This window comes from Triticum urartu, chromosome 7A (assembly GCF_056163025.1).
Source record: "Triticum urartu cultivar PI428250 chromosome 7A, HENAU_Tu73, whole genome shotgun sequence".
Classification (NCBI taxonomy): domain Eukaryota; kingdom Viridiplantae; phylum Streptophyta; class Magnoliopsida; order Poales; family Poaceae; genus Triticum; species Triticum urartu.
Window position 1 is genome coordinate 617,219,753 of NC_141879.1, and position 72,089 is coordinate 617,291,841.

Here is a 72,089-nt window from a genome sequence, read left to right on the forward strand (position 1 = left end):
GCCGGCTTTACATATTTACAACAACAAGAGCAAACAGAGTTTGTAAAAGTTTTTCTTTATCACTTTCAGTTTATCAACTGAATTGCTTGAGGACAAGCAAAGGTTTAAGCTTGGGGGAGTTGATACGTCTCCGTCGTATCTACTTTTCCAAACACTTTTGCCCTTGTTTTGGACTCTAACTTGCATGATTTGAATGGAACTAACCTGAACTGACGCTGTTTTCAGCAGAATTGCCATGGTGTTATTTATGTGCAGAAACAAAAGTTCTCAGAATAATCTGAAACTCCACGGAGATTATTTTTAGAAATAATAAAAAATACTAGCAAAGAATCAAGGCCAGGGGGCCCACACCCTAGACACGAGGGTGGGGGCGCGCGTGCCCCTCTGGGCGCGCCCCCTGCCTCGTGGGCCCCCTGGAGCTCCACCGACCTCAACTCCAACTCCATATATTCGTTTTCGGGGAGAAAGAAATAAGAGAGAAGGATTCATCGCGTTTTACGATACGGAGCCATCGCCAAGCCCTAAACTCTCTCGGAAGGGCTGATCTGGAGTCCGTTCGGTGCTCCGGAGAAGGGAATCCGTCGCCGTCGTCATCATCAACCATCCTCCATCATCAATTTCATGATGCTCACCGCCGTGCATGAGTAATTCCATCGTAGGCTTGCTGGACGGTGATGGGTTGGATGAGATTTATCATGTAATCGAGTTAGTTTTGTTAGGGTTTGATCCCTAGTATCCACTATGTTTTGAGATTGATGTTGCTATGACTTTGCTATGCTTAATGCTTGTCACTAGGGCCCGAGTGCCATGATTTCAGATCTGAACCTATTATGTTTTCATGAATATATGTGAGTTCTTGATCCTATCTTGCAAGTCTATAGTCACCTACTATGTGTTATGATCCGGCAACCCCGAAGTGACAATAATCGGGACCACTCCCGGTGATGACCGTAGTTTGAGGAGTTCATGTATTCACTATGTGTTAATGCTTTGGTCTGGTAGTCTATTAAAAGGAGGCCTTAATATCCCTTAGTTTCCACTAGGACCCCGCTGCCACGGGAGGGTAGGACAAAAGATGTCATGCAAGTTCTTTACCATAAGCACGTATGACTATATTCGAAATACATGCCTACATTACATTGATGAATTGGAGCTAGTTCTGTGTCACCCTATGTTATGACTGTTACATGATGAACCACATCCGGCATAATTCTCTATCACCGATCCATTGCCCAGGAGCTTTCCATATATTGTTCTTCGCTTATTTACTTTTCTGTTGCTATTATTACCATCACTATAAAACACCAAAAATATTACTTTTGCTACCGTTACCTTTTACCACCGTTGCCACTACTATCATATTACTTTTCTACTAAACACTTTGCTACAGATATTAAGTTTCCAGGTGTGGTTGAATTGACAACTCAGCTGCGAATACTTGAGAATATTCTTTGGCTCCCCTTGTGTCGAATCAATAAATTTGGGTTGAACACTCTACCCTCGAAAACTGTTGCAATCCCCTATACTTGTGGGTTATCACCGTGTCAGGGAGCATAGCTCTATTTATTAAGTCACTTGGGAATTATATCTGTTGATCACTATGAAGAACCTGAAAGTTGCTAAGACCATGATCGTACCCTCTTAGACGAGGGGAGGTAAGGAACTGTCATCTAGCTCCACACTTGATTTACCTTCTGTCTTGGGACTTGCGACACCACCATCCGCTATTCATTTTGATATGTCACAAGTGATTGATGATACTACTTCTGCTATAAATGAAACTTGTGATGATGCTAGTACTCTCCTTGATAAAATTGTGCCACTAGGTGAATTTGTTGATGAACAAATTGCTAAAGCTAAAGAAATTGAGAATGCCAAAACTGACGAAAATTATGATTCACCTATTATGCCTAGCTCTCCTACTAGAGTTGAAATGCCTAAGATACCTGATGGTTATGTTATGGATGGGGAGACAACTAGAGAAATTCTTGCTTGTAATGATAGAGATGATGTTAAGTAATTATTGAGTAAGCTGAAAGAGAAGTCTATGATGGAGAGAATGAAATATCATCCTAAGTTTGCTACGTCTCCTATCTTTGTTACCGATAAGGATTATGAATTCTCTGTCGATCCTGAGTTAATTACTTTGGTTGACACTAATCCTTTTCATGGTTATGAAACTAAAACTGTCGTGGCACACCTTACCAAATTGAATGATATAGCCATCCTATTTGCTCATGAGGGAAAAATTGATATTACTATATTATCAAGTTATTTCCTTTCTCATTAAAGGGTGATGCTAATAAATGGTTTAATACTCTTGCTCCTGGTTGTGTGTGTAGTCCCCAAGTTATGATATATTACTTCTCCGAAAAATATTTTTCTGCTCATAAGAAACAAGTTGCCTTATAGGAAATATTTAACTTTGTGCAAATTGAAGAAGAGAATCTCCCTCAAGCTTGGGGGAGGCTTCTCCAATTACTGAACGCTTTGCTTGATTATCCTCTTAAGAAAAATGAAATACTTGATATCTTTTATAATGGACTAACCCATGCTTCTAGGGACTACCTAGATAGTTGTGTCGGTTGTGTTTTCAGGGAACAAACTGTTCAGCGGGCTGAAGAATTATTGAATAATATATAGAGAAATGTTGATGATTGGACACTTCCTGAACCATCACCTAAACCAACTCCAAAGAATAGAGGTATTCTATTTCTCAGTCCTCAAGATATGCAAGAGGCAAAGAAATCTATGAAAGAAAAGGGTATTAAATCTGAAGATGTCAAGAATTTACCACCCATTGAAGAAATACATGGACTCGATATCCTGACAAAGGTAGTAAAGGTAAATTTTCTTTGTAGATTTGATGAGGGTGATATTCCCTATAATAAATCTGCTAGTTCATGCCTGGATGAACTTGATAATTACATTGTTAAGCAAGAACACTTCAACATGTATGTTAGCAAACAATTGGAATGAAATGCTATCATGATTGATCCTTTGAGTGATTTGATGTTTAGGATTGCTAATGATGTTAGAGGTTTAATTAAACATTCATCCATGGTTCATACTCAGTTGGAGCAAGTCTCTAATTCATAAAATGATTTTCTTAATGAAATGAATAATAAAATGAATGGTTGCGGTATTACAATAGTGACTAGAGGTGGTAAAATGACTCAAGATCCTATATATCCTGAAGGTTATCCTAACAGAAATAAGCAAGATTCTCATTGAATTAATATTGATGCATCTAGTTCATCAAAGAAGAAAAACAAAAAGAAAAATGATAGAACTTTGCATGCTTCTGGTGAACCTGTGGTATAAAACCTTCTGAGAATCATGATGATGTTTCTATTTCTGATGCTGAAACACTGAAAGTGCTAGTGATCGACTAGAGGGGGGTGAATAGGCAATTTTTATGAAAGTCTTCAAAACATGGAAGTTTCAAAGACAAACAATATTTGGAAGGTAGACTACACTAAGCAAGCCATAGTCAAGTATTCAATGAAATGAAAGCACAAAGACTAATAGTAGCTAGGTAGTATAGATCAGGATGGAAGATAGTATGAAGCCAATCAGAACAAGCAGTCACACAGTGAAGAAAAATAGATAGCGCAGACATGCAATGACTTCACAAGGACCAATCTGCAAATAAAGAGATGGGAAGGATAGAACCAGTGGCTCGTTGAAGACAATGATTTGTTGGACCAGTTCCAGTTGCTGTGACAACTGTACGTCTGGTTAGGGAGGCTGAGATTTAACTCAGAAGACCGCATCTTCACCTTATTCCCCTTGAGCTAAGGACACCCAGTCCTCGCCCAATCACTCTGTAAGTCTTCAAGGTAGACTTCCAAACCTTCACAGACTTGGTTCACCGGCGATCCACAATGACTCTTGGATGCTTAGAACGCGACGCCTAACCGGCTGGAGGATTCACAGTCCTCAAGTTTAATAAGTCTTCAGATCACACAAACAAGAAGACTTCAGTGATGCCTAACACTCTTTGGCTCTGGGTATTTAGGGCTTTATCCTCGCAAGGAATTCTCTCTCAAAGGCTTCGAGGTGGGTTGCTCTCAAACGACAAAAGCCGTATACTAACTCTGAGCAGCCAACCATTTATGGTTGTAGGGGGTGGGCTATTTATAGCCACTAGACAACCCGACCTGATTTGTCCGAAATGACCCTGGGTCACTAAGGAACTGACACGTGTTCCAACGGTCAGATTTCAAACGCACACGGCAACTTTACTTGGGCTACAAGCAAAGCTGACTTATCCAACTCTGGATAAGATTTGCTCTCATTGTCTTCGCTCGAAGACATAGGATTTTGGTTAAGCATCACTTCAGTCATTCTGACTGGTTCACTAGGACCCCACTTAACAGTACGGTGGTTCCTATGACTCAACAAAGAAGAAAAAGAACGACGAAACAACTAAGTCTTCACGCTCCATAGTCTTCACGCAATGTCTTCTCTTGTCACAGTCTTCAATGTGAATGTCTTCACATACCACCTTTGACTTCAGTGTGTTCATACATTTTTAGGGGTCATCTCTGGTAGGAAAAACCGAATCAATGAGGGACTTCTACCTGTGTTATCCTGCAATTCTCACAAACACATTAGTCCCTCAACCAGGTTTGTCGTCAATACTCCAAAACCAACTAGGGGTGGCACTAGATGCACTTACAATCTCCCCCTTTTTGGTGACTGATGACAAACTGGTTGAAGTTTTCAACGGGGAATAAAATATGCGAAATTGGAAAGGATAGGGTATTGTCTTCATAAGTGGCAAAGGCTCCCCCTGAAGATGTGCATATAAGTAATTTGCTTTTGGAATGAAAATGCACATGGCAGGTTGTACTTGTGGAGATCCTCTTCAACTTATGATGACAATTCATCATGCATGATTTGATATAATGAAGATAATGACATGCATAATGAAAAATGGACGTCTGCAAAATGACCTAAGTGCGGAAGTTATCATCACACATGCGGAATTTATCATCGCATCACAAAATAGCAAATAAGTAGCAGACGACCAACGAGTTTAAGTGTTACAACTCAAAGAACCAAATGTATCAAAAAGCGAGAGTTGTAAGCACTTGACAAAAGTAGCAAAAAGTAAAGCAACCACCCATATGGACCCGTTTGAAGACTATCAACTCATATGCTTCTCCCCCTTTTGTCAGTAAGGACCAAAAAGGTTTGAATACATAGAGCGCCTACTCGTTCCCATGAGGTGCAGGCGAAACAGCAAGGTCGTCGTTGAGGTCCGGTGGTGCAGAAGAACTTGGTGCAGTGTCGACGCGTGCTGAAGTTGGAGGTGGTGAAGTGGCATCATCTTGGTCATCGATGACCCTGGCATTCACAGTCGCAGCTGAGGACGAATAGTCAGAGTCTTCAAGCGAGGGAGTCCGATGCAAGTGAGCATTCCTTGGAGGAGTTGAGTCAAACTTGAATCTTCCTGTGAAGCCATCGTCTTGCAGATCAGCTTCAGCACTAAGCAATGTCAAACTCTTCCAAGACCTCCGACAGGTTTCATGTGTAACAAAGGCATTCTTGGTGGCAAGATTGCGAATGCGACTGACGTCCACCAAGAGGCTTTGCATCTGACGCTTAAGCCAGTCATGATGCTTATCCTATTTCTGATGTAGCGCGACGAGAAGCTCTCAGTCATTGAGAACACGAGATCGCTTCCGAGGCCTTTGGGCAATGGTGCTTCCAGTGGCGTCAGTTTGAGCGCGAGGGGCACATGTGTTACCAGCTAAGGGATAAAAACGCGAGACTGCCTGAATTCCTTCAATGGGCTGGGTGAAGCTTTGACGATCAGCATTGTGAAGATAAATGGGATCCTTAGCAGGCTCTGGGTAAATAGCTTCAACAGAAAACAGATCAACCTCTGGCAAGAATACAAGATGATTGCGCACAGACGGCTGATAGTTGAAGGCAGAGTGCAACTTGATAAGATGCATTACCCATGGAGCATAGAACTTCATACCAAAAACGTCGGAGCCAGATGCAGCCAACTACCTGATGAAGAAGTCGTGAGCATTGAAGCTGATGCCATTGAAGATATAGAAAACCAAAGTCTTCATTGCTCCTTCAAGCTTCGCTGCAGATGAATGTCCTTTGACAGGCCATAGAGTTTTTCTGATGATATGGTAAATGGTGCGAGGCAGATACTCTAGGTCTTCAACAAAGAATTCAGATGGGTATTCAGCGTCATGGGGCAAAGGCTTCATCATGCTCAGCATTTGGCTCATGTTGGGTTCTGGCTTCTGGAAAATGCTCTCCAAAGCATTCTGGTGTTGTTGACAACCTGGTTCATAGTATTCACCAGGAGTGGGCAGGCCTGTGAGCTCAATGATATCAAGAGCTTTGGCTTCATGATGGACATTGCATGTCATCCACTCAAGGACCCAAGTCCTTGGATCCCTGTTGTAGCCTCGAATGTGAAGAGTTGCATAGAACTGTAACAAAAGCTCTTCATTCAAGTGTTCCTTGTTTGTGACAAATTGCAGGAGTCCAGCGTCTCTGAAGCAATCCAACGCTTCTTCTAGACAGGGCAGGCCAGCTATAGCTTCAGTGTCGAGGCACATATGTGGAAATATGCACCCTTGATTGTATAAGACGCATGAATAGTAGCCGCGCTGCTGATAGCTCAGAACCGATCCGATGAAATGCGAGGTTTGGAGTAAGGGTTCTTGGCGCTGTTGAAGAAGGTGTTATGTGCCACGAAGCCATTCACATTGAAGACCCCAAGTGAAGTTGCAGTGTCTGGGAATCTAGGAAGTCTTGGCTTGGGCTTCTGGACTTGAGGTCTGTGGTCGACATGATAGTCAAATTGTGGACCCGCAGCAGGTGGAGGAACTAGAATGGGCCAGCGGACCATAACAAGCTGACCATGATCAAATGCCAACTCAACAGTATGAGGTCTTGGAGGGGGTACAGGAGCATTGGCATTTTCGTTGACATGGGCTGCAAGGGGCACAGGAGCTTCAGGAGGAATGATTACATCTGGTGCAACATTGGCTTCAAGGGCCACATTTGCTTCAGGTGGTTGCACTTTGGGGACCACATTAGCTTCAGGCGCCACATTGGCTTCAGCCATGACAACGTCATTGGCTTTAGTGTTGATGTTGGTGGATGCCTCAGTATTGGTAACCTCCACTTCAGGAGCTGGAGGGTCGGACACGTTCTCCTCAAGAACAACTTCACGAATGGTTGGTGGTGTAGCAACTCTTTCTTCATCACATGGTTCTTCTTCTTCATCGGCTGATGCAGCCGGAATATCTTCAGCTGTTTTGGCTTCAGACTCAGAGACGTTCACAGTTGTAGTGACTTGAGGCCTTGATCCTTTGCGAAGCCTGCGGAACGTGGGCGACGCTTGTGGAGATGGAGTCGGCTGGGCCTCAAAGTCATCGTCATCTTGTGGTTGGGGAGCACTTGGGGTGTCTTGTTGTTGTGGGTGATCATCCCATGATGCATCCTGAGCAGTTGGAGTCAGAGGACGACCAATTCTGATGATCTTGTTGTGCATGAGCACAGGCGATGATACCAAATTGCGCTCGATCTATGGAAGGACTTCATCATCTTCAACATTATCATGAGGACCAATGTCTTCAGCTGCGGTGGGGTCAACAGCTGGATTGTCTTCAACTTCAGGAGCCTTTGTGGAAGCAGGCTCATGAACTATCAACTGTCGCTCTCGATGTTCGGATGCAGGACGAGCCACTGAGATTGGCTCGACATCAAGGTGCTCTATGGGAGCAGCCCGGTCTCTCTTCTTTGTTTTCTGTTTCTTGGTTGGGGGAGCATCATCAGTGGTGGCTTTGGTCTTACATTTTCTGGCTTTGGCTTCAGCTGCCCTTGTTTTCTTGAGTTCTGAAGCCACTGTGGGGACCTTAGGCTTCGAGCCTGTCAGACTGGCTGGGAAGACAATGCGAGGTTCTTCCTGCCTTGATGCTTCGGGTTCTGCCATAGCTGGCTTCTTCTTCTTGGCAGCCATTCGGGGGTCGATGCCTTGCGCTTTTCAGCTTCATTGTATCCTTGAACACATTTGGCAGCAAGATCCTTCATGCGCTCACGAGAACCTTTGGCTTCTTCACGTTTCTTGTGGAATGCTTCCTTGAGCTCATGCATCATGACCTTGAAGTTTTGAATGTCTTCAACATTGAGCTTGGCCATGTGCTTCTTGAACTGAGCATTTTCATAATCGATCTTATGCTTCAGCTCAACAATTTTCTGAGCTAGAGCCAGCTCAGGAGCAATGGCTCCATGGAAGGCGACGCTGAGGCCAATTGGAAGCTGAAGATCATCAAAGCTGACATTTGGGCTGTCGAACCACTCATCAATGAACTTGTTTAAGATTTCCACATCAAAGAGAGGAAGGTCATTGAAGATTTCCGCCTCTTGCTTGCTCTCGATCAACTGCTCAAGAGCGTCATCGCCAAGATCGTCGTCACTGGACAGATCAATGGCGTCATTTTCATTTCGCAAAACAGCAGCAGGGGTCAGTGCTTGACCAGTGGGTTGCATGGGCTTCTTCACTTTGGCGGGCTTGGAGATGCGTGAAAGATCTTCAGACTGCACACTGGCTTCAGGAGGTGCAGTGGCCAGAGGCTTCGCCCGTGAAACCTTTGGTGCAGATGAGGGCTTTGAAGCCTTTGGTGCTGAAGAGGGCTTTGAAGCCTTGGATTTCATTTGCTTCACAGGCTTCGGTGGTGCAGGCGCTTCGTCAGAATCAACGTCGTCTGCAGGTTGATCCACGTCTGCCCCTTGAACCATTATGTGAGTGATGAGACCTTCTAAGTTGTAGAAGGGCCCAACAAGATTGGGTTCAGCTTCATGTGTGCCGTCAGCTCGAGGTGTAGAGGGGCCTGGGCTGAAGTCTAATCCCAAAGACTTCTTGTTTTCCTAGGCCGAGTTCTTTGCAGACTGATAGTTGTGCTTGAAGAGATTATCTTCTCGACACCATAACAGAGAGGATGGGTCGGCATTAGTAGGCTGAGGTCCAGGAAGCATGCAGGGGTAGAAGCCTTGAGCAATAGCTTCGGACTGTGATTTGGGCTGAAGACCTTTTTATATAATATCTCCCCAGGGGCCCTTGATGGCACTCTTCTCAGCATATTCTTCTGTGACAAATCTGTACTTGAACCATTCCTCTGCCCAATGTCTTCGAATCCATTGGATTCGGTTCTTGCGTTCTCCATAGGTCTCTTCTGGATCTGACTTGTATAGCTCATAGATATCCGGTGGCAGGTCCTTAGCAGTGTTTCCACGGTGCTTTCTGCTGCCCTTCCTGACTGATTTCTCGGTTGCCATGAATTTTAGACTAAAGGGCTTCAACACTGTCAAAGTCTTTTGTCTACTGGTCAGACAAGAACTGGCTTCAGGAGAATTTATATGATGATGTAAGAACTCTAAAAATGAATGCAAACTATGAGAACCAAGGGATTCTCCCACGGACATGTACCTGTGACAGCATTAAAGGTGCGAGGGAAGGGGAAGAGGTCATATGCATTCTCAGAAGATTTTGAAGATAAATCAGTTTAGAAGACATTGACCTCATAGTGCGAAGACATTCACTCATATGTAGAGAGTTGGTTCCATATTTGTACGAATCCACGAATAAGTACAAGTGAGGAATCTAACTACTTTGTGAAGCATAAGTGAACATACTAGGCATGCTATGAGATGCAGAATGAGATAGATCCAACTTGTGGGAATAGAAACCACTTGTGGTTGAAAAAGATGAATCTATCAGATCAAAAAGACTGTAAAAAGGAGGTTTTATTTACCACACGAGGAACTGCTAGACGGAGTGGGAGAGGAGACCGAGCAGTTCGATCTTCCATGCCCTAACTTGGCAACGGAGGACACCTACGGTGACGGCGGAGAAGACGATGTCCGCAACCGGCGTGAGGACGGCATTGGTGAGGTCGCGGCAGCTAAGCGCTTCGTCACCGGCATCGTCGAGTGCTAGCGGTGGTGCTAGGGTTTGTGCGAGAGTGGAAGACGAGATAATGACTGGGGTGAGGCGTGTATTTACAGAGACAGGGACGACACAGCGTTATTATGCAGGTGCCCCTGGCGGTTCACATCTGAAGGACACATGGCGATCATGCAACACATTGGAGGTTGTTCCATGTTCCCACGCACGCCTGGATTGTCGGGTGGTCGTTCCCACTTCTCCGGGTTTCATGCAAAAAGGATTGAGCATTGAAAACAGATTAATGTTTATCTCTGTGCCTTCTGTTGACAAGGACGCATAGAAGACGTTTTGACAGTTTCAATAGAATGCATATGATTTGGATAGATAGACTTGAGACAGGAGCATAGAAAGGTTAGGGTCCGATCACATTCACTTAGTTCAAAAGATTCAACGTGAAGACATAGCTATAAGTGAATGCTGTAGAGGAAAGAAACTAAATCAGTACATTGAAGATAAACATGAGGCCATGTTAACATTGAAGACAAACAAAATGCGAAGACTTTGCAAATGTAATGCCATGAGAAAAACACTTCTAAGGGAAGAATTTGGCGGTGGCATTACCCACCGTATAGGAAGTATTAGACCCAGACACGGCGCGCAATTATCATGGCGTTCCGAAGTCAAATTCCACGTTAATGTATTCACACTCAGAATGTAAGTCTTCATTGATTGAAGACATACTTTAATTCGTGTGTTGCACATCTAAATCATCAACATGCATAAGTGTTAGGATGTGTGCCTGATCACAGGACATTTGAGGATTCCAAGATATTCAGCTCACACCGTAACTTGCAGAACATTTTCTCATCCAAGGGCTTTGTGAAGATATCTGCCAGTTGCTCTTCAATGTTGACGTGTATGATATCAATATCTTCCTTCATGACATGATCTCTGAGAAAGTGATGACGAATTTCAATGTGCTTTGTCTTCGAGTGCTGAACTGGGTTGTTAGCAATCTTGATGGCGCTTTCGTTGTCACAGTAGAGTGGCACTTGCTTCAGATGAATGCCATAGTCTTTGAGTGTCTGCTTCATCCATAGAAGCTGAGCGCAGCAAGACCAGCAGCAATGTATTTAGATTCAGCAGTGGAGAGAGATACATAGTTCTGCTTCTTTGAAGACCAACATACAAGTGATCGTCCCAGAAAGTGACATGTGCCTGATGTAGACTTGCGATCCACCTTGTCACCAGCATAATCAGCATCCGAGAATCCAACTAGATCAAACTCTGAGCCCTTTGGATACCATAATCCTAGTGTTGGGATGTGAGCCAAATATCGAAGAATTCGCTTCACAGCTAAGTGATGCGATTCCTTTGGTGCCGCTTGGAATCGGGCACACATGCAAACACTAAGCATGATATCTGTCCTAGATGCACATAAATAAAGCAAAGAACCAATCATGGAGCGGTATACCTTTTGATCGAACTCTTTACCATTGTCGTCGGGACCCAGATGGTGTTTAGCTGGCATTGGCGTCGTGTAACCTTTGCAGTCTTGCATTCCAAACTTCTTCAGGCAATTTTTGAGGTATTTCTCTTGAGATATGAAGATGTCGTTGTGCTGCTGTCGTATTTGAAGACCAAGGAAGAACTTCAGCTCACCCATCATGGACATCTGATATTGCTCTTGCATCATATATCCAAACTCATCACTGTATTTCTGGTTGGTGCAGCCGAAGATAATGTCATCCACATATATTTGGCACACAAACAGTTCACCATCATATGTCTTCGTGAAGAGTGTGGGATCCAAAGAACCAGGTTTGAAGCCTTTGCTCTTCAGGAAGTCCTTGAGTGTGTCATACCAAGCACGAGGGGCTTATTTGAGGCCATACAGTGCCTTGTTGAGCTTATAAACCATGTCAGGATGTTTTGGATCTTCAAAGCCAGGCGGTTGTGCAACATACACTTCTTCAATCTTGCCATTGAGAAAAGCGCTCTTCACATCCATTTGATACAGAAGGATGTTATGATGATTTGCATAGGCTAGCAGTATGCGTATAGCTTCAAGCCTAGCCACAGGAGCAAATGTTTCATCGAAGTCAATTCCTTCAACTTGAGTGTATCCTTGAGCAACGAGATGAGCTTTGTTTCTGACAACTTGACCATGCTCATCTTGCTTGTTGCGATATATCCATTTAGTGCCTATGATATTGTGCTTATGAGGATCAGGACGCTTGACCAGTTCCCATACATTATTCTGCTCAAATTGTTGAAGCTCTTCTTGCATAGCTTGAATCCATTCAGGTTCCATGAAGGCTTCATCAACTTTCTTGGGTTCAGATATTGAGACGAATGCGAAGTGTCCACAGAAATTTGCTAGTTGTGTTGCCCTTGAACGAGTGAGTGGACCAGGTGCATTGATGCTATCAATTATTTTCTCAATCTGTACTTCATTTGCAACACGAGGATGAACATGACGAAGATTTTGCTCTTGCTGGTCATTGTCATCGTTAGAAGGATTGTCTTCAGGCTGAGCATTGTCTTCAGGTTGATCAGTTGCAGAGATGATGAGTTCCTCTTCAGGTTGAGTTTTAGAAGGTATGATTTCTCCAGTTCCCAGAAGCTTGATGGATTCACTGGATGGAACTTCATCTAGCACATTTGGCAGGTGCTCTCTTCGCGAGCCGTTAGTCTCATCGAACCGCACATCCACAGTTTCAACCACTTTATAGTGAAAGAGGTTGAAGACTCTGTAGGAGTGTGAATCCTTTCCGTATCCAAGCATAAAACCTTCATGTGCTTTCGGTGCAAATTTTGAAGTGTGATGTGTGGATCCTTGATCCAGCACCTGGCACCAAATACTCTGAAGTAACTGACATTTGGCTTCTTACCAGTGAGGAGCTCATAGGATGTTTTGTTCAGAAGCTTGTGAAGATAAACACGGTTGATGATATGACATGCAGTATCAATGGCTTCAGGCCAGAACTTTCTTGGAGTCTTGTATTCATCGAGAATCGTCTGGGCCATCTCAATGAGTGTTCTGTTCTTGCGTTCCGCAATGCCATTCTGCTGCGGTGTGTACGGAGCTGAGAACTCATGAGTGATGCCCAAAGTATCAAGATAAGTGTCGAGGCCGGTGTTCTTGAATTCAGTGCCATTGTCACTTCTGATGTGCTTGATCTTGACGCCATAGTTGTTCATGGCTCGATTGGCGAAGCGTCTGAAGACATCCTGCACTTCAATCTTGTAGAGGATTATATGCACCCATGTATATCTTGAATAATCATCAACAATGACGAAGCCATAGAGACAAGCAGTAGTGGTAAGAGTTGAGTAGTGAGTGGGACCGAAGAGGTCCATGTGTAGCAGTTCGAGGGGTTGAGTCGTTGTCATGATTGTCTTCGAGGGATGCTTGGCCCTCGTCATCTTTCCAGCTTCGCAGGCACCGCATAAGTGATCCTTCTTGAACTTTACGCCCTTGATGCCTATGACATGCTTCTTCTTTGCAAGAGTGTGCAAGTTCCTCATGCCAGCATGCCCTAGCCTCCGATGCCAGAGCCAGCATTCTGAAGCTTTTGCTAGAAGACATACGGCAAGCTGTGGTCCTGCTGAGAAATCTACCACGTACAAATTATCTTTCCGATACCCTTCAAAGACTAGAGACTTGTCAGATTCCATTAGAACAAGGCAACGATATTTTCCAAATATCACAATCATGTTTAAATCGCAAAGCATTGAGACAGACATTAAGTTGAAACCAAGAGATTCAACAAGCATCACTTTATCCATGTGTTGATCCCTTGAGATTGCAACTCTACCTAGACCCAATACCTTGCTTTTACCAGTATCAGCAAATGTGATGTGACTCTTGTCAGATGGACGTAAAGTTGAGTCCATGAGAAGACTTCGCTTGCTAGTCATGTGATTAGTACATCCACTATCGATAATCCATTCTGAAGCAGCTGGTGTCATACCCTACAGTGCAGTTAGGGGGATAGGCTTCATGAAGAGAATTGTGAAGTATAAACATTTGACGAGCAAGTGGATTATGAAAGCTTAGATCGAGGTTAGGACTGATAGGGCAAGTAGCAAGCGACTCAGGAACAAAATACATAATAAGACCATTTGGGCATTTGATCTTGCGCCCTACAAGATGTTTAAGGTCCCCAGCAATAGCTTCAGACGAATTTGATTTTCGGCTAGAGACCCTTCCCTGCAAAAGAGAGTTAAGCTTTCTTAGCCACCCACATCTTCAAGGGTGGTTTCGAAGCAATGAGTCTAAGTGCAGCATCTGAGAACTTTGGCTTTGGAGCCCTAGCAAATAGTCTTGCAGGTGGACAATAGTACTCATAAGAATAAGCAGAGTAGTTCTTGGTCTTATGAACATGGCGGTTTGATGAAACGCGCTCATATTCATAGGCCTGAGTATGGTTTCCCTGCAAAACACTTGCGTTAGTGCAACTCAGGTGAGTCCTCTGTCTGTATGAAGCCTTTGGACCATATGAAGCCCGTGGTCTGGGGTTTGTCTTCTTCACTTGTGGTGTCATGACGACATACACAGGAAGATTTTCCAGACACTTTTTCGGCACCCAGACCTTCTTCATAGGTGGCCCATACCTGCAGTTAGTACCAATATACCTGGCAAACACTTCACCATTCTGATTCTTAAATAGTTTATAGTTTGCATCAAAGGATTCATCAATAACAATGGGATTAGCACAAGTGAAGCCAGATAGGGTGGATGGATCCACTGAAGGTTCCTTTGCAGCAACCTATGTGGTTTTGGGGTACTGCTCCGGTTTCCAGTAAGAGCCATCAAGATTCATTTTCCTTTCGAACCCAACACCCTCTTTCCTAGGGTTTCGGTTCAGGATATGTCTTTTGAGGACATCACATAGTGTCTGATGCACTTTGAGACTTTTGTACATCCCCGTTTCAAGCAATGCCTTCAACCTAGCATTTTCATCAGCAATAGCAGTGGCATCCTCAGCAGAGGGGTTAGTTACCACATCAATAGTTGAAGATATTGCAACAGTAGCAGCAGTGGAACATCCAGAAACAGAAGTAGCATTGTCACGCTCAATGCATTTAAGACATGGTGGTTCAAATCCTTCCTGAGCGGAACTGATCTTTTTGGCACGAAGCGACTCGTTTTCCTTTTGAAGATCTTCATTAGCCGCTCTCAATTTCTCAAGATCTTGCTTCCTTTGAAGATAATCATAGGAAAGCTTTTCATGAGTTGTTGAGAGCGTTTCATGATGAATTTCAAGTTCCTCATACTTAACATGAAGATTTTTTATGTCTTCAATTAAGGACTGAGATCGAGTCATTTCAGCGTCTAACAGGTCATTGCTTTTGTCTAACAGTTTTTGAATATGTTCCATAGCTTTCTGTTGTTCAGTTGCAATTTTAGCAAGTGTTTTGTAGCTGGGTTTGGAACCACAATCAGAGTCATCTTCACTGGATGTTTGATAGTGAGTAGTGCGTGAGTTTACCTTGGCACCGCGTGCCATGAAGCAGTAGGTGAGAGCGGAGTTGTCCTGGTCATCGGCATCGGCGTCGGTGATGAAGTCATTGTCTTTAATGTTGAAGATGGACTTGGCAACATAGGCTGTAGCCAGACTTGGAACGCCAGAATCGGACTCCTCCTCAGACTCCACCTCCGCCTCCTCAGAAGCAGACTCCTCCTCTGAATCCATTTACTTTCCAACAAACGCACAAGCTTTTCCAGATGAGCTCTTCTTGTGTGATGAAGACTTTGATGAAGACTTGGAAGAAGACTTTGAGTATTTCTTCTTCTTCTTGTCGTCAGAATCATATTCCTTGCTCTTCTTCTTGTTGTTGTTCTCATTGTCCCACTTCGGACACTCAGAGATGTAATGACCAGGTTTCTTGCACTTGTGGCATGTTCTCTTCCTGTAGTCATGAGCAAAAGCTTCATCATTCCTTGAGCTGGATCGTGAGGACTTTTTGAAGCCTTTCTTCTTGGTGAATTTCTGGAACTTCTTCACAAGCATAGCAAGCTCCTTTCCAATGTCTTCAGGATCATCAGAACTGCAATCAGATTCTTCTTCAGATGAGGAAACAACCTTTGCCTTCAAAGCACGAGTTCGCCCATAGTTGGGACAGTAGATGTCTCTTTTCTCAGAAAGCTGAAACTCATGTGTGTTGAGCCTTTCAAGTATGTCGGACGGATAGAGTGTCTTGAAGTCAGGGCGTTCTTGTATCATCAGGGCTAGGGTGTCAAATGAGCTGTCAAGTGATCTTAGGAGTGTCTTGACGACTTCATGCTTGGTGATCTCAGTAGCGTCGAGGGCTTGAAGCTCATTTGCGATGTCAGTGAGTCGATCAAACATGAGCTGAACATTCTCATTGTCGTTTCTCTTGAAGCGGTTGAAGAGGTTGCGAAGGACACTGATTCTTTGACCTCTCTGGGTTGAGACGCCTTCGTTGACCTTGGAGAGCCAGTCCCAGACTAGCTTGGATGTTTCCAGAGCACTCACACGGCCATACTGTCCTTTGGTCAGATGACCACAGATGATGTTCTTGGTAGTGGAATCCAGTTGAACGAACTTCTTGACATCAGCAGCAGTGACACCTTCACCAGCCTTGGGGATGCCATTCTTGATGACATACCAGAGGTCGACATCAATGGCTTCCAGATGCATGCGCATCTTATTATTCCAATAGGGATATTCAGTTCCATCGAAGACTGGGCACGCAGCGGAGACTTTGATTATCCCTGCAGTCGACATAGCTAAAACTCCAGGTGGTTAAACCGAATCACACAGAACAAGGGAGTACCTTGCTCTGATACCAATTGAAAGTGCCAGTGATCGACTAGAGGGGGGGGTGAATAGGTGATTTTTATGAAAGTCTTCAAAACATGGAAGTTTCAAAGACAAACGATAGAAATAAACCTATAACCATGCAGCGGAAGGTAGACTACACTAAGCAAGCCATAGTCAAGTATTCAATGAAATGAAAGCACAAAGACTAATAGCAGCTAGGCAGTATAGATCAGGATGGAAGATAGTATGAAGCCAATCAGAACAAGCAGTCACACAGTGAAGACAAATAGATAGTGCAGACAGGCAATGACTTCACAAGGACCAATCTGCAAATAAAGAGATGGGAAGGATAGAACCAGTGGCTCGTTGAAGACAATGATTTGTTGGACCAGTTCCAGTTGCTGTGACAACTGTATGTCTGGTTAGGGAGGCTGAGATTTAACTCAGAAGACCGCGTCTTCACCTTATTCCCCTTGAGCTAAGGACACCCAGTCCTCGCCAAATCACTCTGGTAAGTCTTCAAGGTAGACTTCCAAACCTTCACAGACTTCGTTCACCGCGATCCACAATGACTTTTGGATGCTCAGAATGCGACGCCTAACCGGCTGGAGGATTCACAGTCCTCAAGTGTAGTAAGTCTTCAGATCACACAGACATGAAGACTTCAGTGATGCCTAACACTGTTTGGCTCTGGGTGTTTAGGGCTTTGTCCTTGCAAGGAATTCTCTCTCAAAGGCTTCGAGGGTGGGCTATTTATAGCCACTAAGCAACCCGACCTGATTTGTCTGAAATGACCCTGGGTCACTAAGGAACTGACACGTGTTCCAAATAGTCAGATTTCAGACACACACGACAACTTTACTTGGGCTACAAGCAAAGCTGACTTATCCAGCTCTGGATAAGATTTGCTCTCATTGTCTTCGCTCGAAGACATAGGATTTTGGTTAAGCATCACTTCAGTCATTCTGACTGGTTCACTAGGACCCCACTTAACAGTACGGTGGTTCCTATGACTCAACAAAGAAGAAAAAGAACGATGAAACAACTAAGTCTTCGCGCTCCATAGTCTTCACGCAATGTCTTCTCTTGTCACAGTCTTCAATGTGAATGTCTTCACATACCACCTTTGACTTCAATGTCTTCATACATTTTTATGGGTCATCTCTGGTAGGAAAAACCGAATCAATGAGGGACTTCTACCTGTGTTATCCTGCAATTCTCACAAACACATTAGTCCCTCAACCAGGTTTGTCGTCAATACTCCAAAACCAACTAGGGGTGGCACTAGATGCACTTACAAACACAATCTGGTAATGAAGATCCACCTAGTAATTATAAGAATGATAAAGATGTTCATGTTGATGCTCAACCAGATAATGATAAAGAATCTGATAATGCTATAGAAATAGAACCCGTTGTTGATCTTGATAACTCAACTCCTAAGAATAAAAGACATGATAAACGAGATTTCATTGCTAGAAAATATGGTAAAGAGAGAGAACCATGGGTTCAAAAACCCATGCATTTTCCTACTAAGCCCCCCGCCCTAAAATAAGGATGATGAGGATTTTGAATGCTTTGTTGAAATGCTTAGACCCGTCTTTTTGCGAACATGCTTGACGAATATTTTGAAAATGCCTCCATATTCTAAGTACATGAAACATATTGTCACTAATAAAAGAAAGATACCTGAAGCTAAAATTTCCACCATGCTTGCAAATTATTCTTTTAAGGGAGAAGCACCTAAGAAGATAGGAGATCCAAGAATACCCACTATACCATGATCCACTAAAAGAAGTTATGTCAAAACTGCTTTATGTGATTTAGGAGCTGGTGTTCGTGTTATGCATTTCTGTTTATATAGAAGACTTGATTTGAATAAGTTGACACCTACTGAGATATCTTTGCAAATGGTTGATAAATTAACTGCTATACCTATTGGAATTTCTGAGGACGTTCCCGTTGTTGTTGCAAATGTTACTATCTAACAGACTTTATTATTCTTGATATGCCCGACGACGACAACATATCGATTATCCTTGGTAGACCCTTTTTGAATACTATAGGGGTTGTTATTGATTGCAACAAAAACAAGGTCACTTTTCATGTCAATGGTAATGAGCATACGCTATATTTCCTAAGAAAACCCCCCAACTTCGAGCACCACATCATGTACTAACTCAAGAGTCGTTTCTTAGCATGGAAGGAAACATATGCAACAACATATATGGAGATAAAATGTTACTCAGCAGACAAGACGCTCCTCAGGCTAGTATCTTGTGGTAGGAGTAACTTTTTGGACAGCGGCAAGCATCAACAAAGAGACACCAGATTTTTACGTGGAAAACCCCCAAACTTGAGGGAAAATACTACGGGCCGAAGCCACCCAAATCCTCTTTCAGTATTATCAAAATGTGCGATACAACAAGTTCTTCTCTAGATAGCACTAGAGGATCTCATACATCAAGACTTCTGAATCTTGGATGAACACAACAAGATTTGGGGCTCAATAGCTATGGATTGGAACAATCTCACCAAAGATGGTGGAACCGAGCTTGAAGGAGACAAGGTAGTGGATCTGGACCATCACAACCTTGGGGAGGAGCTCCCTTTTCTTCTTCCTTCAATCTTCCTCTTCTTCCCTTACTCTCTTGGTTTTCTCTCTTCTTCTCCAGTGGAGGCTGAACTGATTTTCGTCACACTTGGTGGTGGTTGCTGGATGGAAGGTAAAGCACCCCATCCTCACATGTGTAAAGTCCAAAATGATCCTAAGTCATAACCCTAATGGGTAGTGGCCTTCTATATCTCTTTGGGCTTCCTAAAAGGCTTTAAATAGTCATCTCTTCACAGCCCACATGAGGAGAATATCTTTCCTAAAAAAACATGAGGAGAATATCCCAACACTTGGGACATCCTGAAACCAAGCATTAGTTAGATGACCGCTCTTTGAAAGTTTAGCTAAGAAATCTACAATTCCATTCTAAGTATGAATAATCTTATCTAACTTGAGTTCCCGATCTCCCCTGACTAACTCCTTCACTTCCTCCACAAAATGACCAAGGTAGGACCGATCAATCTTAGTTTTTGTCAATGCTAGTCCCATTGAAATTAATGTTCTCGTGCGTACACACAAATACCTTGGCATTGCACAAGCACAACCAAATAAACAAATGGTGTACATACAGCAGGTTCCACATCCACCCCAACCTGTGCGGTCTGCACATCCAGCAACCACATGGTCACATAATCTACATTTGGTAACGTTCCCAGGTTGTCGCTCCATTTACTGTAACGCCCTGATTTTTTGGCTAAATTGCAAGTTCATATTTACTAGGCTGTGTCCAAAACAGCAATTTTTCGGGTTCTTCCAGCACGATCGCTACATCCTGCTGGAAATCTCTCCCACGAAACAGGTTGGAAAAACAAATATGAATGCCAACTGCAAGTTGATTAGGACATGCCATGGCACCGGCAGTATGTTACCCATTGAGCAAGACATACGTGTTAGACGTAATAGAGAGGGAGGATTGGTGTAATGCGTTGTATTGTTGTTGTATTGCTTGACTCGTGGGCATATATTTAAGAGTTATATGATCATCTTGGAGTACAAGACAAGTTAAATAATTCCTACTCTATCCTATGTTACCTAATAATTATGATACTCAACATCCCCAAAGTCACAACGATAGCGACGCAGACGGTGAGACTGGAGAATAATCCAAAGGTAAGCCGACGAATATCCCCCCACAGTTGTAACGGTCGATGCATCGTGGAAGTTGTGGCTGGAGTGAAAACCGACGAGGTTGCTCAAGCAAGGTCGTAGCCCATTGGGCCGATGTCGAGGTAGCCGAGAGCGTAGGGTGCTGTAGCTGTGTGAGGGACGTCGTGGTTGATGTCGAGTTGGGATGGCCAGTGTCGATGTAGTCACCATGGACCGGGAAGAAGAGCGGCGGCGGCCTGGGGAGACGGCGGCAACGGCTAGGTTAGGAGCACAGCGGAGGTGCTCGAAGTGGGCAAGGAAGAACCCGATAGCGTGAAGAAGATCGGCGAAGTGGACGGTGGCGTCCCGCGCCTAGGAAGGCGGTGCGACGCATACCACGTAAAAGTCAACGCGTGTGGACGGCGAAGTGGACCGCATGCCGTGGTGCTACGGCCTGAAGGGGCGACACAGTGGCAGCGCGCGGGTCGGGGCGACGGCGGGGAAGACCTCAGGAAGGCCGCACAGACCGCGTAAACCGATCTTAGATCGAAAAGCCAAAAAAAGATGATCAAAGCGACCAGCGAGAGAGAGAAAAGTTGGGTCAAAAGATTGAGAAAAAAGACTCTTTAGGGCAGCCAATCAACACAACCGTCGGACGAACCCTAGGTAAGGGTGGCGAGGCCCATGGCGGCGATCATGGAGACCGACTGCCCCGGGGATAGCGCGGAGTGGAAGTGGCGGCTAGGGTTTGGATCGGTTAGACTGATACCATGTGAGGAGAATAGAGAGGGAATTGATGAAATTTATTGATTGTTATTGTATTGCTTGAGCCTCGTGAACATATATGTAGGAGTTATATAACCATCTTGAAGTACACAACAAGCTAGAATAATTTCTAGTCTATTCTATGTTTTCTAATGATTACCATACTCAACAGTATGTTGGCCATGTTGTAAGCTCACGAGTAGAACAATGTGGATATGAACTCCATGATCCTTCAACCTTTTTTTCTTGGTAAAGAAAGCTTTTATTAACTCTTGTGTGTCTCAATTTGACTGTTTCCACATTCTCTAATCAAATACAGTATATAAATAGATTTGTTCGGTGGGTCTGATCTCTGATGGATCAATATGTTCGTCTTGTCAATGACAACACACAGACATGATACAAAATATCACCTGTGGTCAGGAAAATAAATATAGGTTGCATGTACCTGTCGAACGCCCTTCTCTTTCTTATTTTCGTTTTAAATTTTGGCTACTTTTTCTTCAGTATGATGTATGTGCTTGTCGCATTGACGTTGCTGCAAACATTGGATATGGACATACGGTAATAACGATGAATTGTAATTCCATGGCAGCATGACGTCCCTCAAGGTACGCCCGAGGAGGAGCTGCTTCCACAAAACAGAACTTGAGTCGTTAAAAGTAGGTCATGTTTTTCGCCGTGTGACTTATGTTTCGGAAGTCAGTCAACGTTGCATATATTACTCCATACGAGGTGCATGTTTCTATAGTTAGCTAGATTGCTTCCATACGAGGATCTGAGCTCTAGTGAGAAAAATATAGGTTGGTTCTACCTGCTTAATGGACCTTCTTTTTCTTTTTCTTTTCCAAATTGCCCTTGTTTTCTTCCGTATTAGGTATGACCTAGTATTATGTATGACATGAGAGAGAGAGCGAGAGAGAGAGACTGCACTATATCTTCCCATGTTTGTTCTTTCATACTTGCTTCATCAAAGATATCACAGCTGAGAGGAAGGTGTTTTGCTTCATTATGTTGCCACGCTTCCTCGTGCTCTTTCTCCTCTTCAGCATCCCTATGTTCAAGCCCTATGCCATTGCTGAAGATGGCTTTAGATACGGTGATGGCATCCCTTTGGGCATGCTCCGGCTTGATGGTGTGGCTTCTATCACAAGCGGAGCACTTATGCTGACCAACAGTGATCCCCAGAGGAGTGGACGGGCTTTCTCTAGGCACTCGTTTGGCTATATTACCTCTTTCTCGACAACCTTTGTGTTCCTCATCATCCCTCCGGATAGCAAGGATGGGGTGAGTGCGCATGGGCTTGCCTTTGCACTTTCATCCATGGTGGAATTTGTGTTCGATGCCCACCCGGGTCCGTACTTGGGCCTAACCAACATGAAGAGCAGTGGTAATGGCACAAATAAACTATTTGTTGTTGAGCTTGATACCATCAAGAATCCCCAATTTTCTGATATTGATGACAACCATGTTGGGATTGATGTAAACAGCATTGTGTCTATCAATTCCCACACAGCTGGTTACTACACATCAAATGGTATGTTCTCTCCCTTGAAGCTTGCTAGTGGTCAACCAATGCAAGTATAGGTGGATTATGATGGCACCTCACACAACCTTAGTGTCAGCTTAGCACCTTATTTAGAGCATAAGCCTCAGCGTCCACTACTATCAAGCACTGTCAATCTTACATCTGTGTTGGCAAACAACTCATTCTATGTTGGGTTTTCATCTTCAACCGGCCTCCTTAAGTCTAGGCACTACATTATTTGTTGGAGTTTCAATACAACTGGGAAGGCTCAACCATTGAACTACATATCTTTGTCTCAAGTTATAGAAGATGTTAGGCCGAAACCACAGACTCGCTCGCATATCCCTAGGGCCATTATTGTACCGGTTGTCACAATATCAACAGTGATTGTGCTTGTTATTTGTGTTGTTCTTTATGCTCTTAGAAAGAAGGCAAGGAATAATTTTGAGTGGGAAATCGAGGCTGGTCCACCATCTTTCACATATAAAGAGCTAGTCAATGCAACAAAAGGTTTCAGTGACGCAATGCTACTAGGGGAGGGGGGATTTGGAAAGGTGTATAAAGGGATGCTACAAACCTCAAAACAAAATGTTGCGATCAAGCGAGTTTCACCAGAGTCCAAGCAGGGGATGAAGGAGTTCATATCCGAGATTATGATCCTTGGTCACCTCCGCCATCGCAACCTTGTCCAGTTGCTCGGTTATTCTCGTCACCGAAATGAGCTACTTCTAGTTTATGATTACATGCCGAATGGTAGCCTTGATAAATTTTTGCACGGTCAAGATAGGAAAGACCTAGATTGGGTTTACAAATTTAACATTATCAAGGGCATCGCATCTGGTCTCTTCTACCTCCATGAGGATTGGGAGAAAGTTGTCATCCATCGAGACATCAAGACAAGCAACGTGCTCCTCGACGGCGAAATGAATGCAAGACTTGGTGATTTCGGCCTTGCAAGGTTGCACAACCACGAAAACGGAACAGGAGCCCACATCACAAACATTGCCGGCACATGAGGGTACATTGCTCCTGAGCTGGCCATGCTTGGGAGGGCAACCAAGGCGACTGATGTGTTTGCTTTTGGTGTGTTGATGTTGGAGGTTGCTTGCGGGAGGCATCCGATAGGAGTGAGCTATTCCGGTGAGCAGCTGTTACTAAAAGATTGTGTGCGCCACGCATGGGAACGCGATTCCATCCTTGCAACAGTAGACCCAAGGCTGGAAGATTATATAACGGAGGAAGTGGAGTTAGTACTAAAGCTTGGCCTGCTATGCTCATACTCAATATCCAGTGCTAGGCCAAGCATGCGCCTAATTATGCAATACCTTGGGAAGGATGCGCTGCTCCCAGATTTCCAACCGAGTTTTCCAGGAAGAGATGAAGGCTTTGATCAATATATCAGTGTAGAAAACGATGGGAAGCGTTCTACCCTCTCGTGAGAGGGCCGCGTGGTATTTATTGATAGAGATGGGGCATATCCCATGATCGCATACATGACTTGGAGTACAAGGGATTAGGAGATAGAGAGGAAGTAGTTTAAGTAGATACTAATCTATCTTTAGTCTAACCAGAACTCCAACTAACAATATATGCGCCTAGGGCCACATGAGATATATTTCAACACCCCCCCTTAATCACAACTTGACCAAGTTGAGATTACGCCTGAATTTCTCAAAGCTTTGTGTGGGCAATGCCTTGGTGAAGCCATCTGCAATCTGATCTCCAGAATGAATAAAACGAACATCCAACTGTTTGTTAGCAACACGTTCTCTTACAAAGTGGAAGTCTATCTCAATATGCTTTGTTCTGGCATGAAAAACTGGATTGGCAGAGAGATAAGTAGCACCAAGATTATCACACCATAAACAAAGGAGCTTGCACCTGTATTACCCCAAGTTCCTTCAGCATTGACTGAAGCCAGATAATTTCTGCAGTAGCATTTGCCAGAGCCTTATACTCAGCCTCTGTACTAGACCTAGAGACAGTTGCTTGTTTCTTAGCACACCATGATATCAGGTTGGGACCAAAGAATATGGCAAAGCCACCTGTGGACCTCCTGTCATCTATACTTCTAGCCCAGTCAGTGCCAGTGAATGCACTGACAAGAGTGGACTGAGACCTGCTGAATGTTAGTCCAACATTAACTGTATATTTTACATATCTCAGAATACGTTTAGCAGTAGTCCAATGCGAGGTGGTAGGTGCATGCAGAAACTGACAGACTTTGTTCACAGCAAAGCATAAATCTGGTCTAGTAAGGGTGAGGTATTGGAGTGCACCAATCATGCTTCTATACTGAGTGCTATCTTCCAAACTTAGGGGCTCACCTTCATGCAGGGATAACTTTTCTGAGCTAGATAATGGAGTTGGTGAAGGCTTGCAGTTCTGCATCCCAACTCTTTTCAAAAGATCAGTTGCATACTTTTCTTGAGATAAGACTATACCATCTTTGTTTTTCGTGACTTCAATGCCCAAGAAGAAATTCAGGTCTCCTAGGTCCTTCAAAGCAAATTCTGAGCCAAGGTCCTTTAGGAGTGCCGTTATTGCTTCATCAGATGAACTAGTAACAATAATATCATCAACATATATGAGCATGTACATTATTATATTGGATTTATTGAAAATAAACAATGAAGTGTCAAACTTGCAAGGAGCAAAACCAATCCTTTGCAATTTCATGCTCAGACGAGAATACCAGGCTCTTGGGGCCTGCTTCAGACCATACAAAGCCTTATCAAGTTTGCACACATGGAAAGGTGCATCTTTGTTTTCAAACCCAGGTGGTTGTTTCATGTAAACCTCCTCTTCCAGAACGCCATGTAAAAACACATTATGTACGTCCAATTGCCTTAGGCTCCATCTCCTAGATACAGCAATAGACAAAACCAATCTGATAGTAGCAGCTTTAACAACTGGGCTAAAAGTATCCTCATAGTCAATACCATACCTCTGTTTAAAACCCTTTGCTACCAACCTAGCTTTATAGCGATCAGTAGATCCATCTGCCTTCTTTTTTATTTTATAAACCCATTTGCAATCTATCAAATTTTTACCTTGACCACGTGGAACGAGATGCCAAGTCTTGTTTTTCTTCAAAGCCATGTATTCCTCCTCCATGGCCTTGTGCCACTTAGCATCCCCCAATGCCTCTTCAAAAGACCATGGTTCTCCTGTAGAACAAGCTAATCCAAACTTCAAAATTCTTTTGTAATTCATAGGCTGCAATTTTCTTGTTTGTAACCGTGTGCCCACACGTGTGGAACGAGGTGGCACAGCTGAAGGAGTAGTCGTCCCGTCCACAGAAGATCCCGCCACAGGGTCCAGCGCACCCGCCACTTCTCCATGCAGCGACGCGCCTGCGCAGTTTGATGAGGCAGGCGAAGGCGACGGTTCAGCAGCATCTGTCGCGGGCCCCGCGTCCCTTGCGGGAGACAGCCGGCGCGTGGCCGCCTGCGGGCCAGCACCAGGCGTGTGGTCGGGCGCCTGCTGAACCGTCCCATGGCCCGAGCCGCAGGTGGCTGGCGTGGATTGGGCCACACCCGCCCTGCAGGGCGCGTCGGATCTCGAGGGCGAGCCCACCTCGGTCTGCCGCTGCTGCAGCGTATCTGCACGGGATCTGCCGCCTGCGGATCCCGAGGCTGCCGGCGCAGGGGAATCGACCTCGTGTTTTGTGCGGCTGGCTTCTTCTGCCACATGAAATAAGGGTCCGTTTTGGACAATTTCAACATCATTTTCTTCAGAATAAATTCCTGTGTCATCTGCACCATCATCATGAGACTGAAAAAGGTTATGAGGGTTAGTCACATGATTATCAGAATTGTTTTCATCGCCCCCTTGATCTAAGCCGGAAAGATGTCTAGGGAGAAGAAGGATTTCCTTTCGCAATAGAGCTCCAGCATTACGGTGTAGATCTTTGAAGGGAAAACGGTCTCATCGAACACAACGTCACGAGAAATATATACCCGACCGGAGGACACATCAAGACACTTGACACCCTTGTGTTGGGGACTGTAGCCAATGAACACGCATTGCTTGGAGCGAAAGGAGAGTTTGCGAGCATTGTATGGTCGAAGATTAGGCCAACATGCGCAGCCAAACACTCGTAAGGAGGCATAGTTAGGTTTGACGTGCAATAGTTTTTCCGTAGGAGTTTGGTAGTTGATGACACGGCTAGGCAGAAGATTAATGAGATAGGTGGCTGTGAGGAATGCTTCATCCCAAAACTTGAGTGGCATAGACGCATTTGCGAGAAGTGAGAGGCCAACCTCAACGATGTGCCGATGTTTGCGTTCGGCGGAGCCGTTTTGTTGGTGTGCGTGCGGTCAAGAGACGTGATGGGAAATTCCCAGTTTTTGGAAGAATGAGTTGAGTTTCTCATACTCACCACCCCAGTCCGATTGGACTGAAATAATCTTTCGGTCAAACTTACGTTCAACGAGTGCTTGAAAATTTTGGAAAACTTGAAACACATCGGATTTATTTTTGATAAGATAGATCCAAGTAAACTTACTATAATCATTAATAAAGCTTACATAGTATTTGTGTCTACCAACAGAGATGTGTGCTTGCCCCCATACATCAGAGAAAATGAGCTCTAATGGTTGAGACGAAACACTTGTTGACACGGGGTAAGGCAATTGATGACTTTTTGCTCTCTGACAAGAATCACACACTGTTTCTAAGCTATGCTCACCAACAAAGGGGAGTTTATTTTTCCTAAGCACTCGTTGAACAATAGTCCTTGGCACTGTGCCCGAACTTACCACATATCTGGCATTGGATGGGGTCATTGTTCCTGGCGTTGTTGCCAGGTGCAGGGCCGCCTGGACCTCCGGGACCTCCTGGGCCTCCTTGGCCGGGACGGGAGCCCTTGTTGTTGGAGTAGAAGGGGCGCCCGTTACCTTGTCGTTTCTTGTAGCCGCCACCGCTGCTGTTCTGCTTCTTGTACCCGCCGCCGTTTTGCTTCTGTGGCGGAGGAGGAGGGCCACCACGACGAGCAGCGAGGTTGGCAGAAGACTTGAAGCCACCGGTGCCTCCAACCCCACCTGTGAAGAGCTCGACGCGCTGGTCAAAGTTGCAGACCGCCGAGTAGAGGAAGTCGACGGTGACCGGCTCGGTGCGGGCGTCCAGAGCCGAGACTACATAGTTGTAGTCAAGGTCTAGCCCCGCAATGATGAAGGAGAGGAGTTCATCCTCTTCCAGTGGCCTCCCAGCAGCGGCGAGTTCATCCGCCAACGACCGCATCCGGCCAAAGTAGACCGAAGCAGATTGTGTTCCCTTCTGAGCATTGGCTAAAGCTATGCGGATGTTATTGATGCGGGAACGAGATTGTGAGGCAAACATATTACCCAGGGAAGTCCACATCGCGTGCGCCGTCTTGATGGAGACGACAGAGACGAGCACGTCTCTCGTCAGGTTGCTGAGGATGTGCCCGAGGACCTGCTGGTCCTGCCGAACCCATGCTTCATATGCCGGGTTGGGGATGTCCTGCTCCTTGCCATCCTTGTCCTTGGCGGTGATCAGCTTCTCCGGTGCAGGGATGGAGCCGTCGAGGTAGCCATATAGGCCAGCGCCAAGGAAGTGGGGGAGGATCTGAGCCCTCCAGAGGAGATAATTCTCCCTGGTTAACTTCTCCGGAACCTGGGGACCGAGGCTGGAGAGGGTAGAGGTGGAGGAGGAGGATGCCATGGATTTGTTTTGGTGTAGATCGGTTTGTCTCAGAACGAAGGGGAAGAGGTTGCTCTGAATACCATGTAGAAAACGATGGGAAGCGTTCTACCCTCTCGTGAGAGGGCCGCGTGGTATTTATTGATAGAGATGGGGCATATCCCATGATCGCATACATGACTTGGAGTACAAGGGATTAGGAGATAGAGAGGAAGTAGTTTAAATAGATACTAATCTATCTCTAGTCTAACCAGAACTCCAACTAACGATATATGCGCCTAGGGCCACATGAGATATATTTCAACAATCAGTTCATCCAACTCTGTGGCCACGACCATGACCTATCTTTCAGGAGGAAGATGATCAATACAGTAGTAATTCTTAGTGAAACCGAAAGATGTCATATATGGTAATGGTGAAGTATGTTTATAATCTTGATACCTATCAAGTTACTTGAGTCTAAGCAGGTTGATTAGTCTGTTTGCTGTTCGGCTATTGCATTTGCACGCCATGTGTGGTGGTAGCTGAGCTTGTGTAGGTAGGACCCGCATGAAAATCATACAAAATATGTTAGCATAATCTTGATTGTTAGGTTTGGATAGTAGTGTTTGTGTTAGACTAAGTATTAGACGTGTAGGATTAGCAGCCGTGGCTAAGTAGTACTCCTACGTACTAGTATAGTAGTCCGGCTAGGATTTGTACATTGTCTAGTACGTGTCGTAGGAGTTTGAGTCTGGTTAGAAGTCCAAGTAGAAGTACTAGTAGGTTTCGGTGTAGCTGGTCGTGGCTTGGCTGTGTCATATATATACACAGTCAAGACGTCAGATTGAAACATGGTATTGAGAAAAAGAGAAAAAGAAATAAAAAGAAGAAGGGGCACGACACATGTCCTTGGCCAAAGTTTTTTACGTGTGTGTTCATCATGATTTGATGTGATCGATCCTGTGGGCGAGTTCCAACAAAATAGAAGTAAGAACTTTGTGTACAAACCATAGTTCATGAGTGCGTAAATTATATATCTTCATAAGTAGTACTCCCTCCGTTACATAATAAGTGTCGTGGTTTTAGCTCAAATTCATTCTGTAATAAGTATCGTGTGGTTTTAGTTCAAATGGAACGGAGGGAGTACTATTATGAACAGTGAGCACATATGAATGCTCTCTTGTCTTTCGAGGTTATTATATGCATAATAGTATCTCCGTGTCGATGACAGCTATGTACTACTCCCTCTATCCCAAAATAAGTGTGGCTGATTTGGGACGGAGGGAGTATGTTGCTGTATTGGAGGCAGAAGATGAAAACAGCGCTGCTGATGTAGTGATGTTTGTATGTACGAATGTAGCAGCGTGGTTTGTCAGAAGATAAAAAAAGATAAGATTCATCATCTGTGTCGATCCCATGGCGCACAGCCACAATGTTGCTAGTCAATCATCATGTAATAGTCCCAATTAAAACCAGAGCTACCGGATGCTGCTACTTCTACACAAAACAAGCATAGTACATATTCAGATCAAGCTGCCGCTCCCGTGGCCATGGAAGGGGGTGCCCTGCCCCTGCCCCTGGGGTAACATAGCAGAGTACGCGTCACCGAACGGATTGGCCAGAGCCTGAGAAGAAGAAGCAGCAGCGCCGGCATGCTGAAACGGCAGCGGCATCCCAAACATCTCCTGCTGCTGCTGCTGCATCATCGACATCTGCACGTCGGTGGGCGGCGCGACGCTCGTCGACGCGGCGAACGGGTCCCCGGCAGGGTCCGCGTGGGTCGCCTGCTGCTGCTGCCTCCTCGCCGCGTCCTCGTACAGGCTGTCGAGCAGCAGGCCGTCGAAGCCCCCGGCCTGCAAGAAAGCATCGTCGGTGGCAATGCAGGTGAGGACAGAGTCACATGCATGATGCATCATGGATGGAAATGCTAACAGTGGTTTTCTGCGCGCACCAGCTTCTTCTCTGCCGATCGGTTGCTGATGTCGGTCCGTGCCGCGACCAGCGCCAGCTCCCAGCCCGATGATCCAGCCATGCCGACAGCAGCAGACGCAGACGCAGACGCGCTGCTGCCACCACCTGAGCAACGGAGGAATTAATGGAGCAGAGTCAGTCAGTGGCTGCTGGACTGAACCCATGAGACGCCGAGCAGGGAGGAGCTGGGAAGTGTAGCAAGAAGTTCAGACTTCAGAGCCCAGCTGCATGAAACATGTCTGTTACCTGGTGCTACAATGGCCAGGGCCAGTGCGTTGCTCTCCTCGATCTCAGCGGCAGCGGAGCTCACCTCATGTAAACCCTGCACACACACACACACACACACCGGCAGATTCAGTAACCTCATCGTCCCATGTTATAAGCAGTTAGTTAAACATCAGGGCTATGTTGCAGTGACAGACGTTGGCAGCTTACCAGTAAATCGAAATCGGCAGTGGTGGTGGCAGGTTCAGGTTCATCGTCGAGGTCAGTTGCAGAGTGGGCTTCCTCTTCGGGCTCCGGCAGCGGTTCCTCCACTGTAGGTTCTTCCGTCGTGGCCTCGCGGGGCGGTTCAGGTGGTGGTTGTTCTTCTTGGTCTGCAGTAGGATCCAGTTGCCGATATTCCTGCCAATTTGATTCCAACGCCAATTAATTTCACCAGAATTTTCAGTGATTTCCGTCGGTCGTTCCCGAAATATTTATGTTTCAGTAAGAGAAAAATCAGGACACATGAATTCGCGTCCAGTTTCAGACACGGTGCAAACTTTGGCCAAATACTGGTTGAATATTAGTCAAGTTCAAACGACAATGTCAGACCTTTGACAAAACCGAAAACAGAATTCACTGGCATTTTGTTAGGTTCACTGGTGACCGAAACTAGGAGCCATTTTAGCTCATAAGCACTTTTGAGATCAGAAAAAAAAATCTATTGAAATTATTGCCAGACACCAATTGTCATTAAGACGTTGCACATAATAATAGCTTAATGACTCACAATGGTCTTATTTGCAACGTGACCAGCCCTGGGGGCTTCTCTGATGTACTCCTCCATCGTTGCAAGAAACGACGCAGGTGGCTGCAAAAACCGCACAAAAAAGAACACCATTTTGGCAGTGAAGTGAAATAAACCAACGGCTAAAATCAAGTAAAGTTAAGGCAATTGCCTCTCTGAGAACTGGAAACTGGAAGTTTCTGGCGAGTTCCAACCCCCTGCAGAGCACGTAGAATTCAGACAGGCTCTTCGCCTGGCATTCCAGGTACAATTCAGCAGTTTCAGTTTGCATGAACAATTAGTTCGACAGCGAAAAATGCAGAAAAAATGCCGGTCTCATAAGTACACGTACCAGAGTCCCTGTTCTTCTGTAGATGTCCTGGGCTTTGATGGCATCGAGCTTGCTCATGTCGAAGAACTGCGCAAGGCCGTCATCCGGTCAGAGCTCAACGATGGAGGAGAAGAGAAAAATTCAGAGATCGCAGGAAGACGCACCACGTCCACGAGGTTGATGATGCCATCGTTGACGGCGCAGTAGATCTTGAAGCTCTCCTTCAACACCAGAGCTAAGGCGTACTGTATGAGGTAGTTCCCGAACGCCGCTCCCTCAGGCTGCAATGAAATGTTGGGCACGAATGTTTGCACAAACTGTGTGCAAAATGTGCAGTAACAAACAATACGATGAACTGAACTGCACCTGGCAGCCGACGAGCCGGAAGAGCAGCTGCTGCAGCGCGGGGAGCTGCTCGAGGAGGTCGTCCTTGCCGAGGCCCCTCGTCCGGCCCTGCGCCTTGGTGTGAGGCGTCTGCCCCTCCGCCGCCGGCGCCGGGGCTCGGAGGCGCTCCGCCTCCACGTCGTACCGGAGCACCGCGAAGCACTCGAGCCGCTCCTCGAGGAAGAGCGCGTAGGTGCGCACCCACGCGGAGCAGTCCCAGGCCAGGTGGCCCGAGTCGTCCTTGAAGCTGGACATCCGCAGCGCGTGCCCCCGCCGCCGCCCGTGGCTCAGCAGCTCCTCCCTGAACGCGCCGCCGTCGCCCTCCCGCAGCGCCCTGTGGATCACCACCAGCGCCTTCAGAGCCACCTGCGCGAGCACCATCCGTCCATCAATGCACTGTCCAGATTGTCAATGGCGTCGACGTCGTGGTGCCGGCCGGCGTGCGTACCACCCAGTTGCTGGTGTTGGAGAGGCGCCTGGCGAGCGCGTGGACGCAGTGGGAGACCTCCGTGCGCGACCGGGCGCCGACGATCTCTGCAACGAGGAAGACGACGACACCCGCGGTGGCGGCGCGGGTGACTGGTCAGAACGTACGGACGGGTCGCAGGTGTGCGGAAGACGATCGAGAGGAGAAGCGATCTCACTGGCGAGGTGTCGGTCCTTGGGCGGGCGCTCGACGTGGCTGGTGGCCTTGACGACGGCGACGTCGAGATCCTTGAGGTGGTCGCGGCCGCTGTTGACCTTGGCGAGGCTGACGGTGGTGGAGTCCTTGATGGCGCCGCACGCCTTGCGCCAGCTCTTCTGCATCGAAGGCGTGCCCATCCCGCTGCCGATGCAAGGCCGGGCGGACGACGATCAGAAGCAGGCCGGCGAGCGGCGAGCCGGCTTGCTTGGTCCGACCGATCCCCGGGTGTCGCTCGCTTGGTCGTGCTCGTAGGAGTTTGTCGTGGCGAGTCGTGCTGGCGCACTCGCGGTCGCGGGTCGACGGATTTTAATTCATTTTCGAGAGCTTAACAAGATAATCCACGCCAACAACCAAAGCCAACAAGCCTTCGCTCAGAAACTCTTTCTTCATCTAAGCTTTTAATGACATTAGCTGTCATCAACAGGGTGAAACGCATTAACCAGTAGAAACCTTGCTTCAAGGTAGATTCTTACATGTTTAAAGTTTTGTCTGGATCCAGGTACCTCAACTATTGGCCTTACATGGCCTGACATGGGTATTCCTTCTTTCTAGTCCCACTCTTCTCCAACAGAGCTTAATTCATTTTCGTCATGGGCCTGACCCACCCCAGCAGTTCTGTGAGTGGATATTATTTGGGCCTCCTCCTCGCACGACAGCTATGGCGTAGCCCTGCTAGGCCGGCCCAGTAATGTAGCGTCAGGACGAGTTTTCTTCTCTGGCTTTTTATCCTTTTTATTACTGTTTCCAGCGGTTTTCTTCGGGTTTCTCTGGTTATCTTCGGTTTTTATTTCTTCATTTTTTTATTATTTTTTCTTCGGTTACATAATTTTCCTTCAGATTTTTATTTTCTTTATTATTTTTAAGCACATGTCTACATTTTTCCCATACATTGGAAATATTTTTTATACATGTTTAAAAAAATTATATGCATGACTAAAATTTTATAAATATATCTTTATCTCTATTTTTTTATGAATTGTAAATTTTTGGTATACAAATTAAAAAATTTATATGCGTTTAACATTTTTTTCACTTCTTATCTGATTGACAACACACACATATCTATACTACTATTAAAAGAGCAACTCTTCTAACTCCACACAACAAAGTGTACACGGGATAATCAGAACCCTTTGATTAAATCAATTTAAACACATCCTACCATTCATATTGCGTCGATAGTCTGCCATCCAAATCAACGTTCCAGATCGAATGTTCTGCCGAGCAGACGCGCAATGGTCTGCCAATTTTCATCCTCCACGTTCCCGATCCCCGCCCGCGATTCCGTAATTTCCGGATAGATTCCAAGGGAATCGTGGCTCCCCGATTGTTTTTCCTTTAGGCCTCGGATCAGAAAGAACGGATCCGCAGCAACCTTGCGCCGCCAAGGAGTGGGTGATAGCAGCGGAGGAAGAGGGCGTGGGTACCAAGGGGCCGACGACGACGACGGTCGTGGTCGAGGATGGGCCAAACAAGGCGGTGGCCGTGAGGGTGGAGGTCGCGCCCGTGGCTACAAAGGGGTTCGTGATGGCAGACGCGGCTGAGGCTATCAACAGGGCGGCAACGACTACGGCGGCCGCGATGGGCGCAACAACTACAGCGGCCGCGGCTGTAGAGGAGGAGGAGGCCAGAGTCAACCGCCCTGGACATGCATCAAGCCACGGGGCCTCCCCTCTCCGAGCGCTACCACGCAGAGGCGGCTCAGTTCCGGGAGAAGTTCCACGCGATGGACATCAGCCGTGTGGCTGTAGATCCAACCGACCGGCGATGGAGCAGCTGTCAGCGTTCCTCCGCGCGGCACCAGGTTTCGTTGCACCTCCTCCATTGTGCTCTCCCTGCCTCGCGGTCCCTACCAGAAGCCTTGCCAGCTGTAGTCTCCCAGATCCTCCTCTCTACGCGTCTCTGCTTCCCGTGCGATGTCACCGGCTTCACGATCTCCACCACGATGGGCGTCACAAGCCCAAGGGAGCGCGTCGAGACCATGGTGATAATGCTTCCCTTCCTACCGTCGTTGCCGTGTTCCGCCAATTGTGGCAGGAAGCCATGGCGCAGGCAGAAAAGTCGCCTGTCGAGTAGGCGGCTTCAGCTGCAACACCGGATAAGTGACCCCTCCGTCATAAGATGAGGTTCTTCAGTTACACACCTGCAGCTTAAACAAAATTCATTTCTATTTTTGCAGATTTTGAATTCAATGTAGTATAGAACACCCACAAAATCTTCACAAGGATTCATGAACTCACTTTCCAATGGAAGAAATGTGATGTTCAATTAGCATTAACCCGATTGATCTCTTGCCTGGTAAATATCCGGTCGTCTGAATCTGGTTCCTCTGCAGATTATTCTGATGTTTATGGCATCGGATTTGGTGCAGGGGAAGGGGAGACTGAGGGGGAAATGGCGACCAAGAGGAGCGTGGGCACCCTGGGCGACAAGGACCTCAGGGGGAAGAAGGTGTTCCTTCGTGCCGATCTGAACATTCTACTTGACGACAGCCAGAACATCACCGACGAAAATTGCATCCGTGCCTCCGTGTTGTCCATCAAGTTCCTCATGGCGAAGGGTGCCAAGGCCATCCTGGCTAACCATCTGGTGAGCACGCTGAGGGAGTCCTGGATTAGGGGGTGTTCGGATAGCCGGACTATACCTTCAGCCGGACTCCTGGACTATGAAGATACAAGATTGAAGACTCCATCCCGTGTCCGGAAGGGACTTTCCTTGGAGTGGAAGGCAAGCTTGGCGGTACGGATATGAAGATCTCCTGCCATTGTAACCAACTTTGTGTAACCCTAACCCTCTCCGGTGTCTATATAAACCGGAGGGTTTTAGTCCATAGGACAACGTACACATTAACAATCATACCATAGGCTAGCTTCTAGGGTTTAGCCTCCTTGATCTCGTGGTAGATCTACTCTTGTACTACCCATATCATCAATATTAATCAAGGAGGACATAGGGTTTTACCTCCATCGAGAGGGCCCGAACCTAGGTAAAACTTCATGTCCCTTGCTTCCTGTTACCATCCGGCCTAGACGCACAGTTCGGGACCCCCTACCCGAAATCCGTCGGTTTTGACACCGACATTGGTGCTTTCATTGAGAGTTCCTCTGTGTCTTCGCCGTCAGGCTCGATGGCTCCTACGATCATCGATAGCGATGCAGTCCAGGGTGAGACCTTCCTCCCCGGACAGATCTTCGTCTTTAGCGGCTTCGCACTGCGGGCCAATTCACTTGGCCATCTGGAGCAGATCGAAAGCTACGCCCTTGGCCGTCAGGTCAGATTTGGAAGTTTAAACTACACGGCTGACATCCGCGGGGACTTGATCTTCGACGGATTCGAGCCACTGCCGAGCGCGCCGCACTGTCCCGATGAGCATGATCTAGCTCTGCCGCCGAACAGTGCCCTGGAGGCCGCACCCGCATCGACTTCGACTCTTAATTCGGAGCCAACCGCGCCGATCGAGGATGGGTGGTTGGACGCCGCCTCGGGGGCTGCGATCCCAACGGCGATTGAGCCGAACACCAGCCCCGTACTCTGCGAGACTCGTGACTCCAAGGAGTCGGACTCCTCTCCGGACTCCGAACCCTCCACGCCCCTGCCAATCGAATCCGATTGGGCGCCGATCATGGAGTTCACTACCGCGGACATCTTTCAGCACTCGCCTTTCGGCGATATCCTGAAGTCACTGAAGTCTCTCTCTTTATCAGGAGAGCCCTGGCCGGACTACGGTCAGCAAGGTTGGGGTACGGACGATGAAGAAATTCAAAGCCCACCCACCACCCACTTTGTAGCCACTGTCGACGACTTAACCGACATGCTCGACCTCGACTCCGAAGACATCAACGGTATGGACGCTGATGAAGAACCAGCGCCTATTGGGCCCTAGAACGCCACCTCGTCATATGACGTATACATGGTGGACGCACCAAAAGATGATGACGAGGAGCGGAAGGACGCATCGAAGGCTTGTCCCCTCGAAAAGCAGTCAAAGCGGCGACGCAAGCGCCGCCCCAAATCCCGCCTCGACAGAAATAGCGATCACACAGACCCAGCGCTGGAGCAGGGCGAACCGCTGCCGGACAGCGGCAATCCGGATAATCAAACCGAACAAACAAATCCTATCAAGGATAATGATCTGGACGACATAACGTCGGACAGGTACCCGGAGCAGCAGACTTCCCGTAAAAGGCTTGTTGCCACCGCGAGGAGTCTGAAAAAACAGAAGCAAAGGCTCAAGGCCGCGCAAGACACACTCCAAATTAGATGGAGTAAAATACTCAACACAGCAACAAGGTACAGCGACAATCGCCCCTACAAGAGCTACCCAAAGCGGAAGCTGCTACCCGAATTTGATGAGGAGGCCTCAGACCCCCCACAACCAAATATCATAGCAGCCACCTGGTCGGATAGACGACCCCCCTACCAACACAGAGTGGCATACAACGCCGCTCACCATACAACACGCAACCAATGCGAGGGCTCGCACCCAAAGGACGGTGCAACAAGATCCATCTATGGCCCATGCAAGCGCGCCCCAGCATACAATGCAACACAACAAACATCCGAACAACGCGGTACACCCAGCTACAGGGGTGCCGCACACCCCCTATGTTTCACCGATGAGGTGCTGGACCATGAATTTCCAGAGGGATTCAAGCCCGTAAACATAGAGGCATACGACGGAACAACAGACCCTGGGGTCTGGATTGAGGACTACATCCTTCATATCCATATGGCTCGAGGAGATGATCTCCACGCCATCAAGTACCTACCCCTCAAGCTCAAAGGGCCAGCTCGTCACTGGCTCAAAGGCCTCCCCGAAAGCTCCATTGGAAGTTGGGAAGAGCTCGAAGACGCTTTTCGGGCAAATTTCCAAGGGACATACGTCCGACCTCCGGATGCGGACGATTTGAGTCATATAACTCAACAGCCCGGAGAGTCAGCCCGAAAGCTTTGGAACAGGTTTCTCACTAAAAAGAACCAGATTGTCGACTGTCCAGACGCCGAAGCCTTAGCAGCTTTCAAGCATAGCGTCCGTGACGAATGGCTCGCTAGACACCTCGGCCAAAATAAGCCGAGAATGATGGCCGCATTAACAAACCTCATGACCCGCTTTTGCGCGGGGGAGGACAGCTGGCTAGCCAGATGCAGCACCGGCGACCCTAGTACGTCTGAAGTTAGAGATGGAAATGGGAAATCACGGCGCAACAACAATAACAAACGCTGGAATAAAGAAGACAACACGAAGGGCACGGTAGTAAATGCCGGATTCAAAAGCTCTCGGCCAGGCCAAAAGCCGCCCCCTAAAGGCACCAGGGACGAACTGTCCAGCCTCAATAAAATTCTGGACCAAGTATGTCAAATTCATAGTACCCCTGGTAAACCTGCTAATCATACCCACAGAGAATGTTGGGTCTTCAAGCAGTCCGGCAAGCTCAACGCCGTACACAAGGGGGAGGACACACCAAGTGAAGACGAGGATGAGCCCCCCAAGCAAGACGCGGGGGAACAAAAGCAATTTCCACCAGAAGTCAAAACAGTAAACGTGTTACACGTAATCAAGGAAAAAAACAATGCGGCACTCCCAGGTATCCGACACACAGGATGGGCTGCCCTGGTATTAGACCCAGTAATTGGCGGATATCACTTCACAAGGGTCTTGATGGACGACGGCAGTGGCCTAAACCTAATATCAGGATACAATCCACGGGATGGGGCTAGACCCAACACAAATTCGCCATAGCAATACTACCTTTAAAGGAGTAACGCCAGGCCCAGGGGATCGTTGTACGGGCTCCCTCCTACTACAAGTTACATTCGGCTCCCCCGATAACTTCCGTCGTGAGCATTTAACTTTCCACATCGCTCCGTTTCAAAGTGGCTATCAAGCACTGCTCGGACGCGAAGCTTTCGCTCGCTTTAATGCAATAACATACTATGCCTCCCTCACACTCAAGATGCCCGGTCCATGTGGCATCATTACAGTGCATGGAAATATCAAGTGATCTCTGCGCGCCGAAGAGAGTGAGGCTGCCTTGGCTGCCGCACACTAAAGGCGCCCGGACAAACGAAAGCATCCAATAGGTCGTCAAGACCTCACATACAACTAATCAAGTCCGGCGCCGCTATTTATACGGAAATAAGTGGTCACACCCCTATTTGTCAATACAAGGGGCTCAACACGCGCAGACAAGTGGCAATCTCTTATCATCTTGAATTATACCTGGTTTCTTTAAAAACTATCCTTTTGCACGACAACTTTTTCACTTAACTTCCTCTCTTTTTTACAGACGATCATCGTGCTACACCCGTCCAGGATACGGCACAACGGAGACACAGGCGCAGACGTGCAGCAGGGACCCGCTCCAAGGATTCTTTTTAGATTAAGACCCTGCGTAAACCTTTTTTACTGTCTCTTGTTGATACATATCCACCGTTGAGAAGGATGCTGACGTCTTGGCATGTGGCCATGACAGAACAATGCACGTACCTGGACACACGGGGCTTCTTACAAAGGCCACTATTTAGGCCCGGTTTATACCACAAAGACCGAATACCTTAGGGAGTATTCGGCATCACGAGTTTGGCCCTATATGCATCAGCTCCGAATCATTGTCTTTGGTCAAATGTTGGGTTTGCCCGGCTCCTGTGTTTTGGTGCCTTACGTTCCGCCTTGCCGGCTAAGGTAGCACCAGGAGAACTACTGCGATTGTGCCCTGGTTCATCTGGACGAGCACCTCAGTAGAGAAAGCCGAAAACTGACTGTCATGATATAGCGTGAGACTGGTCAACCACTCGATGACCTGTGGGAATGTTAGAATTCCTCCGCCTTAACGAAGGGCCGTTTCCCGGCCAGGCATGTACGCACCCCGATATCGGGAGAGTGCGGAGCCACCAGGGGCTATCTAGTAGCCCCACCGTCAAACTCCTATGGCTAAGTGAAAGTGCTAAAGCATTATAGGCCGGTTGCCTCGCTCGCTCCGCTATCACCTCCTTAATAGGACCAAGACGTTGGGTTAAGTGTGAATGCGTTTTTTTGCGAGCACCTCCGCATTATATGCATGAGGGTTGAAGCCGACGGCTGCAATCTTTCAGGTTATACACATGTATACATAAATGGCCGCCCAGGAGGCATCATATTACTTTCAGGTAAAAGTATAAAAATAGCCTTATAAAAATTTATAAAAGCATTTCGCTTACAATGAGATTACATATCACTCAAACATAATATTTTTTGAGCACTGGGTCTCTATCAAACGGGCACCCTCAAGAACTTCTTCAAAGTAGTGCTCGGCAGCCTTTCGACCTATAGCATCCAACTGCCGTTCTAAATGGGCAAACTCGCTAGTCCGGCCAGACACCGGATCTTCCATGACCTGCACATAAAAGCAGTATGGTTATTTCCTGGAAATATGATCCTTTGTTGGTCGTCGTTTCCGACGACAACCAGAGTCTCAGGGGCTACTACCTATACAGGGCACACCTAGCATGTGCAGGATTATCATACATTCTTTTACGTACCTCAAAGCCTGTCAGTAGACTCATAAAAGCTTCATGCAATCTGCTTTCGGCGGACGATATTCTCTCCATCACCGTATTCATCATCACACGGTGTTCATCTGAGATGGCCGCTCGCCCCACCAACTCCCTTAGAACATCCGACCGCACACTAGATGGGGCCGGACTCTTTTATCTGCTCCCTTGGGAGCCGGACACTGGGAGCTTCGTGGGTCAATGGGATTATATTCTGGCCTCACCGGACTTGGAGAGGCCCTCTGCGACGACACTTCAGGGTCACTCGCTTCTGGAGCGGAGGAGTCCAGAGGAGGCGTTTCGCTCTCCATCATCTCCGGAAGAAGATCCCCCGAAGATGAGCCCATTTGAGAGGGGCTAAGGCCCGAACTGCAAAATATATGCGGTGGTTATTTTCTCAGAAGGAAAAAATGGCATATCTGTACTATTAAAGGTATTTCGGGTCACTTATGACTCGTGGGAGAATTGATCCCCCCGCGGACTTTGTGCGGCAGCAACGCCCCCCCAAGGTGGGACCCTCTGTGGGAGACTTCTTCTCCCGTTTGGAAGCTTCGACTTCTGAATCCCCGGGCGCAGTCCTTTTCCTCTTTTGGTCGCCTTCCCTCATGGAGACACACGCTCCCTCGGCTAGAATGGGCAGTGTTGGGGGCCCGCGTCCGCCCGCATTATCCTCCACAGTATCTTCCTTCAAGGGCTCCGGGCAAGGTGCGGTCTAGAGCATCTTTTCCAATACCGTATTTTCCAAACCCTTAGGGAGGGGGGCCGAACACCGAATCAACTTCGCCTTTGTTAGCCAGTCCTGGTCAAAAAGCGAACTCTCAGAAATAACTTCGTAACAAAGTAGAGAAAGTATGTTCGGCCGGAAGATGCCTTACCTGTTCGGCGGTGCGGTTACTACTCAGGCCCACGTCCTCGGTGATTTCCGAACACTCCGTTTGAAGTTCGAAGAATGACTTGTACATCTCCTCGTGCATCAGGCCGAGAAAATTTTGAATGACACGCGGTCCCTCGGGATTGAACTCCCACAGGTGAAGAGGCCGGCGTTTGCAAGGCTGGACTTGACGAACCAGCATAACCTGTATCACCGCAACCAAACTGAAATCTCCATTGAAGAGATCTCGAATGCAACCTTGCAGCATAGGCACGTCCTTGACTAGACCCCAGCTCAGACCTCTGCTGATCCATGACATCAGTTGTGGTGGGGGCCCGAGCGGAAAACAGGGGGGCCGCCCACTTGGCACTTCTAGGAGCCGTGATATAGAACCACTCCTGTTGCCACAATTCAGACACCTCTGGGATGGAACCTTTGGGTCACGGAGCTCCCATCATCTTGCGTATTAAGTCACCTCCACACGCTGCATATTGCCCCTCGACCAGCTTCGGCTTCACTTCAAAGGTCTTGAGCCATAGGCCAAAGTGGGGGGTAACCCGGAGGAAGGCCTCGCACACGACAATAAATGTCGTGATATGAAGAAAGGAGTCCGGAGCTAGATCATGAAAATCTAGCCCGTAGTAAAACATCAAACCCCTGACGAAAGGATCCAGGGCAAGGGCTAGGCCTCGGAGGAAGTGGGAAACAAACACGACGTTCTCGTTAGGTTCGGGGGTGGGGACGGCCTGCCCTTGGGGAGGCAGCCAATGCAAAATCTCGGCGGTTAGATATCTGGCCTCCCTCAACTTCTTGATGTCTTCTTCCGTGATGGTGGAAGGCATCCATCGACCTTGAAGGCTAGATCCGGACATGACTGAAGGTTCGGGGCGCCTGACCTGAACTTCGGGTGTTTGATCTTGAGGTGGGGGAAGGATTCGATTGAGCACGGGAGGGTAAAATAAAAGCCTTGTCCCCTTTATAAAGAGGGTGCATATCAAGCGTCCTCTCCGTGTCCGTGTGGACTTGCCTATAATCTAGGAGTCCTAGAAGCGGTTGGGTTACCCACGCCCGTATTGATGAGAATCCCGGGATAAGGGGACACGATCTCTGCTTTAACAAGACGTGCCAAGGAAACCGCCTCGCATGATGCGCTGAGGTGGGATAATGAAACGACTCGGATAAAGGCTTGGCCGTGGTGTGACACGCTACAGAATACGTCAGCAGATTAGATTGGTGTAAATATTATTCTCTCTATGGCAATATGTGGAAACTTATTTTGCAAAGCCGGACTATCTTTGTGTTCAAAATCTTCTATGAAGTACTTGGAGGAGGAACCCGCCTTGCAATGCCGAAGACAATCTGTGCGCCGGACTCATCGCCATTGAAGCCTGGTTCAGGGGCTACTGAGGGAGTCCTGGATTAGGGGGTGTTCGGATAGCCAGACTATACCTTCAGCCGGACTCCTGGACTATGAAGATACAAGATTGAAGACTCCGTCCCGTGTCCGGAAGGGACTTTCCTTGGCGTGGAAGGCAAGCTTGGCGGTACGGATATGAAGATCTCCTGCCATTGTAACCGACTTTGTGTAACCCTAACCCTCTCCGGTGTCTATATAAACCGGAGGGTTTTAGTCCGTAGGACAACGTACACATTAACAATCATACCATAGGCTAGCTTCTAGGGTTTAGCCTCCTCGATCTCGTGGTAGATCTACTCTTGTACTACCCATATCATCAATATTAATCAAGCAGGACGTAGGGTTTTACCTCCATCGAGAGGGCCCGACCTTGGGTAAAACTTCATGTCCCTTGCCTCCCGTTACCATCCGGCCTAGACGCACAGTTCGGGACCCCCTACCCGAGATCCGCTGGTTTTGACACCGACACACGCGCTTCTCGATTTGTGTCTATGGCGTTTTACTGACGAATTTGTGCGGGGACTTGCTGTCAGTCTTCTGTTCATCCACTAATCTCTTGGGAGTTAAGGGAAGAAGAAAGAAAATACTTTCAGCTAATAGTTGTATGTTCCGTAGCCTGTTAGAATTGTGCTTAAAAATCATAGTAACAAAAATAGTGAGGATTAACTTAGAATTGCATTTTCTTTGATTGTTTGTTACCTTTCTACTCAGAAACATACAGAACAGAGTCCTCTGTGCAGTTCATGTCAATTGCTTTTGTATATGTCGATTAGTCATTACAGTAATTTGTAAAATAGTTTGTTCAAATGGCTCCTGCCGCTTGCCATGCCTCACCTGCCGGCCCGTTCGCCACTAGCCTCGGCTGTAACGCCCCGGATACAACTTTCCATATTTGTATTCCAACTCTTGCCTTTTCCGGAGATGCGATACAATATTCCCTCGTGGTTGGGTTGTGTCTTTGTTTTGCTTTTGTCCATGTCATGCATTTCATATCGTGTCATCATGTGCATCTCATTTGCATACGTGTTCGTCTCATGCATCCGAGCATTTTCCTCGTTGTTCGTTTTGCAATCTGACACTCCTATGTCCTCCGGTGCCCCCTTTTGTCTCTTTTCGTGTGCGGGTGTTAAATTTTCTCAGAATGGACCGAGATTTGCCAAGCGGCCTTGGTACACCACCGGTAGACCGCTTGTCAAGTTTCGTGCCATTTGGAGTTCGTTTGATACTCCAACGGTTAACCGGGGAACCGTAAAGGCCTCGTGTGTGTTGCAGCCCAACACCCATCCAAAGTGGCCCAATAACCCATCCAAACCCCCTCCATCCTCTCGGCCGTTCGATCATGATCGCGTGGCCGAAAATCGCACCTCATTTGGACACTCCAAACTCCTCCTACCTATAAATATGTCCTCCCCGTCCAAAATTCACGGATGAACCCTAGATCCATCTTCCCCGCGCTGCCGAACATGTCCGCCCGGCGGCCGGACACGTCCGCCGGCTCCCGCGCCCGCTCACGCACCGCCACTTGTCGCCGCCGCCTCCCACCACTGCGTGGCCCGCGGGGGCCAGATCCGGCCCACGCGAGCCCGCCGCGGAGCCCTAGCGCCGCCGCCCGCCGTCGTGCGCCGCGAGTAGCCGCCCGCGCTCGCCGCCTGCACCGCCGCGGAGCAACTCCGGCCACCGCGAGCCCGACCACCGCCGCCTCGCCGTCCTTCGCCGCTCGGCGCCCGCCTCGCCACTGCCGTTCTTCGCCGGAGGCCCCTTGCGTCCCCCTCGTCGCCGGCCTCCACCGGAGCTCCCGCCGGAATCGAGCTCGCCGGAGTTTTTCTCCGGCTGGATCCGGAGAAAGTGGACCTGATCCACCCATTCACCGAACCAAACGGTGCCCCTCATCCCGGATCTCTCCATCCCGTACCACTCCGTCCAGTTTCCGAGAGGTTGTTTTGACTAAGTCCTTTTCTGCAATATTTTATGCCTATGTTCATCATACCATAAATTTGTGCTTGTTGCTCCGTTTTGCATGCATGATATATCAAAATGTTCATCAGGATGTCCTGTTCATTTTGTTCCATTGTGCCATGCTTGTTTGAGTCTATCTTTATGCCCAAATAGTTGATGCAAGAGTGCTATAAAATGTTAGGTGCTAATTCTTATCAGATTATGAGCATTTGTCATTTTCGTCATGATTATTGTGTGCTGCATATGAGCATGAGCTCTACATGGGTTTTGGGCTATGCCATGCCATCTTTACAGGGGTGTATGCCATGTATTTTTGTGATCAATGTGGTGACTAGCACGTGCATGCAAAGTAGCTCTCGTGATATTGCTGATTTCAGGGACTTAGAATTTCACTAAGTCATTTCCCTGCTGTTATTTTAATGCCATGTGTTCATGTTGCTACAGAGAGATCCATGCTTCTTTTGAGTATGTTCACAAAGGATGATTTTGACATATGTTTATACTCTATCCATCCATGTCCCTGTTTGCATTTATGGAGTGCCCTAGCATGACTCAATCTTGCTCTACTTTTTCAATAAAATGTTCCTGGCGGATTGTTTACGTGTTAATCAATTTTTCCAAGGTTGTTGTAGTTGATCCATGCATGCCATGAGATTGTGCTTGCCACGGTTAGCTTCATGAACATGTCTTATTACTGGTAGTATGCTTAGTTTGTCATGCAATGCCTTGTGTTGAGTGCATCGAGCTCGCAAACATGCCTTCATAACTCTGTTTTTGCCATGTCCAGTTTTCTGCTAAGTCTGAATCTGTTAACGAAACTTGCTATGTTTACATGGGTGCCATCATATCTTCTGGTCCTTTTTGGCCTATGGTCAGTAAGGGACTTTTGTTATATGCTTTGAGTAGATTCATGCCATGCCTTGTTTTGCCATGATATGTTCCTGTAGCATGTTGTTATCTTGCTCTAAACATTGCTTCGTGATGTTAATTCCTGGCATGTTAGTATTTTCACTAAGTCTGTGATGCTGTTATCTTTTGCACTTTTGCCATGCTTGTTTGAACCTGCTCTTGTGTGATTTAGCCGTAGCTCAGTGTTCATCGTTTGTCAAGCATCTTGAGTAGATCACTGCCATGTGTTTTGTTGCTATGTTAGAGTGCAGTAGCTTAGTTTCTCGTTGCATTCTAGATGGCATCGTGCTGTTAATCACAGAATTGTGCCATTCTTGTTTTGCTTGCCATTTGCAAACCGTGCATCCGATTCCGGTGATCTTTATATCGATTTCGACCGAAATCAACTCATCTTTCTAGCGGCACACTTGTTTTTCCAAGTTGAGTCCTGGTTCAATCTTTTCCTTTCAGAGCACGCACATGCATTGCATATCACATCTCGCATAGCATGCCATGTTTTGCATCATGTTGCTTGCGCATTGCACCGTGTTTGATTGTTGTTTCCTTTGCTTGTGTTCTTGCCTTGGGTAGAGCTGGGAGACGAGTACGTGATCGAGGAACCCGTTGAGTACGCTTACGAGGATCAAGCTTCCGTCAACTCGGAGAACTTTGCAGGCAAGATGACCATACCCTCGAAATCACTTTAATCTTTGCTTGCCAGTTGCTCGCTCTATTGCTATCCCGCGATACCTACCACATGCTTTATCATGCCTCCCATATTGCCATGTCAAGCCTCTAACCCACCTTTCCTAGCAACCCGTTGTTTGGCTATGTTACCGCTTTGCTCAGCCCCACTTATAGCATTGCTAGTTGCAGGTGAAGATGGAGTTTGTTCCTTGTTGGAACAAGTTTATTGTTGGGATATCATTACTATCATATCTTGTTTACTTTAATGCATCTATATACTTGGTAAAGGGTGGAAGGCTCGGCCTTATGCCTGGTGTTTTGTTCCACTCTTGCCGCCCTAGTTTCCGTCATACCGGTGTTATGTTCCTTGATTTTGCGTTCCTTACGCGGTTGGGTTATAATGGGAACCCCTTGACAGTTCGCTTTGAATAAAACTCCTCCAGCAAGGCCCAACCTTGGTTTTACCATTTGCCACCTAAGCCTTTTTCCCTTGGGTTCTGCAGACTCAAGGGTCATCTTTATTTTAAACCCCCGGGCCAGTGCTCCTCTGAGTATTGGTCCAACCTGTCAGCAGCCGGTGACCACCAGGGGAAACTCTGGGTTGGCCTACCGGAATCTTGGACAATCCGATGTGCCCTGAGAACGAGATATGTGCAGCTCCTATCGGGATTTGTCGGTACATTCGGGCGGCTTTGCTGGTCTTGTTTTACCATTGTCGAAATGTCATGTAACCGGCATTCCGAGTCTGATCGGGTCGTCCTGGGAGAAGGAATATCCTTCGTTGACCGTGAGAGCATGTGATGGGCTAAGTTGGGACACCCCTGCAGGGTTTTGAACTTTTGAAAGTCGTGCCCGCGGTTATGGGCAGATGGGAATTTGTTAATATCCAGTTGTAGAGAACTTGACACTTAGCTTAATTAAAATGAATCAACCGCGTGTGTAGCCGTGATGGTCTCTTTCCGGCGGAGTCTGGGAAGTGAACATGGCTTTGGAGTTATGTTTGAACGTAAGTAGTTTCAGGATCAGTTCTTGATCACTTCTAGTTCACGACCGTGCTTTGCTTCTCTTCTCGCTCTCATTTGTGCATGTTAGCCACCATATATGCTAATGCTTGCTGCAACTCCACCTCACTACCTTTTCCTACCCATAAGATTAAATAGTCTTGATCGCGAGGGTGTGAGATTGCTGAGTCCCCGTGACTCACAGATTACTTCCAAAACCAGTTGCAGGTGCCGACGATGCCAGTGCTGGTGACGCAACCCAGCTCAGATGGGAGCTCGATGAAGATCGTGTTCGTTGTGTTGTTTCGTTTACTTTCGATCAGTAGAGGAGCCCAGTTGGGGCGATCGGGGATCTATGCAATTGGGGGTTGTCTTTCTTTATTTGGTTCCATAGTCGGACCTTGATTGTATTCTGGATGATGTAATGCTATATTTATGTATTGTGTGAAGTGGCGATTGTAAGACAACTCTTTATCCCTTTCTTATTCAGTACATGGGATGTGTAAAGATTACCCCTCTTGCGACATGCCTACTATGCGGTTATGCCTCTAAGTCGTGCTCCGCCACATGGGAGATATAGCCGCATCGTGGGTGTTACATCGGCCCCCGCCCACTCGCCTCTCCTGTGGCATACGGTGCCCGACCCGGCTCTGTTTGTCTGCCTCCTTCGTGTTACTCGTCAGTCGTCCCCGCCATTCAGCCTATCGCGTGGCACATGTTTGTAGCTGCTTGATGTCGGGAGCAACTATAAGTGCATCTAGTGCCCCTTAGTGATTTTGGTGTATTTAATACTTATAGGTTAAGGGACTAATGTGTTTTTGAGTGTACACAGGTCTATAAGTCTATGAGGAGTTTGATATTTACAGAGAAAGTCTACCCCTAAAAATGAAGTTCTTGGACTGAAGACTTTGGACTTCTGAAGACCTTTTGAAGACTTTGAAAGTGAAGAAATTGGTGCAATCCCGAAGACTTGGTATTCATTCGAGGAACATGAAGCATGAAGACTCTTGTTTTTATAGTTTCATTTTCTCTTTCTTGAGTCTTAGGAAACATCGTACTGTTAAAGGGGGTCGAGGAAATACTAGGGAAAATTTTCCATGTGATGCTCAACTCAAAATCCTACACCTACCAATCCCTTTGAGTGAAGCCATTGAAATCTCATACAGTTCAGTCATATTCTTCAGTGACAGAGACGAAGTTCTTCTGATCTCTGAGGAGTTTGTTCTGACTGAGGAGTTAGGAATTCGCCAGTGCAGATTGCCTACATAGTGAGGAACATGATAGCCCTGAGGATTTTGATACTCAAAATTCTGACCATTGCTGTGCTATGCGCCAGCTGTCCCAAAATATCTACCCACCTAACAGTCATACTATTGAAGGGCATTTATGTCTTATCATGTCAGGCTGCTCCCTAGGCTATAAATAGCCGCCCCCTACAGCCACTAGCTGGTTGGCTGCTGTGAGAGAAACTGACACTTGTCATTTGAGAGCATCCCATCCTCCGAGGACTTTGAGCGAAAATCATCAAGTGAGGAAAACCCAAACCCAAACACCTACAAACCCCAAGTGATTGAGCATCACTGAAGAGATTGATCCTGCGTGGATCCGACGCTTGTTACCTTTGAAGACTGTGCTTCTTCCACACGGTTAGGCATCAAGGTCTAGAGCATCCGGAATTGTGGATCGCCGAGTGACCAAGTTTGTGAAGGTTCGGAAGTCACCTGAAGACTTACCACAAGTGATTGGGCAAGGTCTGTGTGACCTTAGCTCAAGGAGAATACGGTGAGGACTGTGTGTCCTCAATTTTAAATACCTAGCCGCTCCAACCAGATGTACAACTGAGACAACAGTTGGAACTGGTCTACCAAATCATTGTCTTCACCAAGCTCACTGGTTCTGTTTCCTCAACTCTTTCATTTCCTCATAACTGTGTTGAGTGCTTGTTCATATCTGTGTTTGAAGACTTTGACTGGAGATTTTCTCAAATTCCTCAGTTCAATTTCTTCAGTCTATTTGTCTTCATCCTGTGTTATCATGTGCTTACACTTCCTGTACTCTGTGCTTGTCTTCATTTCATCATGATGACTATGCTTGTGTTCTGTTATGTTTACTTTTGAGTACTTACTTCACTGCTAGTAATTCTTCGCTAAGGAATTTCCTCACCTGCAAATTCCTCAGTGAAGAATTCATAAAAATCGCCTATTCACCCCCCTCTAGTCGATATAACACACTTTCAATTGGTATCAGAGCGAGGTACTCCCTTGTTCTACTTACTTCGCTGCTAGTAATTCTTCGCTAAGGAATTTCCTCACCTGCAAATTCCTCAGTGAAGAATTCATAAAAATCGCCTATTCACCCCCCTCTAGTCGATATAACACACTTTCAATTGGTATTAGAGCGAGGTACTCCCTTGTTCTGTGTGATTTTGGTTTAACCGCCTGGGTTTTAGTTATGTCAACCGCAGGTATGATCAAGGTTTCTGCTGGGTGTCCTACCTTCGATGGGACGTACTACCCCTACTGGAAGAATAAGATGTGCATGCATCTTGAGGCAATTGATAACGATCTCTGGTACGTTGTGGAGAATGGTGTTCCCTCTGTCACTCCCACCATCAATGCTGCTGATGTGAAGAGATCGACTCTCAAGCAAAGAATATCATATGTGGCCATCTGAGCAAAGGACAGTATGGCAGAGTGAGCGCTTTGGAGACAGACAAGCTTATCTGGGACAGGCTATCCAAGGTCAATGAAGGAGTCTCAATACAGCGTGACTCTCAAGTTGATGTTCTTCGCAATCTCTTCAACCGCTTCAAAAGACTCGACAATGAAAATGTTCAACAAACCTTCGATCGCCTCACTGACATCTCAAATGAGCTTCGAGCACTTGGTGCCACTGGCATCACCGACCATGAGGTGGTGAAGAAATTGCTGAGATCGCTTGATTCCTCATTTGATACTCTGGCATTGATGATACAAGAATGTGCTGATTACAAGTCATTTGATCCCGCTGATATCCTCGAGAGGCTAAATACTCATGAGTTCCAGCTTGCTGAAAAGAGAGATCTCTATGGTTCGAGCTATGGCAGAACACGTGCCCTAAAGGCCAAGGCAGTGTCTTAATCTGAAGATGAAGATTCTGGTAGCAGCCTTGGTGATCCTGAAGAACTGAGCCATGAGCTAGCACTGATCATGAAGAATTCCAGAAGTTCTCAAGACGTGGTCACTTTGGAAAATCCTCAAGGAGCAATGATTCCTCATCCAGTGACTACAAGAAGAGGCTTTGTCACAAATGCAAGAAACCTGGACACTACATTCAAGATTGTCCTCAGTGGGAAAAGGAATCAAAGAAGAAGAAATACAAGTATTACAGTTCTGATGATGCGAAGAAGAAGAAGAAATCCTCAAAATCTCCATCATCAAAATCCTTGAAGTCTTCATCTTACAAGAAGAACAGCTCCAAGAAGGCTCGGGCGTTCATTGGCAAGGAAATGGACTCTGAGGCTGAATCTGAGGAACATGAGGAAGAGGAGGCATCTGAGGAGTCTGAGTCTGGTGTGGCGAGCCTGGCTCTCGCTACTGCTTTCGTCAGCAAGTCCATCTTCAAATCTGAAGAAAATGGCTTCACCAACATGGCTGATGAAAACAATGATGACTACGCTCCCACCTATTGCTTCATGGCAAAAGGTGCCAAGGTACTCAATACCCCTCCTCTGAATCAAGTAAGAATGAATCTGATGAAAACCTCAAACCCAGCTACTCCAAACTTGCTAAGATTGCTGTAAAACAACAAAAGGCTTTTGAAAAGGTTCAAAACATGCTAGACAAAAGTGATGATATGTTGGGTGAAGAAATGGATCGCACTAAAACCTTGACTGAAAATCTTCAGAGACTTCAGTCTAGGTTTGACAACCTTCAAGGTCATCATAACACTCTCTTATCTGATCATGAGAAGCTTTTATATGAATTTCTTCAAAGAAAGCAAGATCTTGAAAAGCTAAGAGTGAGTTATGACGATCTTCAGAAGGAGCGCGATTCATTACTTGCTCAACAAATCAGCGCTTCTCAGGAAGAATTTGTTCCTCCATGCTTGAAGTGCATTGAACGTGAATCTGCTAATTCTTCACCTGAATGTTCAAATGCTGCTAATGTTTCAAATTCTTCACATGCCTCTGCTATCACCAGTTCCTCATCTAAGGACATTGCTAGTATCACTGACAATGCAGGGCTGAAGGAATTGTACATGACAGGCATGTACAAAAACCTCAAAGGGCATCAGACTCTTTGTGATGTGCTTAAAAAGCAGATCCTCAACAGGAACCCTAGGAAAGAGGGTATTGCCTTTGAGAGGAAACTCAATGCTGATGGTACATATTGGAAGCCTGAGCAGTACCCCAAAACCTCATGGGTTGCTGCAAAGGGACCTCCAGTTGATCCATCTTTTTTTTGACGAGTGAAAACAGTAGGAGAGCCTCCTACTGTTGTATTTTTCTTTATTACTTTAAGATGTTAACCATTGGTTAACATTGCAGATAGTTCTTGATTTACATGGCTTTAACAAGAATTCAGAAGGTGTGAAACTAGCCTATGAAAACCAGGTGTCACAGAGACAAAGAGCTTGCAAATAATTCCAAAAAAGTTAAACTTTGAGGGTTGATCCTATAGCCCAGGATCACAAAATCTTCCTTGAGCTTCCTCAGCCACTCAGCATGCGTGGCTACCTCTCCATCAAAGATCTCTCTATTGCGTTGCTTCCAAATATTCCAGGAGGTTAATATAGTTATCTCTTTGAACAAAGGTCCTCGCCACCTCTCTCTAGCTCTCTCATACCTGTGTTGTATGTCTGGATCGTTTTCCCACTCAATGCCCACGACATCCTAGCACTTGGTGGCAAAAGAACACTCATAAAATAGATGTGCATTTGTTTCTACAACGCCCATGTTGCACATTGGGCATTTATGATCTTCTCCAATATTAAAGTGTCTTCTCAGCAGCAGATCTCTTGTATTGACCCTGTCATTTAACATCAACCATGCAAACACTTTATGTCTCATGATACATTTCGTCTTCCAAATGGAGGTGATGCATTGGGGAGCCAATATATTCCTGAACATGTACTTGTAAAACTTTTTCAGTTTAAAATCAGCATCACCCCAGCAAAGAATCCACTCATCAGTCCCCATAGCTTCCAGGTTTATTCCCTCCATGATCTCTTGCAGATTATCCAGTTCGGTTCTGGCTTCCATTGACAGAGGGAGCATAAAGTTGTCCGCGTGATCATTGTTGTTGTAGTACTGTGCCAACAAGATGTCTTCATCGTTAGCAAAAGAAAAAAGATGATCATGGGAGTCCATCAGGGGTCTTTCGTTTATCCAAACATCTTTCCAAAGAAGAATCATGTCCCCCGCGACCGGTATACATGAGGTAATACCATGGTAAATATCCATCAAAGAGAAAACAGCATGCCACCAAAAGGAGCCACAGGGTGGCTTCGCGTGGGGGGGGGGCGTATCGTCATAGTGGGCATTCCAAACTAACATTACCCAAGGGACATCCTGCTTATGAATGAATTTATGTAAGTACTTGAGCAGTAGGGCATTGTTTTGGATTTGTAGGTTTAAGATTCCAAGACCCCCTTTTTTCTTTGGGCGACAAACCATTTCCCAGGCAGCCAAGGAGTGGGTTTTAGCATCCCTATCCACTTCTTTTCTCCATAGACAGTGCCTCCTTGATCTGTCGAAGATTTCAATCAACTTGAGTGGTAGTTTGAGAACACACATAGCAAAGGATAATAGTGACGAAAGCGCGGAATTAATCAGTTGTACTCTCTCCCCATAGGATAACCAAATAGCTGTTCCAGTCAACCTTCTCTCAATTCTGTCGACCAAAGGCATTAACTCTCTAACAGTGGGTCTTGTTGTGCCCAGAGGCAAACCTAGGTAGGTGAACGGCATCGCCCCAACTTGACATCCAAGAGTATTGGCCAGATCCAGAGTTTTTTGAGCATTTACATTGATTGGCATCAATTGAGACTTAGCGTAATTAATTTTAAGACCAGTTGCCCGGGCATAAGAATCTAGAATGCCTTTAATTGTCTGCAGCTCTTGTTGACTTGCTGGAAGAATGATTAGTGTATCGTCGGCATATTGTATGACTGGATAGTCTTCTGAAGCAGGTTGGTTAATTGGTAATGAAATCAGACCATCCATCCAGGCTTTGTTAATTAAAGACTGCAATAAATCTGCCGCTAGCACAAATAGTAGGGGGGAAATTGGGTCCCCCTGTCTTACCCCCCGCTTACACTGGAATTCTGTACCAGGTATACCATTCATAAGAATTGATGAGGTTCCAGACTGCAGCAACATCTTAATCCACATACACCACTTGTCATCAAAACCCTTGCATTCCAACATTTTCAGAATGAAAGAATGTTCCATCGTGTCAAACGCCTTCTCGAAATACAGTTTTAGAATTACAATTTCCTTGTCTGACTGTTTGCATTGGTGCAAATACTTGAAGGCCCAACCGAGGCAATCTTGAATTGTCCTAGTTTTAATGAAACCATACTGATTGCGGTGAACTACCTTTAAAATCCAGCGTTGAAGTCTTTCGGAGAGAATCTTTGTTATAACTTTGAGCACACAGTTTAACAAGGAGATTGGTCTGTAATTATTGACAGACTCAGGCGATAGCTTCTTCGGTATTAGTGTGATTAATGACGTGTTCAAACATTGCAAATTTATTGTCCCTTGCCAAAAGTCCTCACAAAGAGTGTATAAATCTTCTTTTATTATATCCCAACATACTTTAAGAAATAGCCCATTGAAACCGTCCGGCCATGGTGCACGATCAGTCGGAATGATTTTGATCACATTGTCAATTTCTTCTTTCGCAAATGGTATTGAAAGTTCTTCCAAACCCTGACACTTTTGGATTAAGTCTGCAAGCTCAAAATCATAGACAGGCTGAGATGACACTCCCATTCTCTTCTTGAAGCAATCGTAAAACGCTGCTGCTTTTTCATCATGATTTCTATCAAGCGTCCATCAGGCAATACCAGATTGGTGATGGCATTTCTCCATAGTCTTTCTGTTGCACGCGCTTGAAAATATTTAATATTTTCTTCACCTTGGGCAGCCCACCGAAACGTGCAGTGTTTTTTCCAGTATGCACTTTGATATTTAAGTAACCGTAGAAGATGTGCTTTAAGAATTTTTCTAAAATTAGCTTCAGGGATATATAGCTGTCTCAGATCCTCAAGGTTGTCTATTTGGAGCAAAATTCTATTACAGTTTTCAATTAACAATTTTAGCTTCGAGATCGATTTGCTCCATTTTTTAAGGCATACCTCAACCTCTTTAATTTTGCAGATATTCTTGTGGCACTGGAGGAAGCCTTTATGGGAGCATTCCATGAGGATTTCACCACCTCCAAGAAACCAGGGTGAGAGGGCCAAAAATTCTCAGATCTGAAAAGTTTAGATCTTGGGATCAAAGTTTCAACAGATAGAATACAAGGCACATGATCTGAGATTGGACGGGCAAGAGGTTTTGCATTTGTATTGGGGAATTTCAAAATCCATTCACGAGAGGAAAAAAACCAGTCTAATTGCTCGAGTAATGGAGTTTCTTGCATGTTACTCCAAGTGTACCTCCTTCCCTTAATTGGAATTTCCAGCAAACCAAGATGACTGATAATCTCATTAAACTTAATCACATCATCCACATTTCCACCTGGTAGGTTTCTGTTTTCTAGAGAGCGCATGAAGTTGAAATCACCCATGAAAAGCCATAGATCTTCCGGTTCAATATTTAAACTGTCCATCCAATCAGTGAACAGAACCCTCTCAGGACCATCGAACGACCCATAGATGTTAGAGAGGAACCAGCTTTCATTTGTTTGAACCGAGGTCATTTTGATAGTTATTGTAAATGAAAATTGATGAATTATTTGGCCCAAAAATTGGCTGCTACACCATATAATAACTAAGCCACCTGAGGTGCCATCAGACGGGATAAACTCAAACTTATCAAAACGTCTCGGGCAGCACTTCCTAATAAAAGAATGATCAAAGTCCGGCTTCTTAGTTTCCTGTAGGCATACAATCGAGCAGTTGGACTCATCAATCTTATTACGAAGTGCATCGCATTTGGAACTAGCATTTAGACCACGAATATTCCAGCACAAAATATTCCACATAACAGGAGCCATTTAGGTTTTGCACACGCTAGGGAAAGCAGATAAATAAGTTCAGGAGACTTCTAAGAAATTGCACAACTTAGGAGAACAGATAGTGAAATAAAAAGGCTTAGGCCTCGTCCTTCTCCAATCCTTTGAGAGGCTCCAGAAGCTTCTCCTTGGTGAGCTCTGCCTGTGGAATGGCACATTGAGTTGTCCCCAAATATTGCAGAGTTTCAATGGTAGTGGGGGGAGGGACCTGAGTAGAGGCCGAAGTTTCATCAGTGTTCTTGCCATGCTGCATCTCCAACATATCCGGATTCCTCCTCGGTTTGACGTGGGAGGGTTTGCGTTTATTGTCTGCCAGAGAGGGTGGCTTAAAGCCTTGGTATCTAGTAGCACGTACACTGCGTCTGACTTCAGAAATGTCGAGAGGTGTAGTCATTCTGCGCTTTCTCTTGTTCGTGGTCCCATCCATACCCATCATCTTAGTTTGTGACTCAACGAGAGGGTAGCTAAACTCTTCACATTTTTCTTCCACAGCCATGGGGTCAGTACCAATCAGTTGACAAGCTCTATGCATTTGATCAGCAACAAAGGCATAGCAGATGGACCAAGCCTCTTGAGGAAAACATATAACATTTGTGCCCGGCGCAAAAGGTGAAAATGGGAAGTAAGAGAAGCATGCCGTACCCACAAGATCCACCAGAGTATTCTCTGAACCCTCAGCAAATTTAAACCAAACCTTAGTCTCATTTTCTTCCTCAGGGACCCAGCAAAGTCGAGGGGTGAACACAGTACTGTAAAGCAGATCATGAAAGAAAGCCAGTTCTCCTCTTCACCTGGAACTTCTACAACCACTTGATGAGCATTCACCTGCTGAAAAGAAAGAGCACCAGTAGGGCTACCTTGAACAAAATGGTCTGCCACATATTCAATCATTGCCACATGTTCATTCCAAAGGCGCAACCCATCGTCAAAACCAGAATCAGCAGTTTGAATCCCATCCATCATAGAGGGCCCCACATAACCAGTGTAGTTTCTGTAGCTAAATCCTTGATACACAGGTGGAACTGGTGGAAGCACTGGCCATTCACCCCAGCCCTGTTGCGGCGGAGGGGGTTGTGGAGCAGCCTCCCATGCATTGGCCGCATTCTGGAGCTGCCAGAATTGTGCTTCATGTTGCTGCTGTTGCATAGCAGTTAAAAACGGGAGATGTTCAGGATGGGGTGAAGCACCCAAAGGCGGCGGTGCTTCCTCATTCCCCACAAGTCCCTGGCTAGGATTCCTGCCATTGAGCACATACACAGGGACCGTCCAAGATGTTCCTAGCCCACTGATGTCCGTAAATCTCTTAACCATAAGGCTGAAAGGCACTTGAGCAAGCTCATTAATCAGAACACGAACTAACACACGCGACTTACGGTGTCCAGGTCTGTTGCCAATACATACACCTCCCAAAACATGACACTGCCTTAATGATGTAGTGCTCTGTTTGATAGTTCAGGGGAAAGCCGAGCAACATGACCCACGCATCTCTTTCAATGACAGGCGTACGCATATTTGGCCCCTCATCGTGGCGCAACAGATAAAAGTTTGAATGCTCATCTAGAGGCTGCTCCCCTCTACTAATCATCGTATCTCTAACAAGATTGTCATTGAAACGGATTAAACCCACGCAGAAAGGATAGATCTCACCCTCAACAGTAGGCGCGCCATGATCATCTCGAAGAACTCGACGAACCTCAGCAAGAACAGCTTCTCGTTGCAGATCTCCAGGAGGTGGCACCACCATCACAAGCACATGCTGCGAGTGATCCAGCGGCGGATCGTCCACAATGACCATGTTGCGCTGCAATTTTCCTTCCGGACCATGCTGGATGTCCATCTCCCCCGGCACAAACTGGTAGGGCAGCACTGGCAGGTTCGCCATAGGAGATTCAAGGTTTTTGGTGGAGGAGAGTTCGAGGAGAGGGGAGGAGGAGGACACAGGGGCGCAAGGTGACGGGTGAAACAGAGCAGAAACCGTGGCCTCGGGAGTCTGGAAGTTGTTGATAGGTTGGTAAGGAGGCGAAACGTCCTGGGTATTTTCGGTAAGACTAACCGAAGAATCTGCCCTCTCCCTCCCCTTTCGCTTGACAACCCAAATTTGCCTCTTATCCCTTTTTTGTTGGGCCGGATTCCCTAATTTTCTGCGCCAAATCTTTTTTTCCTTAACAAATATCGGAGAGCTACTGTACTTCCCCACAATCCGGTCTTTCCTTCTCCAAGCAACACGTTTGAACGAACTTGCACGTGACAAGCAATTCCAATGGACGTGCCCTCTCACACCATAAATTTTTCAACATCGATTATCAATAGAGCACGTGTGAGAAACATGACCCATGGTCCTGCATTTTGTGCACCAAGCTAAATTTCGCATGTGTGGTGTCTCAACTTTTTCTATAGGGGGATGCTTATTGGGTAAATTCGCATCATCACAATGCTTGGCTAAATGACCATGTTTCCCACATATCAAACAAATATGAAGCTTGTTGAATATAAATTCCTTACTAGGTAGAGAAGAGATGTCAAGTACCGATTGAATAGTATCATTGGAATAACCAGCTTGCCTTAAATCAAGAATTTCCTCAAGCTTTTCAGTTGCGATTAGATCCCAAGATAAAGTCATAAAATGGCGTCCAGAGAAATATTTACCAATAATCTGAAGATTGTCCCGATTGAAACATACATGGAGTTTCCCAAAAACCAGTTTATCCGAGGAGCCTCCCGGAATGAGTGCTTCATTAGAAGATTGAGATCGTCGCAAATTATGGGTATCCAAATCCTGATCACATATAGACGCCCTGCTGAAATCCGGAGGCACAAGATTGAATTTGGCCAATTATGTTCTAGATGAAGTATCTCCTTGTGCATTTTTACGTAAAAACCCTAAAGGACTTCTGATAGCCATAGGCGATCGGGCAGAAACCTCCGGAATTACCTCGTCAAGATGCCACTCAGATCCATTCCAAGCATAATCCACTGTTGCTTTAAACAAATGGAAATGACACACAAAATTTGGCCATACACGATCCTTCAAACCATAGATGAAATGTCCAACACGATTAGAAGCCACAGAGAACCTAAAGGATCGATCACCCATTTGTTTGACATTGAAACCTTTGGCCAAACCTCCAATACAACATTGTAAAACCACTCCAACAGCCTCTACAGAAAGAGGGAAGGAGGCCGAAGAGAAAGAGATAACCAAGAAGAATTCCTTGGTTCCGGAAGAACTTTCAAAATGCACCGTAGATCTAAACTTGCCACGTACCTTCTGCTCCACCTTAAGTCCCGGGGCAAAATCCCAATGGATGAGACTAGCCATTGATCACAAGTGGATCAGTACTCACCATGGAAGATCTAGAGGGAAAGGAGGTGGGACGTGGATGGGAGGTGGGAGTCGCCATGGGAGGTGGGGTGGGAGGTGGGAGTCGCCATGTTTTGCAGTTCAAATTTGACCCACCAGTTGATCCATATAACTTATTTGGCTTTGCATGTGAATCTCCTCGTTCTGATGATGAGTCATTTGACTCCAACTATAAACTGTTCAAAAATCAGAATGGTGAAATATTTGCTAGATATGTTGGCACTAACTGCAGGAACGGTCCTCCTATGAAGAAAGTCTGGGTCCCCAAAAGGTGTCTTGAAAGTCTTCAGGTGAATGTCCTCAGGACACCACCTGTGAAGAAAAGGAACCCCAGATCAAATTCTTCATATGGACCAAATTACTCAAATGGATCAAAGTCCTCATATGAATATCACCGTGCTAACAACTCTGTTTCGTAGGGAAGAGCTAAGGGCTATGAATATGAGCATTATTCTTCTAATCATTATGCTCATAAGTCCTCGAAGAATTTCTCTACTTATTCATATGCTTATCCTAACCCCTCTTATGTGAAACGAAATGGACTGGCTTCTATGCCACCTTTCTCGTATGGAGCTCGCAGAGTGATGAACTCTTTGCCACCCCTTTAGATGTGGGTGGTGAAGAAAAAGAACTGATCTCTTCTGCAGGGTCAGGTCTCCAGACGTACGTAATCGTCTAAAGAATTTGCTGGAGACCTGAGTATGCCTGAAAGGACGCAGGCTAATCATGAAGAAATGAACTTTCATTTCTCACGTCCTCATACTGCTTTATATATTCTGTTGTTTGATGAAATTGATCTGATGAATTGATGACATATTCTTCACTAATGAAGTATATGAGTTCGTAAGTTGCACTAATTCATCTGCAGGATGATCAACCCAAAGCCACTGAGTGGGTCCTTGGTAGTGGATGTACAAATCACATGACTGGTGACAAGAATCTATTGATGGATGCTCCCTTATCACCATCGCATCTGAAGCATATCATCTTTGCCGACAAAGGCAAAAGTCAGGTATTGGGTCTAGGTAAGGTTGCGATCACAAAGGATCGACACATGGACAAAGTCATGCTTGTCGAGTCCTTAGGATACAACCTCATGTCTGTCTCAATGCTTTGCGATCTTAATATGGTTGTTGTCTTTGGCAAGTACCGTTGTGTTGTGGTTATGGAAGCTGACAATTCCAAAGTCTTCGAAGGCTTTAGGAGAGGAGACCTGTATATTGTTGATTTCTCTACAGGACCGCAACCAGCCGTGTGTCTACTTGCAAAAGCTTCAGAAGGCTGGCTCTGGCATCAACGACTTGGTCATGCAGGCATGAGGAATTTGTACACACTTGCAAAGAAGAAGCATGTCATTGGCATCGAGAATGTCAAATTCCTCAAGGATCACTTATGCGGAGCCTGTGAAGCTAGGAAGATGACAAAGGCTAAGCATCCAACGAAGACTATCATGACCACCACTCGTCCATTCGAATTGCTTCACATGGATCTCCTCGGTCCTAACCATTATTCTGCAGTCTCAAATGAGGCATCTCAATATGGCTTTGTTATTGTTGATGATTACTCTCGATACACATGGGTACACATTGTTACTTACAAACATGAAGTGCAGGAAGTCTTCAAACGATTTTCCTCGAGGGCTTCAACCAACTTTGGTGTGAAGATCAAGCACATCAGAAGTGACAATGGAACTGATTCAATAATTCTGGTCTTGATGACTATCTTGATGAACTTGGTATTACTCATGAGTTATCTGCTCCTTATACTCCTCAGCAGAATGACGTCGTGGAGCGCAAAAACAGGACTCTTGCTGAGATGGCTCGCACTATGCTTGATGAATACAAAACGCCTCGTCGTTTCTGGATTGAGGCAATTGATACTGCGTGCCACATCATCAACAGAGTATATCTTCACAAATTCTTCAAGAAGACTGCCTATGAACTCCTCACTAATAAGAAACCCAATGTAAGTTATTTCAAAGTCTTCGGTGCTAAATGTTGGATTAGAGATCCTCATCACAACTCAAAATTTGCACCGAAAGCACATGAAGGTTTTATGCTTGGTTACGGAAATGACTCGCACACCTACAGACTTTTCAACAACGTTCTTCACAAGGTTGTTGAAACTGTAGATGTGTGGTTCGATGAAACTAATGGCTCACAAAGAGAGCACCTACCTTCTGTGATAGATGAACCATCACCTGAGGAAACTATCAAGTTCAAAGCTACTGAGGATGTCATTCCTACTGAAGAATCTGCTGAAGAATTCATTCCAGAACATGAAGAAAATGGTGCTGAAGAAAATGTTGATCAAATTCCTCAACGACAACCAGCTCATCCTCGCGTTGCAAAAGAAGTGCAAGTTGAAAAGATCATCAATGACATTAAAGCGCCAGGTCCTCTCACACACTCAAAAGCTTCACATTTATCTAACTTTTGTGGGCACTATGCTTTTGTCTCTATCACAGAGCCCACTAAAGTAGATGAAGCATTTCTGGAGCCTGAGTGGATTCAGGCCATGCAAGAAGAATTACATCAGTTCGAGCTCAACAACGTCTGGGAACTGGTCAAATGTCCAGATCCTCGCAAGCACAATATCATTGGCACAAAATGGATCTATTGCAACAAGCAAGACAAAAATGGCCTTGTGGTAAGGAATAAGGCACGACTTGTAGCTCAAGGCTACACACAGGTTGAAGGAATTGATTTCAATGAAACTTTTGCACCTGTTGCTAGACTTGAGGCTATTCGCATATTACTTGCTTATGCTAACCATCATGATATCACTCTATATCAAATGGATGTGAAAAGTGCATTCCTTAATGGTAAGCTTGAGGAAGAAGTATATGTTGCTCAACCCCCAGGCTTTGAAGATCCAAAGCATCCTGACAAAGTCTTCAGACTCAATAAGGCCCTCTATGGCCTCAAGTAGGCCCCACGGGCGTGGTATGATACTTTGAAGGAATTCCTTATGAAGAAAGGCTTCAAACCCGGTTCACTCGACCCTACTCTTTTCACTAAATCTTATGATGGTGAATTGTTTGTGTGCCAAATATATGTTGATGATATTATCTTTAGCTGTACTAACCAAGGTTATAGTGATGAATTTGCCTATATGATGAGTGAAGAATATCAAATGTCTATGATGGGAGAATTGAAATTCTTCTTAGGTCTTCAAATTCGTCAACAACGCAATGGCATATTCATATCTCAAGAGAAATACCTCAAGGATGTACTAAGGAAATTCGGCATGCAAGATTGCAAAGGCGTCAAAATTCCTATGCCCACAAATGGCCATCTGTGCACTGATGAAAATGGTATCGACTTCGATCATAAGGTATACCGCTCCATGATTGGTTCTTTATTGTACTTGCATCTAGGCCAGATATTATGCTTAGTGTTTGCATGTGTGCCTGATTTCAAGCTACACCGAAGGAATCACACCATAAGGCTGTGAAGCATATTCTTCGATATCTAGCTCACACACCAACACTTGGATTATGGTACCCCAAGGGCTCGGCTTTTGATCTCATTGGATATTCTGACTCCGACTATGCTGGTGATCGTGTGGACCGCAAGTCAACATCTGGTACATGTCATTTCCTCAGACGATCTTTGGTCTGTTGGTCCTCGAAGAAACAGAACTGTGTATCACTATCTACTGCTGAAGCTGAGTACATTGCCGCTGGTTCTTGCTATGCTCAATTGCTATGGATGAAGCAAACTCTCAAGGACTACGGCGTCAACATAAAGAATGTGCCTCTCTTCTGTGACAATGAGAGTGCCATCAAGATTGCTCACAACCCAGTTCAGCACTCGAAGACAAAGCACATTCAGATTCGTCATCATTTTCTTCGTGATCATGTGCTGAAGGGTGACATTTCTATTGAGCATGTGAAGACTGAAGAACAGCTAGCCGATATCTTCACAAAGCCCTTGGATGAGAAGAGATTTAGCAAGTTGCGGTGTGAGCTAAATATCTTAGAATCTTTGAATGTTCTTTGAAAAGGACACTCATCCTAACACTTATGCAAAATTGATGACTTAGATGTGCAACACATGAAGAAACGTTTTTCTTCAATCAATGAAGAATAACACTCTAAGTATGAAAAAATTAACGAAGAATTTGATTCTCAGAACCCTACGACAATTGTATGCGGTGTCTGAAATCATCATTCTTATACGGTGGGTCACGCCACCACCAAAAGTTGAAATTCCTCAGTTGTTCATATTCTTCAACTTTGCATTGTCTTCACTGTTTCCGTCGTTTTTCTTCATTGGCTATATATATATATATATGAGTTTATGTCCTCTACAGCATTCACTTATGGCTAGTTCTTCAAGTTGGTTTTTCTGCTAAGTGAATGTGATCGGACCCTTCCCCCTCTATGCTATACTCAACCCAATCTGTTCACAAATTCTTCATGTGCGTTCTATTTGAAACTCTTTCAAAATCTTCATTGTGTCCTTGTCAGCTGAAGAAATTGCGAACGGAACTTTAAAACCTATCTTATCTAAGTTTTTGGCTTTGCCGCTCAAACCGTTCCGCATCCCACGATATACTTATCTATTCACCCACGATCACACACGATTTCCACTTCTCAGTACGTGGGTGACACATTTCAAGCGAATGAGAAGGGTCAGGGGCACGTTCGTCGAAATTCTTTGGGCGAACAGTTTTTCACAGTGGCTATAAATACCCCCTTCCCCTTCCTCACTTCCTTTACTCCGTTTGACCTCTCTCCAGCTCGAGCTTCTCAAACCCTAGCGCCGCCGCTACATCATCGTCGCCGGTGACGAAAAGCTTCACTGCCTCGACCTCATCGCCGTCGTACTCGCACTGACCATGGAAATCTTCACTCCACCGTCGCCGTAGTTGTCTTCCTCCGCCAAGTTAGGGCGTGGAAGATCTGCACTGACGAACTTCACATCTCCACATACCAGTTCGTCGTGTTCTTCGTCCAGGGTAATTAAAAGTTACTTTTACTGCCCTCTTTGATTCAAATGTTTTCTACAAAATCCTCAAAGGTGTTTTTCTTCATATCTTCACACACTAAAACACCTCAAATGTCATCTGTTCTTGATTCATTTCTCTAAGCTATGTTTCTCTTCAAGATTCCTCAAATGTGTGGATTTTTTATCTAGACATCTCTGGAACCTAAGACAAAGAACGCTTAGTGAAATTCTTCAAGACTCATTTGGTCAAATTCCTCAAACTTGTTCTTTATAAAAAAACCTTCTGAGAACGCATATGACCTCTCCAAATTCCTCGCAACTATACTCTGTTCACAGGTAGTCATGTCAGCTGCTGAGTCACTAGGTTCTCATCAACTTAACTCATTTGCAGTGTTCCTCGAAGAAAATTTGCATACCTCTTCAGAGAATTCAATTGTCCAAAATCCTCAACTGAAGAAAATGGCTGATGGTAAGAAGCCACGGAAAGGAGGAAAGAGGCCTGAAGTCAACACTGCCTTTGAAATACCCGAGGACATCTATGCTGGGTACTGCATACCCCCTGAGGAAGATAAAAATCAGCGCAAGGTGCGCATTCAAAAGATTGAGAGGAGATGGGCAAGAGAGTGGAGGGAGTACATATATGTCACTCTCAAATATATGAAGAAATTTGCACTAAATCCTCCATGCCCAAGACCTCTGTTGGCACATGGCCAAATAGCTAATCCCACCAGCCTCAAGCGCGGTGAGGACTATCCCGACGAATGGGCCAAGTGCTAGGCCAAGTTGGCCAAACAAGCAAAAGGTGCAGTGAGGAAATTCAATGAAGACTCTGCTGCCGCTGCTGCTGTTGAGGCCTCTGTAAAGCCGAAGAAGGCCATGCCAAAGAAGCCTACTCACAAGCCCAGTGCTTCATCAGCTATGCCCTCACGGCCAGATTCCTCAAAGCCCTCACGGCCAATTCCTCACGCTGCTCCTGCTCCTCCAAAATCTTCGGATGCTCCGACCAAATCCTCAGCACCTGTGCATCTCACCACGTGCCAAAGGACCACAGGCATATCTATTGCCTCAGGAGCCTCTGCAAGTTCCTCAGCTGCTCCCTCTCTTCTGAAGAAGAAGACCACTGCTGGACAAGGTCCTCGACCAAGTCCTCACAAGAAACAAGTTGCTTTCCAAGTGCCCTTTGATGATGATGAAGCTGATGATGAAGAACTAGCAAAAATCATCAGAGACAGGCAAGTCAGGGCCGCTAGAGCCAAGGGTACAAGTGTGCCTCTACTTTTGGATCCAAAGTTGATCCTCGGGTACATTGATGTTTGGCACAAGGATCCCAACACTCCCATGCCTGACTTCAAGCTGACTCCTGGCCAAAGTCATATGTTGATTCACTTCATACAGGAAGAGAAATGGAAGTTTGAGAAGGCCAGGCAGATCAAGAAAGCGCAGTACAAGAAGGAATGCTTTCTGAAGAAAAACGTTGTCTCTATGACAACTGAAGAACTTGTCACTATTCAAACTGAGATCAAGAAACTCAGTGATGAATTTGACGCATACCGCGCTGACTGGCTTGCAGCCAAGGTTCGTTTTCTGAAACTTGCTGACAACTTCACCTCAAATGTTGCAGCCCCAACGCAACAGGAAATTCCTCAGGCTGAAGCATCTGCTCAGCCGACTGAAGAACATGCCAGCACCGCTGATCAAAATCAGACTGCTGAAGAAAATGTGAGTTCCAGGGCTGATGACTGCATTCCAGCCGCTGAAGAAATTGCCAGGGCATCCACTAGTGGTGCGCCTGAAGAAAATGAAGTGAGGGCAACTACATCAGTTGTACCTGAAGAAATTCAACCCAATTCCTCTACTCCTCCTGCGCCTACACCAACACCGATCCTTCCATCTGCATCAGATGTGAAGAAGACTAAGGGTGTAGAGCATGCAGCAGTGAAGAAAAGGAAGGCATCAACTTCATCAGATTCTTCAGCCCCGAAGAAGATGAAGCCACTAACAAGCTCGTTTGCAAACCCCATTGATGTTGTTCCTATCTCAACCATGCCATCAAAGGACCTTGTTCCTTTTGATGAAGAATATGTGATTCCAAGTGAACCCAATGAAAAAAATCCCTCTGCTGCTTCGTCAGAGCAGATGGATGAAGAAATTGAAGTGGATACAATCCCTTCAACACCAGTTGTCTCCTCGCCTATGCCTCGGTTTACTGCTGAAGAGACCGGCGTTGAAGAAATGGAAGATGAAGATGTGGACATTGGCTGTACCACACCTGTGCTAAGTGATGAACTTTGGGAAAGTCAGCGCCCCAACTCTCCACTCTTCACACCATTGCAACAAATTCCTCAGTCCACAGAAACCACTGTACAAATGGGATCTGATGAACCACATGCCATACTGTCTGTCCATGAAGAAATTCCAGCCACTAGTGCTGAAGATCATGTAAATGAAGAATTGAAGTCCCAGGCTGCCACTGAAGCAGCACTTGAAATTCCTCAGCCTGTGGAACCTGAGATCGAGATCCCGGAGGTTGTGATGCAATTGACTGACACTCCTCACCCTAAGCCAAAGGATCCATTCTCAAAGAAGCAGAAATTCAAGGCTGATGATTTCTTCGGCGAGCACGTGTTCTTCAATGACTACAATCCTTATGACTCTGCTCGTCTAAGGAGAAAGCGTTTCTGGACTGCAAGCCAGGCCAACTTCTATTCTTCACTGCTTTACAACAAAGACAAAATCTTCTACCATGAGCATATTCCTCACGTGGACATGGAATCATTACCTTGCTTCTCTCCTGTGCTCAGTGTTCTTCATGATGCAGGCCTCCTCAACTTTTGCTCTGACATTGTTGATTGGAATGAAGAGCTTATTCTTCAGTTCTATGCTACATTGCATATCACAGGTGATCATGAAGATATCAACACCTGGGTCTTGGACTGGATGACCGAAAACACTCATTATAAGGCACCGGCCTCTGAATTGCTTCACGCCCTACCCATCAGTCCACCCAGTGAAGGAGCTCGCTGCCTGTATCATGAACCAGAACTCATAGCTCATTACATGCAAGTGTTAATGAAGCCTTTGAAGCCCAGTCAAGCCCCAAGGACCAAATTCCTCGTGAAGGATTTACTCTATGTGCCCAGAACCATCTATCGCATTCTGACGAGGACAATGAGTCCCATCAAAGGCCACGACTCATCTGATGAGGAAATAGTTGGCATCATGAAGAATCTGCTATTCAACATCATTCATAGCATTCCTATCAACTATCACGATTTCTTCATGAGGACTCTGGCAAATGCTGCACTTTCTCCGTTTGAGCTGAAACCTTATGCACCTTGGATTATGAGATTCCTCATGACAAGGTCTTCACTCAACTACAAGGCTGATTTCCAGAATCACCTTAGCTATCTGCCCCCGATTGAAGTCCTCAAGTAGGCTTTTACTTCCACTAATGAAAAGGGTAAGGCTCCTATAGTCATTGATGAAGGCATTCGTCCATTGGATGGTCAGTTTCGCAAAGCTGCATCTTATTCCACCAATGATGACTCTGCCACACATGACTCTGCTGCCAATGCACCCAAGTCTACTCCTCAAGCCACTGCTCCTTGTGTGATGACTGACCGTGAGCTTCTACTTAGTCTTCACCAGAAGGTGGATCGAAACCATAAATGGGTTAAGCGTCAGTTTGGTTCATTTCTTCACAACATGACTGCTACACACAATGCAGTGAAGAAAAACCATTACTACCTCCATGAAGTCTTCGGTCGCACCTGGGCTATTCTATCACATCTGTATAGTGAAGAAGATCTCAAGAAAATGGGTCTCAAGAAAGATTTTGACTGGTCTGCGCCTCCACCGAAGAAATACAAGAAGGTCAAGGTTCCTCCTTTGGTGTCCAGCTCATATTCTTCATCGCGCGACACCGATGAGCATGAAGACTTGGACGACACTGCGGCAGGCCCTTCCACGACAAACGACCCCAACAACGATGGCGCTCCTTCGTCATCTTGATATTATTCAGGGGTGTTAGTCCTCATTTTCGATCCTTTTGATCATTCGATGACAAAGGGGGGGATTTTGAGTTAGTCTTCAAGCGGGTCTGTCTATACGAGCGTTTTTTTGCAAAGTTACAACTCTCACTCTTCTGAAACTTTATTGGATCGAGTTGTAAACTTAAACCCGATGGTGCTCTGATACTTTTGATGTGTCTTTCTGCATGCTTATTCCTCATATGTGTTAATGCATGCATGCTGAATTACATCAGTCAGCATATTTCATCATGCATTTCAAATTCCTCATTATGATATGTCAAATGCGTGTATGAATTACAAGATATAGGGGGAGATCTCCATGATTCTACTCTTCAAGTGTGCAATGCTTCAAAAGCAAATTCCTCATCATGCACATCTTCAGGGGGAGTTCTTCTATATCTTGCAATCAAATTCCTCAATATCAGTATTTACACTTCATATGTTTATCCCCGTTGAAAACTTAACCTATATTGTCATCAATCACCAAAAAGGGGGAGATTGTAAGTGCATCTAGTGCCCCTTAGTGATTTTGGTGTATTGAAGACTTATAGGTTAAGGGACTAATGTGTTTTTGAGTGTACACAGGTCTATAAGTCTATGAGGAGTTTGATATTTACAGAGAAAGTCGACCCCTAAAAATGAAGTTCTTCGACTGAAGACTTTGGACTTCTGAAGACTTTGAAAGTGAAGAAATTGGTGCAATCCTGAAGACTTGGTATTCATTCGAGGAACATGAAGCATGAAGACTCTTGTTTTTATAGTTTCATTTTCACTTTCTTGAGTCTTAGGAGACACCGTACTGTTAAAGGGGGTCGAGGAAATACTAAGGAAAAATTTCCATGTGATGCTCAACTCAAAATCCTACACCTACCAATCCCTTCGAGTGAAGCCATTGAAATCTCATACAGTTTAGTCATATTCTTCAGTGACAGAGACAAAGTTCTTCTGATCTCTAAGGAATTTGTTCTGACTAAGGAGTTAGGAATTCGCTAGTGCGGATTACCTACATAGTGAGGAACATGATAGCCCTGAGGATTTTGATACTCAAAATTCCCACCGTTGTTGTGCTATGCGCTAGTTGTCCCAAAATATCTACCCACCTAACGGTCATACTATTGAAGGGCATTTATGTCTTATCATGTCGGGCTGCTCCCTAGGCTATAAATAGCCGCCCCCTACAACCACTAGCTGGTTGGCTGCTCCGAGAGAAACTGACACTTGTCATTTGAGAGCATCCCATCCTCCGAGGACTTTGAGCGAAAATCATCAAGTGAGGAAAACCCAAACCCAAACACCTACAAACCCTAAGTGATTGAGCATCACTTAAGAGATTGATCCTACGTGCATCCGACGCTTGTTACCTTTGAAGACTGTGCTTCTTCTAGACGGTTAGGCGTCAAGGTCTAGAGCATCCAAGAGGAATTGTGGATCGCCGAGTGACCAAGTTTGTGAAGGTCTGGAAGTCACCTGAAGACTTACCACGAGTGATTGGGCGAGTTCTGTGTGACCTTAGCTCAAGGAGAATACGGTGAGGACTGTGTGTCCGGGACTGTGTGTCCTCAGGTTTAAATACCTAGCCGCTCCAACCAGATGTACAACTGAGACAGCAGTTGGAACTGGTCTACCAAATCATTGTCTTCACCAAGCTCACTGGTTCTATTTCCTCAACTCTTTCATTTCCTCATAACTGTGTTGAGTGCTTGTTCATATCTGTGTTTGAAGATTTGACTGAAGATTTTCTCAAATTCCTCAGTTCAATTTCTTCAGTCTGTTTGTCTTCATCCTATGCTATCATGTGCTTACACTTCCTGTACTCTGTGCTTGTCTTCATTTCATCATGATGACTATGCTTGTGTTCTGTTATTTTACTTTTGAGTACTTATTCCGCTGCTAGTAGTTCTTTGCTAAGGAATTTCCTCACCTGCAAATTCCTCAGTGAAGAATTCATAAAAATCGCCTATTCACCCCCCCTCTAGTCGATATAACGCACTTTCAGCAACACCACGGGATGGCCCTGCTGCACCTTCATCGCAAACTCATCGGTAAATTCCTTGCTTGCTGTTCTCACAAAGGCAATTTCAAGTCTTGTGCGTTTTTATTTGATACCCGTGTGCCAAAAACTAAAGTCTATGTGGTATGACTGGAATTCCTGTTAAGTTCATATGTTGCAATTTTGAAACTGAATTTTGTGTCTGTAGTTATTCTAATGTCCCTCGGTTCAACTTGGTGTATTTACTTCTCATGTTGAACTGATGTGTGATACTGGATCTTGTGTACTTTCAACAGCCTTGCAATTTTCGTTAGGATTTGGTGCGTGTGCATTTTCACATAATTTCTAACAATCCAGTTCACCTTTTAGTTGCAAAAGACTAACCAACTAGGCGCAGATCGATCCATTTGTGTATGCTAGCCTCCTCCTCTGCATTTGCAGGCCGCCGAGTCCAACTCCGCTGCGGCGTAGATCACCCGCCCGCCGCGCTGCGCAACTCATGACGCAGGTGGCCCTCCTCCGCAGCAAGGCTGTCTTCACGCTTATCGACATTAGTTTAATTCAGAGTCTATTTCGGTGTGTTTGGAGTGGATGGTAAGATGATGTACTCAAATACAATGAGAAGAGCAGGCATATCCACTGGGTGGTACCTTTTTCCGTAATAAAGTGGTGGTGGTGCTAATTAACTATGGGCTCTTAGTTTGATTCAGACTCTGTAGGTGCACTGCATGCACTTTAGTACATAGCAAATTCGCAAACAAAATTTAACTTTTTGTTCATCTGTGTGAACTTCCTTTGCATATATGCTGATAACAGTTTAACTTCAAAATGAAAAGATAATCCAATCCATATTGTGCTATAGTAACTTTTAGTGTCAACTAATTCAAGAGTACTTGAAATCTGATGGGAGTACTGATTGTGCATCATTTTCGACTAATCTTCTTAACTAAGACCAAATTTAAATGCCCTAGAGCCCTTAACACTAAGATGGCTTAATCCTTTCAGCATCTAACATTTATTATAAAAAAACTGAGAAGACTCCACCTATGGTGAAGAATGGATGAGTCTGTTAGAAACCCGATCGTTTTCTTGTTTCAGTATTGTCCGCATCTTTGTTTCATGAAGATTTTATTATGTATTTTTATGTCACATTTGAAGGTGTTGGCAAGTAGGTGGCTCTACATCTTGCCAATTCAATTTCTAATAGGCATGAGCCCCCTGTATTCTGGACAACTAAGGACACATGCATAATTACTTGATCATGTAGCAATTCTATGTGAGACGCATGCATTTAGATTGGATGTTGAAGCGAGCCCACCATTTTATTACTCTGAGAGAACTATACAGTGATATTTGGCTATTGCTTTCAGTATTAGAGAATCATAGACACTGAACTACAGGGCTTACTATAGTTTTATGTGACATTCCTCTATGCCATCATGCCATACTGTTTATTTTGAGCAACCTTTCTATTGTATTTTGTTGGACAATTTTTAGTGTAATGTCTAGCACCTCAATATACAAATAAGTGCAAGCTTGGCTATATATTTGATTTTCTCATGTTGTATTCATTTTCTTTGCTCTGCTACTGTAGTAATCAAATAGAATCACGCACAAGCTCCGGTTAGTCCTGTGCAAAACTGATGTAGAAGTGTGGACTATGGACTCCTTATTTTTCTGTTTCAGGCTTAGGATCGTAGGGAAAAGTGTGGACTATGGATTCATACCAGAACTGGATTGGCCATGGCACATCTTCACCAACGAGTCATGGTGTCGGCAACAATATTCAATATTTCCCGTTTCCTCCATTTTCAATCATCTCTCTTAAAGGCAATGTATGCAGGTTCATCATTCATGCAAGGGATATGCAAGGTGAAACAAAAGTAAAAGGTGTTTTTCATAATTGTAAAGGAGTGTCGTGTCGATTTTATAAATCCATTAGTATCCTACTACTCGTAGTTTTTGTAGTTCAATCAAATAGTACAATTTTCAAATGATATTTGTTATGGTTAGATATAAATATTTTAACATTTTGAGGTTCCGTGAGATGAGATGATGGCTCGTGTGTCATTTTGAGAAAAGTCCCACTACGGTCAGGTCTTTTAGTTCAATTAGATAATGCAATTTTCAAATGATATGTGATATGGCGATATGCTTTTATTTATTTATTTCCTATGTTCCTTGTCACTGGCATTTGTGCATGAATTGGCTACATGTCCCCAAAGCTAACCAAATAAGAATGAGAATTTCCTAACTGCACTTTGCACCGGAGCTTACTATGAAAGAAATGTTGTATCCCAAAATCACCACTCCTATTATTTTTATTTCCACCGGTTTAGTGACTTCATTCTTCACCAGAAGCCGTGAAAAATCTCTGTGAGTAGCAACAACTAGCAGCAACTATGTTTGGTTCTAGGCTGCCCTGCTCCATGTAAATTGACAAGTCTT

The 72,089-nt window shown here is 45.6% G+C and overlaps 2 protein-coding genes and 2 pseudogenes across 2 annotated transcripts; 2 read left to right on the top strand and 2 right to left on the bottom strand.

Annotated features, from left to right (window-relative positions):
* The first annotated feature begins 22,201 nt into the window (after nucleotides 1-22,201).
* Nucleotides 22,202-24,157, top strand: LOC125519148 (L-type lectin-domain containing receptor kinase SIT2 pseudogene; annotated as a pseudogene).
* Nucleotides 24,158-24,352: 195 nt separating this feature from the next.
* LOC147960718 (uncharacterized) lies at nucleotides 24,353-28,406 on the bottom strand. Its single transcript, XM_087533512.1, has 3 exons — nucleotides 27,482-28,406; nucleotides 24,609-26,476; nucleotides 24,353-24,466 (listed from the first exon to the last, which is right to left on the bottom strand). Exons 1-3 carry the CDS (start codon nucleotides 28,404-28,406, stop codon nucleotides 24,353-24,355), a joined length of 2,907 nt encoding a protein of 968 aa, XP_087389638.1.
* Nucleotides 28,407-29,813: 1,407 nt separating this feature from the next.
* Nucleotides 29,814-33,149, bottom strand: LOC125522100 (putative clathrin assembly protein At5g57200). Its single transcript, XM_048687177.2, has 11 exons — nucleotides 32,689-33,149; nucleotides 32,493-32,578; nucleotides 32,027-32,410; nucleotides 31,825-31,941; nucleotides 31,682-31,747; nucleotides 31,502-31,582; nucleotides 31,333-31,413; nucleotides 30,774-30,962; nucleotides 30,585-30,660; nucleotides 30,319-30,443; nucleotides 29,814-30,220 (listed from the first exon to the last, which is right to left on the bottom strand). The coding sequence occupies exons 1-11, from the start codon at nucleotides 32,864-32,866 to the stop codon at nucleotides 29,891-29,893; spliced, it is 1,713 nt and encodes a 570-aa protein (XP_048543134.1). The 5' UTR covers nucleotides 32,867-33,149; the 3' UTR covers nucleotides 29,814-29,890.
* Nucleotides 33,150-34,256: 1,107 nt separating this feature from the next.
* On the top strand, nucleotides 34,257-54,522 carry LOC125519149 (uncharacterized; annotated as a pseudogene).
* The last annotated feature ends 17,567 nt before the right edge of the window (nucleotides 54,523-72,089 follow it).

Excerpts from the sequence above, each read along its gene's own strand:
- LOC125522100 (XM_048687177.2), bottom strand. The coding sequence starts at position 32,866 with ATGGGCACGCCTTCGATGCAGAAGAGCTGGCGCAAGGCGTGCGGCGCC. Across the intron at positions 31,748-31,824 it reads TCATCAACCTCGTGGACGTG|TTCTTCGACATGAGCAAGCT; the intron begins GTGCGTCTTCCT and ends GGCCTTGCGCAG. Across the intron at positions 31,583-31,681 it reads ACAGAAGAACAGGGACTCTG|GCGAAGAGCCTGTCTGAATT; the intron begins GTACGTGTACTT and ends CTGGAATGCCAG.
- LOC147960718 (XM_087533512.1), bottom strand. The coding sequence starts at position 28,406 with ATGGCATCCTCCTCCTCCACCTCTACCCTCTCCAGCCTCGGTCCCCAG. Across the intron at positions 26,477-27,481 it reads CATCCAATGCCAGATATGTG|ATGACACAGGAATTTATTCT; the intron begins GTAAGTTCGGGC and ends ATGATGGTGCAG. Across the intron at positions 24,467-24,608 it reads CAATGCTGAAGGAACTTGGG|TTGGATGTTCGTTTTATTCA; the intron begins GTAATACAGGTG and ends GCTAACAAACAG.